This window comes from Lepidochelys kempii, chromosome 15, assembly GCF_965140265.1.
Source record: "Lepidochelys kempii isolate rLepKem1 chromosome 15, rLepKem1.hap2, whole genome shotgun sequence".
In the NCBI taxonomy this organism is placed as follows: domain Eukaryota; kingdom Metazoa; phylum Chordata; order Testudines; family Cheloniidae; genus Lepidochelys; species Lepidochelys kempii.
The window spans coordinates 425,307-496,099 of NC_133270.1; the positions used below are offsets into that span (position 1 = coordinate 425,307).

A 70,793-nucleotide genomic window follows, 5' to 3' on the forward strand; every position below is an offset into this window, starting at 1 on the left:
GGGCCACCTCGGTCCCCAGCTCCCCACCAGGAGCTGCCAGCAAAGGGCTGGTTTGTTTCCTCTGAACAAAACACTGCTTCATGCCCCAGGCCGGGCCCTACCCCTCCTCCCCACACAGGTCTGCGGGCAACACCATGGCCAGGTCTGGGCTGGATCCAGGCATGAATAGGAGCTGTGGGAATCAGAGACAGGCCTGGCAGAGGCATCTTTCAGAGCAGCAACTGGGCTTCAGCTGGGGCATCTCTAGCGGCTGGTCCAGAACCCTCCTACCCAGGCTAACAGTGCCAGTCTGTGAGTGGGTGGGTGATGGATGAAGCATCCCTCACCGTACAAAAGAGACAGGCCTTGATTGTAGTGACTAAAAGGGGATTCTGTACTGAGGCTACTAGACACAGATAGACCCTGTGGTCCTCTTTGGCTGTGTATCTGCCATCCTGAGCTGCGTAGTTTGACCGCACAGGGTCTTCCTACATCCTGGCCTGGCCGCAGTGGTCATAGAAGGGTCTGCTGATAGTGGAAATGAGGGGTAATAGGAGATGATCAGCGATGGAGGTTCAGCAGCTATATGAAGCCACCAGAGGAACTGATTAGACACTAGGGGCTGAAATGCCAGCCACACACAGGTGGCACCCAGCTCTATGTATCCGCTCTGGCAGATGTGACCAGCTCCCTCTCCCTGTTCTCCTGGTGCCTGGCTGGGACCAGCCCCTGGACAAAGAGCAGCTGGTGAACACCACACCCAGGTGAGACAGAGGCAATGCTGCTATGAAGAGGGAAGTGCCATGAAGATCTCTCCTCTTCCATAACTTCCCCCTCAATCAAGGGCACCTGCTCCTTGGGGATACTGGCTGCCCAAATAGCCCAGACAGCACAAACTGCCCTCCTCTGACTATGACTAGCCAGACAATCATGCCCTGTCCTGTCTGACACAGACCTGGCCACGGTGAGGACATTTAGGACTTCCCAGCTCCATTAGGGCGGTTCAGCTGCCACGATGGAGCTGCACACCCTGGGTATATGCCAGCTGGTGCCATGCACAGCAGCCTGTCCGCTTAGCAGCACACCTGTGCCCTGAGCACAGCACCCCAGCGCTGCACCCCATTGAACAGAGACCAGCGCAGGACCCTGCTGTCCCAGCCCTCCAAGGAACAGGCCCTGCTGCCTGAGAGACGCCTCTCCCTCCGCGAGCACAATGTCCCATGACAACTATGTGCCTCCGGGGCCCGACACTGTCTCCAATGGGGGAGGTTCGTGAGTACAGGAGTCAGAACCCTCATGGGCGAAGGGCTTAGATTGTGGAACTCCCTGCCACATGAGAGACAAGACCACGGGCCTCAGAGGGATCAGAACTCAATGCAAAACTCATCTCTTCAGCTTAGTTTCCCCTCAAGAGCTCTCCACACACAGGCTTTGTCTTCACTGCCAAATAATATGTGTTTTTACACTGAAAATGGATGCAAGAGGCTAGGCAAGGTCAACCATGGGCAGCAGAATATTGTTGACCCATGGTAGAACTCCACTAGAACTTGACAGTGGGCTGGCTAACGTGCGGTCATGACCCCCCCCCCCCGAAAAAAAATCCATCTGTGTTGCAGAGAAGACAATAGCCAGAGGCAAGATAAGCCTTGGCCAACTTCACCCACTTAAACACACCAGAAAAAATAATGCTATGGCCTGTCAGTGAAGAGAGGGCAAGAGAGTTTGTGTGATTGTAATTGGACTTTAATAACTTGGCAGGGACTCAGCTGCTCCCTGATGATGCCCATAAAGGTCTATAAATAAATAAAGAGATAAGTGGTGGGGATCAGCGATTCCGTTAGAGAAAGGCTGGCTGGGGAATCAGTGAGACCGGGACAGTGATGAGTGAGCAGGGACTGAGCAGGCCAGGCGTGGGCTGTGAGATGTCAGCTTCTGGCTTGGAATCGGGATAGGGCTGAGCAGAGACAGACTCTGCCTTGGACAGGATCTCTGAGACAAGCCTCGGCCACAGAGTTCAGATCCAGATCACAGCTCCCCCCAAGGTCAAAGCAGCAAGGTTGCCCCGCCCAACCCCCCTTTTCAAAGCCCCCTCTGGAGTGGAGCTAAGCCTCTGGGAAAAGGCTGGCCCCTCCCAGTCTGCGAAGCAGTGTGCTCGAGGAGGTGCTTGGAGCAGTGCCAGCCACCTGCGGTTTCCAGCTCGCATGCTGAGCCAGCTCCAAAGGCCACTGGAGTCTATGGAAAGATCCCCACTGATTTCAATTGGCTTCAAACCAGGCCCACTGTGAGCAACCTCCTGAGCAGTATGAAGCCATTTCCCAGCCCCAGCACATGGGAGACCATTCCTCGCCAATGAGCAGCTACAGTGGGGCTTGCTGTCTGCCTCTCCCCCAGCCCTGGTGGGTGGAACAGGCCCTGCTGTATTGAACCTCTTACTGTGTGTTTACTGAGAAATCTCAGCCAATCTTGAAACCCCATCCCTGCTAGCAGCTGCCAGGTGAGCCAGGAACCCGTCCGCCTCCCAGCCTGCCACGCCTGCCTGCTGGGTTACGGGTAGGGCCCTCTCCACTAGCCACCAATGGAAACCTGTCCTGTGGTCAAGTGCCTGCCACAAGCTCCCAGCCCTGGCTGTTTTATCTGCATGCTCTGGGCCCTGGGCTCCTGCCATGGTTGGTAAGGCTGCATTTTTCTGTGCCTAGCAGGAGAAATGGGGAAGGAGTGCATGGTCTTCAGTGACAATGTCTTTGTTGATGTCAATGCTGCAGAAGGATACAAATGGTTCTGTTGTTCTCAGCCCCGGAAGGGAGGGCTGTGAATGAGCTCTCTGTGCGGCTTGAAGTGGGAGGAGGGACAAGCCAGGGAGCCAGCTAGGGTGATGGTGAGAGTTCATTCTCGGGACAGTCTCCCTCCAGGAGATGGTGGGAGGGTCCAGCCCCAGCTCCACACCTGGGAGGAGAGTCTGAGATCCTGGAGATAGCAGGCACCATTGGAAAGAAACTGCCTGTTCCAAAGTCCCAAGCTGATGGCATGGCCCTGGCACCGTGGAGTTGGCATAGGGAAGGTGGCCACGACTTCTAGGGAGGGCTGAGCTGCCTTGTAAGAGCTGGCACTGGGATAGTTGCCCAGGAGATTCCATGTTGAAGCAGCATCCCAACGCCCTTTGCGTGCAGTCTGGTCCGACTGAGCCCTGGAAGAAAAGGGAAGTTTGCAGAGAGGAGCTTAAGCCAAGGAAAAGGTGAGGTTCACAGCGGTTTTTTTACAACATATCTACTGCAATGGGGAGTGCGTGTGTGAGAGAGAGAGAGCGTGCAGGGGACGTGTGTGTGAGAGAGCATGTGGGGGAGTGTGTGTTGGGTGTGTGTGAGAGAGAGAGACCATGCATAGGGGATTATGTGTGGTGAAAGAATGGAAAGGGGTGAGGGGGTGATAGAGTGTTTGTCTGTAATGGGGAAGGGAAAGCATATAGTTAGAGCACTGGGTGGTTGCGTGCAGTGGGGTAGTAGAGTCTGTGTGTGCCAGGACACTGTTTGTAAAGAGTCTGGCTGTCACTGAGAGTGTTTGCGGGTGCAGCAGGGAGCATGGGCTTGGGAGAGGGAGATGTATGGGGAAGAGTGAGAGCCCTCCTTTTCCTCTGGGATGCCTGCTCTGCCGGAGGAGTGCCACTGGGGACAGGCTTTCGGGGCTGGGAGGGCTGCAGGGGTGGGGGTAATTGTGGGAAACCTGCTGTCTCTGGGGGTAGCAGTGGGGGTCATGTGTGTCTACAGGAAAGTGGGGGTAGCTGTAGGGGACATGCTGTCTGGGAGGGGCAGTTGGGGCCATGTTCTCTGTATGGGCACAGCTGTGTTACTCTCGTTAGGAAGGTGGTAAGTCACCATGCCCCTGCTCCCAGTGCTAACAGGGAGCCACAAATAACAGGAGCTGCTCCTTGCCACCTGCCTGCAGGGCTGCAGCCTGCATTAATTATTAATCTACTCACCTAAGGCAAAGTCAATACTGAGGCTGGGCTATGAAAACGATCCCAGGAGTATTTATTTATAAACATCCCAGTGGAGGCCAGGCCTGGGTGGAGGAGAAAGTACTCTCTAGCATCCCTGGGAGCAGGGGGAAATGCCCCCTCCACTCTAATGACCATGGATTGGGGATTAGAGACTCTTACTGCAGAGCAGTCACCGGCTGGAGGAGGCAGTTACTTGTTTCACTGCCCGTGTCTCAGGATTTACAGAGCTGGACTCCAGCTAATAGGCTTTTGTGTGTTTCTTTTCACATTTCATTGAACCTCTATAGCTTGGGTTTAGCCAACATCCTGCAGTGTCCGCAACCCAGCCTTGGGCCAGTGCATGGGAACCAGGAAGTGAAACTGACAAGAAACAGAACCGGAAACTGACCAGCCTGTTTCACTGTTTGCTGAGTAAAAGGCAAAAAGTAAATAAACTGAATGGGCAAAGAAAAGTGAGTTAGATGCTTACAGTGAGACCCTGCTTTGAATGTGTCTGCAGCAGTGACCCTCTCCATACTCAGCAGACCTGCTAGCTGTTTGTGTCTGACTCAATTTTCCTGACCTTAGTGACCAAACAAACAAAAACCCCAATAACTTTTGACTGCTCTTAACTGCTGGAAAGTCACATAGCTCTGGGAGAGTGTGTCAGATTGTATTCTGGCTTTTGCATAATTATAATCAATAATAATAATTATGATTAATAAAATATTAATAATAAATACCTACCTCTTATGTAGCACTTTTCATCAACAGAACTATCAACTGAGTTTCAATGACAGGGCCCCAGTTATCTGATCCCAGAACACAATGGCATTACTGAAGCTGTAATGTGGTCTGCAGAATTTTAATTACCAGCGATGATGCATGGGAAGGAATGAGCCCAGTTTTGCTCTCTGATCCAAGGGCTGGCTGTCAAAAACTGAGCGCATTTGTTCTGGAGGAACAAGAAACATGAAAACCATTGTACCATTTTTATAGTCCCTCCTCAGGGAAGAGATGCTCCTTATAATTGTTTCCCGTCAATAATCACAGGTATAATTAGTGGCAGAGGGAAGGAGCTTGGCCCAGATTCTAATCATGGCAATACGTGCACATCTAGTGCTATGCTTAAAGTCATGGCTTTGCTGTACCCTTGGTAAAGAAAGTGGGAAGGAGTGAGTTTTCAATGCAGTCAGTCTTCTGATGTCACAACCCCTTTATGCTCTCATCACTCATTTGAAAGCTATCTACCAGGAGTGACATTTTGGTCTATGCCTGATCTGCACACAGACTTGTGCCAGTTTCACTATAATGTGCTGTTAAATCAGTGAAAAACCTGTGTGGATACACCTAAATTGATTTAAATGTGGCTTACAATCATTTAGTTTAATTTGGCTTCTAAGTGGTTTAAACTGAATTGAGAAAAAACACTTTTAAACCAATTCAAGAGTGCACATGCGTCTTTGCACTACACCACTAACTTAAGTTGATTTAAAAGCAATTCAGTGAAACCAGTACAACTTTGTGTGTAGACAAGGCCACAGTGAGAATGGCTTGACTGACAGGCCCTTTGCACAGCAGTTTCCCTACACATAGGTGGAGCCCCACCAAATTCACAGTCCATTTTGGTCAATTTCACGGTCGTAGATTTTTAAAAATAATACATTTTATTATTTCAGATATTTAATCTGAAATTTCACAGTATTGTAACTCGGGGTCCTGACCCAAAAGAGGGTTGTGGGAGGGGGGGGTCACAAGTTATTGTACGGGATTCGCAGTATTGCCACCCTTACTTCTGCACTGCCTTCAGAGGTAGGTGGCTGGAGAGCAGCAGCTGCTGTCCAGGCGCCCAGCTCATAAGGCAGCACTGCCACCAGCAGCTTTGCAGAAATCAGGATGGCATGGTGTGATATTGTCACCCTTCCTTCTGCGCTGCTGCCTTCAGAGCTGGGCCCTCAGTCAAGAGCTGCCGTTCTCCAGCCGCCCAGCTTTGAAGGCAGCAGGGCAGAAGGAAGGTGGCAGGGCGTTGCCACCCTTCCTTCTGCACTGCTGCTGGCAGTGGCACTGCATTCAGAGCTGGGCGCCTGGACAGCAGCTGCCGCTCTCTGAAGACAGCACAGAAGTAAGGGTGGCAATCCCACAACCCCTCCTACAATAACCTTGCGACCACTGTTCCCTCTAAGCTGTGCGCATGTACGCACGCACACAGATCCTAAACCCCCCGCACACGGCGAAACACCGTGCACACAAATATTTGCACAGAAGCACAAAAATTTGCACAGAAGAAATTTTTTGCACGCACAGCCTGTCAAAAATTAGAGGGAACTTTGCTCGTGACCCACCCCATACCTCTTTTTAGGTCAGGACCCCCAGTTTGAGAAACAGTGGTCTCTCCCATGAAATCTGTATAGTATAGGGTGAAAGTAAACAAAAAAACAGATTTCACAGCAGAGACCAGATTTCATGGTCCATGATGCATTTTTCACAGCTGTGAATTTGGTAGGACTCTACACATAGGGCAGCCTTTTACTGCTAGTGACGGTATTTTCTTTCTATTGTGTAAAAAGAGATTTATTCCTACTTCAGCAGCCAGAGAACCCTGGCTGCCTGTGTGGAGCACCTTGGCCCAGATGCTCAAAGGGATTTAGGTGCATTTCAATGGGAACTAGGGACATTGGAGAATGTGGGCCCTTCTCCCCACCTCAGCAACTTCTGCATGGCAAGGGAGACATGTTTACAAATGCTTCCACTATGCTGCTCATTTTTACACGTTGGGCACTTTGTGGGGTAGAACAGATGCTTGAGTTTGCTGGTTCTGTCAGAGAAAATCTCTCTGTTTCCAGATTAGGCTGTAATAATAATACCTTGCATTTCTATGGCATTTTCATACCAAGTGTGCTGGTGGAGGGGCTACTGTCTTTTGGATGAGCTGTAAAACCAAAGCCTTGGGTGTGAAAGATTCCAACTCACTTCTCACAAATATCAGGGTAGTAGCTCTGGTCCTGGCCCATTTCTGACTATGGTGTCATTTATAATCGCCTGTTCTTCAAATTTCCCCCTGAATTTTCAGCTGAATGCAGGACTTAATATCCTAAATTGTTGTTTAGTGTTCTAGGATTCTGTTAAAGAGCTGCCATGTTCCACCCCAGAGGTGGCTGCATGGCAGTGCTGGGTGAAGTGATTCCTTTTTTGGCCTCCTTTGGGCTAGAAGCTGCTATGAGAACATAGGCCATTATCTTACCATTACTGCCACTCTTGAGAATACTTACAAAACTGTCCCCTGAAGAGAACCTATTAAACCCCAGTCTCTTCTCTGCCAGACGTGTCTGCTGACCATTTGATAAAATCACCTTGGGGGACTATAGAGGTGGGAGTCAAGAGCCGTTAGGTGCATTTCAGTGGGGCTCAGGGGGCTGCTTGTCTAATGAGACAAACGATAGCCTGACCCTGTTGCATTTACACAGCAATGTGATGTTGCCTCTGCATGTTTCAAGGACACAGGAGGTGAGTTATGGTGCAACCGCTCCAGTAGTAGGTTTCCTATCTAGCATGAAGGTAGAATCATAGAATCTGAGGACTGGAAGGGATGTCTTCTAGTCCAGTCCCCTGCACTTAAGGCAGGACTAAGTAATTATCTAGACCAGCTTTTCTCAAACTGGGTTCTGCGGACCCTGGGGGTCCCCGAGGATACTCCAGGGGATCTGCAGGCATCGCTGATCAACTCCTCCTCCCCTCTATTTTCCGGAGACTACTGAAGCCAAACTGGGAGATTTTAGGTGCTAAAAGTCTGGCAGCACAGCAGGGCTAAGCAGGCTTCCTACTTGCCCTGGCTCCACACGGCTCCTGGAAGCAGCTGGCACGACCCTGCAGCTCCTGGGTGGAGGCCAGGGGTCTCGGTGTGCTGCCCTAGCCCGAGTGCCAATTCTGTAGCTCACATTGGCTGTGAACTGTGGCCCATAGGAGCTGTGGGGCAGTGCCTATGGGCAGGGGCAGTGCACGGAGAGCCCCTGGTCCCCCCACCTAGGAGCCACTGCCAGAGGGGTGTGCCAGTCGCTTTCGGGAGCCATGCAAAGTAAGAGCCGCCTGGCCGGAACCCACACCCTCTCCCACACCCCAACTCCCTGCCCCAGCCCAGAGTCCACACCCTGCACCCAAACTCCCTCCCAGAGCCTGCACCCTGCACCCCCCCTGCACCCCAACTCCCTGCCCCAGCCTGGTGAAAGTGATTGAGGGTGGGGGAGAACGAATGATGGAGGGAGTGGGGATGGAGTCAGCGGGGGGTGGGAAGAGGTGGGGCGGGAATGGGGCCTTGAGGGAAGGGATGGGGTGAGGGCAGGGCCTGGGGCTAAGTGGATGGGCTTGGGGGGTCCCTGAAAAATTTTAAATCAAAATGGGGGTCCTTGGGTTGCTAAAGTTTGAGAACCGCTGATCTAGACCATCCCCAGCAGATGTTTGTCTAATCTGCTCTTAAAAATCTCCAATGGTGGAGATTCTACAACCTCCCTGGGCAATTTATTCCAGTATTTAACGACCCTGATAGGATATTTTTCCTATTGTCCAACCTAAACCTCCCGGGTATTCCTGGTGCTGCCATCCCAGTGGTATCAGCCATTTCAGTCTGTGCCTACATAGATCCCCTTCTAGCCTGGAGGTGTTGGGGTTGGAAACACAGACTGGTGTTTGATGATGATGCCTCTGGTTGCTGATGGGGTGTCTTTGTCATAAGCCCAGGAGGAGACTATCTTTCCTGCGTCAAGCCTGGGGTCATGATCACTGGGCTAGAGGAAGAGAAGTTCATAGAATCATAGAATATCAGGATTGGAAGAGACCTCAGGAAGTCATCTAGTCCAACCCCCTGCTCAAAGCAGGACCAATGCCCAACTAAATCATCCCAGCCAGGGCTTTGTCAAGCCTGACCTTAAAAATATCTAAGGAAGGAGATTCCACCACCTCCCTAGGTAACGCATTCCAGTGTTTCATCACCCTCCTAGTAAAAAAGTTTTTCCTAATATCCAACCTAAATCTCCCCCACTGCAACTTGAGACCATTACTCCTTGTTCTGTCCTCTGCTACCACTGAGAACAGTCTAGATCCATCCTCTTTGGAACCCCCTTTTAGGTAGTTGAAAGCAGCTATCAAATCCCCCCTCATTCTTCTCTTCCACAGACTAAACAATCCCAGTTCCCTCAGCCTCTCCTTATAAGTCATGTGTTCCAGTCCCCTAATCATTTTTGTTGCCCTCCGCTGGACGTTTTCCAATTTTTCCACATCCTTCTTGTAGTGTGGGGCCCAAAACTGGACACAGTACTCCAGATGAGGCCTCACCAATGTTGAATAGAGGGGAACAATCACATCCCTCGATCTGCTGGCAATGCCCCTACTTATATATCCCAAAATGCCATTGGCCTTCTTGGCAACAAGGGCACACTGTTGACTCATATCCAGCTTCTCGTCCCTGTAACCTCTAGGTCCTTTTCTGCAGAACTGCTGCTGAGCCATTCGATCCCTAGTCTGTAGCTGGGAGTCTCTGCTGGGAGCTGAGGTGCCAGGTCCCTCTTGAATGACTTGGAGGAAGCGAGGCATTAGAAAGACGGTAGCTGCTGCTGCCAGGCTGGTGGGAAGAGGATCAGCTTTCCGATCCTTGTGTTCAGGTACAAAGGCTGCCAGGGATACACCAGTGAAGGGTAGAAAGGACAGCAGCAGAGAGGCAGTTTGTGAGAGCATCCCCGCCCCCTCCCCGGGAGGTCTGCCTATCACTAGACGATGACAATAGCCAAAAGGCTGGCACCCTCCTGCCCCCACCCAGCTTCAGATCTGGAACTTTTCCTGTGGACCAGTTTTAGTGGAAGGGAAGCAGCTGGTTCTGCCCGAGACACTAGGCTGCAGTGTTGGGTGTCAGGGATAAGGGAGTCCTGTTACCAGCTGCTGCCCTCAACTTCAGGATCCACTTACAATTTCCATTCATTATTCAGTGCGATGGGAATCTCAGCGGCAACCAGTCAGCACTGAGTGGCGCCCGTGAATACTGCTCCAAAACCAATTCTTCCTAATATGGTGTCTGTTATATGAGGATGTTTCCCTGTTAACAGACTGGCATTTCTTGACTTCTGCCTTTCTGCAACATTGGTTTCTGTAAAGACAGTTAAAATGATTATTAATCCTTTTCTGCCTAATGCAGTAGGTTTTTTTTGTTTGTTTGTTTGTTTGTTTAACACAATACGCAACAATGCTAGCAACAAGACAAACACAGAATCATAGAATCATAGAATATCAGGGTTGGAAGGGACCTCAGGGGGTCATCTAGTCCAACCCCCTGCTCAAAAGCAGGACCCATACCCAATTAAATCATCCCAGCCAGGGCTTTGTCAAGCCTGACCTTAAAAACTTCTAAGGAAGGAGATTCCACCACCTCCCTAGGCAACGCATTCCAGTGTTTCACCACCCTCCTAGTGAAAAAGTTTTTCCTAATATCCATCCTAAACCTCCCCTACTGCAACTTGAGACCATTACTCCTTGTCCTGTCCTCTTCCACCACTGAGAATAGTCTAGAACCATCCTCTCTGGAACTACCTCTCAGGTAGTTGAAAGCAGCTATCAAATCCCCCCTCATTCTTCTCTTCCACAGACTAAACAATCCCAGTTCCCTCAGCCTCTCCTCATAAGTCATGTGTTCCAGACCCCTAATCATTTTTGTTGCCCTTCACTGGACTCTCTCCAATTTATCCACATCCTTCTTGTAGTGTGGGGCCCAAAACTGGACACAGTACTCCAGATGAGGCCTCACCAATGTCGAATAGAGGGGGACGATCACGTCCCTCGATCTGCTCGCTATGCCCCTACTTATACAGCCCAAAATGCCATTGGCCTTCTTGGCAACAAGGGCACACTGCTGGCTCATATCCAGCTTCTCGTCCACTGTCACCCCTAGGTCCTTTTCCGCAGAACCGCTGCCTAGCCATTCGGTCCCTAGTCTGTAGCTGTGCATTGGGTTCTTCCGTCCTAAGTGCAGGACCCTGCACTTATCCTTATTGAACCTCATCAGATTTCTTTTGGCCCAATCCTCCAATTTGTCTAGGTCCCTCTGTATCCTATCCCTGCCCTCCAGCGTATCTACCACTCCTCCCAGTTTAGTATCATCCGCAATGCTGAGAGTGCAATCCACACCATCCTCCAGATCATTTATGAAGATATTGAACAAAACCGGCCCCAGGACCGACCCCTGGGGCACTCCACTTGACACCGGCTGCCAACTAGACATGGAGCCATTGATCACTACCCGTTGAGCCCGACAATCTAGCCAACTTTCTACCCACCTTATAGTGCATTCTTCCAGCCCATACTTCCTTAACTTGCTGACAAGAATACTGTGGGAGACCGTGTCAAAAGCTTTGCTTAAGTCAAGATACAATACATCCACTGCTTTCCCTTCATCCACAGAACCAGTAATCTCATCATAGAAGGCGATTAGATTAGTCAGGCATGACCTTCCCTTGGTGAATCCATGCTGACTGTTCCTGACCACTTTCCTCTCATGTAAGTGCTTCAGGATTGATTCTTTGAGGACCTGTTCCATGATTTTTCCGGGGACTGAAGTGAGGCTTACTGGCCTGTAGTTCCCAGGATCCTCCTTCTTCCCTTTTTTAAAGATTGGCACTACATTAGCCTTTTTCCAGTCATCCGGGACTTCCCCCGTTCGCCACGAGTTTTCAAAGATAATGAAATCACAAGACAAAACATAAAACACAAAACAATTTTTGTCACGACAATAGATTCATGGAAATCTGGGTTGCTCTTCAGCTGGTATCAGCTTTTCCTGATTTTTTGAAAGACAAAAAGAACATGTCTCTACCCCTTTTGGGGTGGCAGATTTTTGCTTAAAATATCCCTTTCTTTTACAAATACTCTTGCTGATTGCAGGCAAAACAGAGGAATTACCCCCATACTTTCCTGTGTTTTTGTTCTAGAGGGAGGCCAGGTTTCAATGGCTTCTACCTTTTAAGGGTTTAGGGGAAATTATCCCACTGTTTAGTCATTAAACTCATGAGGTGGTGTACCTCAGTTTCCCTTGCTATATAGGAGACCAAGTTTGTAATGTTTTTTTGCTGTGCTAAGTTTTAAGTTTATTCACAGGTAATAGCTGAGAAGCATCATTACCATATGACCTTAAAGGTTTTTTTGTTTTGTTTTTTTTCCCAAAAATCATACCCTTTACATTGTTACAGGGGTACTTATTAACATTAAATTTATCCCAAAGTTTAATATTAACAATAACATTAGCATCAAATTTATTAAAGGTATCTTGTTATATATACCATGAATTTTATCCTTGGGGTTTTGGTGAATTAAAAAGGAGAGTCATGCATTTAAGCAGACCCCTTTTGTACCTGTCTTCAGATTTCAGCACTGCATAGTGCATTTTTCTACTTCAGGTTAACCTGTTCCTCTCTTATTTTTAGGTTTGACCTCTTTTTCCACCTTCCTCTGGAGGGTCATAATTTAAGCCTTTTGGTTTCAGGTAGTTTCTTTGCTTACCAGGTATGTTCTTTATCTGCAGCTCCTTTGTGCTGCCATTTCTGTGCAGTTCTCTCCTTTCTCTATCAGTTAGCTAATTTGCATCAACACAGATGCTTTCTGGCTTGCTTTTGGATCCAAAGCCATCAGCCATCAGAGACTGTCTTAAAAGGGATACAATCAACTTTCACCAGAGTTCTGATTACTTTTAACTTTCAACTCCTGCTTCCAAAACACACAGCAATCTGAAAAAGAAAACTCAACCTATCTTGGCTCCTTTTGGAGCCCTAATAGGATTTTAATTAAGTAGCATGTTTTATTTGCATTTCTTTTACCGCTTCTACAATATACACTGCACACATCCTGGGGAAAATGCACATTTCTTCCATAGTTTAACTTCTATAACATTGTATTAGCCATATCAATTTTTACATAAGATGTAACTGTTTCTTTTGTGCTCACCGAGTTTTCATATACCCTTATCAAAGTAAAAAGAAAAGGAGGACTTGTGGCACCTAAGGGTATGTCTACACTATGAAATTAGGTTGAATTTAAAGAAGTCGGTTTTGTAGAAAGCGGTTTTATACAGTTGATTGTGTGTCCCCCCACACAAGTGCTCTAAGTGCATATAGTAGGCGGAGTGTGTCCACTGTACAGAGGCAACCGTCGACTTCCGGACCGTTGCACTGTGGGTGGCTATCCCACAGTTCCCGCAGTCTCCGCCGCCCATCTGAATTCTGGGTAGAAATCCCAGTGCCTGATGGGGCTAAAACATTGTCACGGGTGGTTCTGGGTACATATCGTCAGGCCCCCGTTCCCTCCCTTCCTCCAGGAAAGCAAGGGCAGACAATCGTTTTGCACCTTTTTTCTTGAGTTACCTGTGCAGACGCCATACCACGGCAAGCATGGAGCCCTCTCAGCTAACCATCACCATATGTCTCCTGGGTGCTGGCAGATGTGGTACTGCATTGCTACACAGCAGCATTTTATTGCCTTTTGGCAGCAGACAGTGCAGTATGACTGGTAGCCATCATCGACGTAGTCCTGGGTGCTCTTTTAGTCGGGCGCCTGGGCAAAAATGAGAGTGATTCAGCCAAGTCATTTCCCTTTTAAGTTTCGTCTCATGGCGATTCAGTCCTACCGGCAGTGCACTGTCTTTTAACCTCCAGCCAGCAGAAGATGATGGCTAGTTGTCATTCTGCACCGTCTTCTGCCGAGCACTTAGGAGATGATGACGGCTAGCGGTCATACTGCACAGTCTGCTGCCAGCAAGATGTATAAAGATAGATGAAGTGGCTCAAAACAAGAAATAGACCAGATTTATTTTGTATTCATTTTCTCCTCCCTCCCTCCTTCCCTCTGTGAAATCAACAGCCTGCCAAGCCCAGTTTTGAGTTCTATCCTTGAGGTTTTGAGTTCTGTCCTTGAGGGGGCCATTCAGTTTCTCGCAAAGCCACCCCTCTGTTGATTTTAATTCTCTGTAAGCCAATCCTATAAGCCATGTCGTCAGTCGCCCCCCTCTCCATCAGGGCAACAGCAGACAATCGTTCCGCGCCTTTTTTCTGTGCAGAGGCTATACTACAGCAAGCATGGAGCCCGCTCAGATCACTTTGGCAATTAGGAGCACATTAAACACCATGCACATTATCCAGCAGTATATGCAGCACCGGAACCTGGCAAAGCAATACCGGGCGAGTAGGCGACATCAGCGCAGTAACGTGAGTGATGAGGACATGGACACAGACTTCTCTCAAAGCAGGGGCCCTGGCAATGTGGGCATCATGGTGCTAATGGGGCAGGTTCATATGGTGGAACGCCGATTCTGGGCTCAGGAAACAAGCACAGACTGGTGGAACCGCATACTGTTGCAAGTCTGGAATAATTCCCAGTGGTTGCGAAATATTTTGCATGCGTAAGGGCACTTTCATGGAATTTTGTGACTTGCTTTCCCCTGCCCTGAGGCGCAAGAATACCAAGATGAGAGTGGCCCTCACAGTTGAGAAGTGAGTGGCAATAGCCCTGTGGAAGCTTGCAACGCCAGACAACTACCAGTCAGTTGGGAATCAATTTGGAGTGGGCAAATCTACTGTGGGGGCTGCTGTGATGCAAGTAGCCAACGCAATCAAAGATCTGCTGATATCAAGGGTAGTGACCCTGGGAAATGTGCAGGTCATAGTGGATGGCTTTGCTGCAATGGGATTCCCTAACTGTGGTGGGGCCATAGACAGAACCCATATCCCTATCTTGCCACCGGAGCACCAAGGTGGTGAGTACATAAACCGCAAGGGGTACTTTTCAATGGTGCTGCAAGAACTGGTGGATCACAAGGGACGTTTCACCAACATCAACGCGGGATGGCCGGGAAAGGTACATGACAATTGCATCTTCAGGAACTCTGGTCTGTTTCAACAGCTGCAGCAAGGGACTTACTTCCCAGACCAGAAAATAACCGTTGGGGACATTGAAATGCCTATATGTATCCTTGGGGACCCAGCCTACCCCTTAATGCCATGGCTTATGAAGCCATACACAGGCAGCCTGGACAGTAGTCAGGAGCTGTTCAACTACAGGCTGAGCAAGTGCAGAATGGTGGTAGAATGTGCATTTGGATGTTTAAAAGCACGCTGGCGCAGTTTACTGACTCGGTTAGACCTCAGCGAAACCAATATTCCCACTGTTATTACTGCTTGCTGTGCGCTCCATAATATCTGTGAGAGTAAGGGGGAGATGTTTATGGTGGGGTGGGAGGTTGAGGCAAATCGCCTGGCTTCTGGTTTCGCACAGCCAGACACCAGGGCGGTTAGAAGAGCACAGGAGGGCACGGGGTGCGCATCAGAGAAGCTTTGAAAACCAGTTTCATGACTGGACAGGCTACGGTGTGAAATTTCTGTTTGTTTCACCATGATGAAACCCACCACCCCTTGGTTCACTCTACTTCCCTGTAAGCTAACCACTCTCCCCTCCTCCCTTTGATCACCACTTGCAGAGGCAATAAAGTCATTGTTGCTTCACATTCATACCTTCTTTATTCATTCATCACACAAATAGGGGGATAACTACCAAGGTAGCCCAGGAGGGGTGGTGGAGGAGAGAAGCACCAGGAGGGGTGGTGGAGGAGGGAAGGACAAGGCCACACAGCACTTTAAAAATTTAAAACTTTAAAACTTATTGAATGCCAGCCTTCTGTTGCTTGGGCAATCCTCTGGAGTGGAGTGGCCAGGTGGCCAGAGGCCCCCCCACTGCGTTCTTGGGCGTCTGGGTGAGGAGGCTATGGAACTTGGGGAGGAGGGCGGTTGGGTACACAGGGGCTGTAGCGGCGGTCTGTATTCCTGCTGCCTTTCCTGCAGCTCAACCATACTCTGGAGTATATTGGTTTGATCCTCCAGCAGCCTCAGCATTGAATCCTACCTCCTCTCATCACGCTGCTGCCACATTTGAGCTTCAGCCCTCTCTTCAGCCCACCACTTACTCTCTTCAGCCCTCTCCTCCAAGTCATATTGTTCTTTCCTGCACTCTGACATTGTCTGCCTCCACGCAGTCGTCTGTGCTATGTCAGTGTGGGAGGACACCATGAGCTCAGAGAACATTTCATCACGAGTGCATTTTTTTTCGCCTTCTAATCTTCACTAGCCTCTGGGAAGGAGAAGATCCTGTGATCATTGAAACACATGCAGCTGGTGGAGAAAAAAAAAGAGGCAGTGGTATTTAAAAAGACACATTTTCTAGAACAATGGCTACACTCTTTCATGGTTAAAACCTTGCTGTTAACATTACATACACAGCACATGTGCTTTCGTTCCAAGGTCGCATTTTGCCTCCCCCCACCATGTGGCTAGCCCCTCACACCCCACCTGCCCCCGTCTAACAGCGGAGAACATTTCTGTTCAGCCACAGGCAAACAGCCCAGCAGGAATGGGCACCTCTGCATGTCCCCTTAGAAAAGGGGGACAAAAGGGGGAAAAGGGGGACCGTATTTCAACCAGGTGACCATGAATGATATCACTCTCCTGAGGATAACACAGAGAGATAAAGAACGGATGTTGTTTGAATGCCAGCAAACATACACTGCAATGCTTTGTTCTACAATGATTCCCGAGTACGTGCTACTGGCCTGGGGTGGTAAAGTGTCCTACCATGGTGGGTGGAATAAGGCTGCCCTCCCCAGAAACCTTTTGCAAAGGCTTTGGGAGTACATCCAGGAGAGCCACAAATGCCAAGGCAAATTAATCATTAAACATGCTTGCTTTTAAACCATGTATAGTATTTTAAAAGGTACACTCACCAGAGGTCCCTTCTCCACCTGGCGGGTCCGGGAGGCAGCCTTAGGTGGGTTCAGGGGAGACTGCCTACAGGTCCAGGGTGAGAAACAGTTCCTGTCTGTCGGGAAAACCAGTTTCTCAGCTTGCTTGCTGTGAGCTATCTACAACTTCATCATCATCATCTTCCTCGTCCCCAAAACCTGCTTCTGTGTTGCCTCCATCTCCATTGAAGGAGTCAAACAACACAGCTGGGGTAGTGGTGGCCGAACCCCCTAAAATGGCATGCAGCTCATCATAGAAGCGGCATGTTTGGGGCTCTGACCCGGAGCGGCCATTTGCCTCTCTGTTTTCTGGTAGGCTTGCCTCAGCTCCTTAAGTTTCATGCGGCATTGCTTCGGGTCCCTGTTATGGCCTCTGTCCTTCATGCCCTGGGAGATTTTGACAAATGTTTTGGCATTTCGAAAACTGGAACGGAGTTCTGATAGCACGGATTCCTCTCCCTATACAGCGGTCAGATCCCATACCTCCTGTTCGGTCCATGCTGGATCTCTTTTGCAATTCTGGGACTCCATCATGGTCACCTCTGCTGATGAGCTCTGCATGGTCACCTCTGCTGATGAGCTCTGGCCAGCGTGGCAAGCTGCAGGTGACCATGCAAACAGGAAATTGAAATTCAGAAGTTTGCGGGCCTTTTCCTGTCTACCTGACCAGTGCATCTGAGTTGAGAGTGCTGTCCAGAGCGGTCACAATAGAGCACTCTGGGATAGCTCCCGCAGGCCAATACCGTCTAATTGCGTCCACAGTACCCCAAATTTGACCTGGCAAGGCCGATTTAAGCGCTAATCCACTTGTCAGAGGTGGATTAAGGAAATCGATTTTAAGAGCCCTTTAAGTCGAAAAAAAGGGCTTTATCGTGTGAACGGGGGCAGGTTTACATCGATTTAATGCTGCTAAATTTGACCTAAACTCCTAGTGTAGACCAGGGCTAAGACACTAACAAATTTATTTGAGCATAAGCTTTCGTGAGCTACAGCTCACTTCATCGGATGTTTTTGCAAATACAGACTAACATGGCTGCTACTCTGAAACCTTATCAAAGTGACAGTTTGATTACTCAGAGCTACCTTAAGGCTCAGTGTTTCTAACATTGCTTCTTTGTGCACCTCACCACTGCTGTTGCTCCAGAAGGGCACACTGTCTTTTTTAATTTCTTATACTTTTACTACAGCTCTTATCTGCTATTTTGTTACCAAAAAACAAATCCAGAATCTTTTCCTATTTTCCTGGCTTTGACTGCCCTGCTTGCAGCCACAGCTTTGGTTTTTAAAAAGATATTGAACATTATAAAGCATTAAGGTACCTTAAGGGTTAAATGCTAAATACCAAAGCCAAACAGCACTAGTTACCTGTGTCTGGCAAACAGTGTCTGTCATTTCTGCAACTTTTAATGAAAGATTTGAATGGATTTTAGTGGTATTATTTAAAAACAGAACAAAACCAATTCATCTTAAACCTGCAGACCAGGAGTATTGATTTAGGTCCTTAAAACCTCACATATTTACACAATATATTTACACACACACATTATTTTTTCTTAACATCCCTTACACTGCTTTAATTTTTACACAGTTATACATAGATTACATGTGTATACATTTGCGGGAGGTAAAGTTTCAGTAGAAACCCCTTATGTTCTTTTAGTGAATTTAACTAAATTGTTCATAGTCAAATGATTTAAATCAGATTGTCTCTTTGCCTGGCTTATTTACAGACATTCCTTTGGAAAAGAGCCCATTTTTCCTTCAGAATGTCTGCAAAGAAACCAAGAATTCTTTTTCTATAACACTTTTCCTTTTTAACATTTTGACAATGTTCAACTGCTTAATTCCCTTCAGAATCTGCAGTTAACTTCTCACTCTCTTTCCTTAAATCACTTGCTTATCTCCCAAAATGACACCTTCATCAACTCAGATTTCACCATTCCGAGTACAGTAACTCCTCACTTAAAGTCGTCTCACTTAACGTTGTTTCGTTGCTGATCAATTAGGGAACATGCTGTTTAAAGTTGTGTAATGCTCCCTTATAATGTCATTTGGCAGCGGCCTGCTTTGTCCACTACTTGCAGGAAGCTAGTGAGGGCTTGGAACCAGGGTGGGCCGGCAGCCCCGCATCAGCTCCCTGCTCCCCTAAGTTCTCTGTGTGGCAACTGCCCAGCAGGCTATCAATTGCCGGCAGTTCAGCTGTCCCTCCCCCCACTGCCCTGTGCTGCTCCTGCCCTCTGCTTTAGAGCTGCTCCCTGAGCCTCCTGCTTGCTATGTGCAGGGGGAGGGAGAGGAGGAAGAGGGGGGCTAATGTCAGGGTGTCCCCCTCCCCCGGCTGCTGCACCCCACTTACTCCATCTTCAGTAGAGCAGGGGGGACACACGACAGGGCTCAGGACGGAGGGAGCTTCCTGGCAGCAGCTGCGGTCTCAGTTTGCTGATCTACTTAACAAGGTAGGGTATTTAAGAGTGTGGTCTGGGGTCAGCATACTTAAAGGGACAATGTGCATTTCTCTCTCTCACACACACAGTGTGTGTCTCTGTCTGCCATGCTGTCTCCCCTCCCTCCATTCGTGCTGCCTTGTAGAGTGTGAGGCTACATTAACAGCAATGAGTTAACCCTTGAGGGCTCAGCCAATTGCTAGTTCATCATTTAGCAGTAAGACACTTCCTGCTATCTATTCAGGGGACACCATTATAGGGCCTAATCACATCAATCACACTATCACACTATCGTTCACCTGCGCATCTACCAATGTGATATATGACATCATGTGTCAGCAGTGCCCCTCTGCCATGTACATTGGTCAAACTGGACAGTCTCTACATAAAAGAATCAATGGACACAGATCAGACATCAAGAATTATAACATTCAAAAACCAGTTGGAGAACACTTCAATCTCTCTGATCACTCGATTACAGACCTAAAAGTGGCAATTCTTCAACAAAAAAAACTTCAAAAACAGACTCCAACGAGAAATTGCTGAATTGGAATTAATTTGCAAACTGGATTTTCATGTTCTCTGTATATAAATCTCCCCACTGTATTTTCCACTGAATGCATCCGATGATGCTCATGAAAGCTTACGCTCAAATAAATTTGTTAGTCTCTAAGGTGCCACAAATCCTGCTTTTCTTTTTGCGAATACAGACGAACACGGCTGCTACTCTGAAACATTTCCTGAGAAGTACCCCACCCTCTGACTTCACCACCTCAGTCAAGCTTCACAATCACCATCGCTGTGTAGCAGTATTAAATTGTTTGTTTAAAACTTATACTATGTATAATATAGTCTTTTGTCTGGTGAAAAAATTTTCCCTGGTACCTAATCCCCCCATTCACATTAATTCTTATGGGGAAATTGGATTTGCTTAACATCGTTTCGCGTAAAGTCGCATATTTCAGGAACAGAACTACTATGTCAAGTGAGGAGTTACTGTATTGTCCCAGGGATCTGAAATCCCCATGCCTATCCTTTCCTTACTCCTGCCACTAGGCCCCTCAGGGCTCCCAACCTGTTTTCCAATCTCTTTATCTGTTGCCTGCCTGCTTGTCTGGATCTGATCCTGCTTTCCTCGCTGAACTATCCCTTCTTATGGGCACAGGCTTTGTCCCGCTAACCATTTAGCAAAGAGGGTGGGCTCCTCAATTAGCCCCCACACTTCCTGGTCCCTTTTGTTTAACATTTTTCTTAAAATTGTGAAATCACAACAATATCCCACACTCCAATATCCTTCAGAGTGAGGTTTTACAGAAATCTACTCCTTATTTGCCCACGCTTGTGCTGGGACTTACAAAACACAAAAAATCTATATCCATAAAGAAAAGAAGTACTTGTGGCACCTTAGAGACTAACCAATTTATTAGAGCATAAGCTTTCATGAGCTACAGCTCACTTAATCAGATGCATAAAAACTCTGTTTGACAGAGCAGGAGGGGGGAACGCTAAGCCCCCTACCTTTTGGGCTACGACCGAGGGTCTATTCACCTATGTAATTTTTCCCCAAAAGACGGGTCGCCCCGAGGACTCTAATCCTCCCCCTATTGCCTGGCACTTCTACGACCGGGGGTGTGCACATCAGAATGATCAATCACTTTATATGTATGGTATATCTTTTAGCAGTATTTAGCAGTGTTTTCAACAATCACAGTGCATGTCTTCCCCCTTTTGCAATTCTCCACCAAAAATGTTATGCTTAAAGAAGCACAGGGGATCTTTTTCAGGGGAAAAGGCAATACACCACTTTATTGAAGATACAACAATTAGCATATGCATTCAATCACACGCACACACACACTGTTCCGCCAGTCATTGTTATAGTTACCAGTCCAGAGTCCAGATCAATCTAGTGGCCAGGTAGGTTGATCACGGGTAGAGAGGAGCCGGGTTCTGTCAGTTGCGACACAATACTTCAGGGAAGTCTTGGCAGGATGAACCCAAAGTGATTTTCCTTCCTTGGGAACCAATGAGTTTTGCACCATCATGCTGTAATCAACTGTTGTTTGATGAGTGCTTGTTTTCTTACATTGTTTTTCTCATCCTTTATCTTGTTCTTTCATTAAGTCTTTCAGGGAGTTATCCCTGCTGGTTTTGATCACTGCTATCTTGTCCCCATTGATAGGTGCCTGTCTCATTTTTAGAGTCGTCAATCTACCCTCCTCTGATATTTCAATAGGGGCATGTTTCAGCCTCCTGGCACCCTTGTGTCTGTCTCTGGTTCCTCCCTAGAACATCTGGTTCAGCCATGGCCTTCACACTTATCTCTTAACACCCATTCCTCATTCACACACAAAAGAGAATTAATTTACACAGAACATTTTGAACAGGAACATCAAATTGCAATGCAGAAGAAAAACAATCATGGCATTCTTTTACTTATTTTAAAATGCTAAGCCTACAACAAAGTGGTGACCCTCAAAGGTCTGTTACTGCCTTGAAATCAGCTCAGATACAGAATTATACAAACATAAAATCCTACTACTACAACAGGCCTCTCCCCCCCCTTCCCCCGCCTGCCCTCCCCATCCTCTCCCCTCTTTGGTCTACACATGGTAATGTTTTTGGAAGTATGAAGGGGCCTCAGTTTCAGATTTTTGCCCTGAGTCGCCCAAAACCTTTGTGGGCCTTGCCTGGAGCATTGCTGCAAGCATAGAATCATAGAATATCAGGGTTGGAAGGGACCTCAGGAGCTCATCTAGTCCAACCCCCTGCTCAAAGCAGGACCAATCCCCAACTAATCATCCCAGCCAGGGCTTTGTCAAGCCTAACCTTAAAAACCTCAAAGGAAGGAGATTCCACCACCTCCCTAGGTAACCCATCCCAGTGCTTCACCACCCTCCTAGGGAAATAGTTTTTCCTAATATCCAGCCTAAACCTCCCCCACTGCAACTTGAGACCATTACTCCTTTTTCTGTCATCTGCTACCACTGAGAACAGTCTAGAGCCATCTTCTTTGAAACCCCCTTTCAGGTAGTTGAAAGCAGCTATCAAATCCCACCTCATTCGTCTCTTCTGCAGACTAAACAATCCCAGTTCTCTCAGCCTCTCCTCATAAGTCATGTGCTTCAGTCCCCTAATCATTTTTGTTGCCCTCCGCTGGACGCTTTCCAATTTTTCCATATCCTTCTTGTAGTGTGGGGCCCAAAACTGGACACAGTACTCCAGATGAGACCTCACCAATGTCGAATAGATGGGAATGATCACGTCCCTCAATCTGCTGGCAATGTCCCTACTTTTGCAGCCCAAAATGCGATTAGCCTTCTTGGCAACAAGGGCACATTATTGACTCATATCCAGCTTCTCATCCACTGTAACCCCTAGGTCCTTTTCTGCAGAACTGCTGCCTAGCCATTCGGTCCCTAGTCTGTAGCTGTGCGTGGGATTTTTCTGTTCTAAGTGCAGGACTCTGCACTTGTCCTTGTTGAACTCATCAGATTTCTTTTGGCCCAATCCTCTAATTTGTCTAGGTCCCTCTGTATCCTATCCCTACCCTCCAGCATATCTACCACTCCTCCCAGTTTCGTGTCATCTGCAAACTTGCTGAGGGTGCAATCCACACCATCCTCCAGATCATTAATGAAGATATTGAACAAAACTGGCCCCAGGACCAACCTTTTGGGCACTCCGCTTGATACCGGCTGCCAACTGGACATGGCGCCATTGATCACTACCCATTCAGCCTGAAGATCTAGCCAGGTTTCTATCTGCTGTAGTAAGAGACCCTGAAATACAAACCCTTGTATCAGAGGCCTGGTCTGAGGCCTAAAGCCTGAACCAAAGTACTTCCAGGCATTGCTAAGCAAAGCTGGGCTGTGAGCCAGAGGCAGGCCCTAATTGCAGAACTTGGCAAGAAAAGGGATCCTAGAAAGCATGTGCTAATGATATAAGTAGTAATAAGAGGAACGTGTACCAAGATGGCACCTGGACATCCCAATACGAGGACACTTCACAGAGATAACAAGGAACAGCCAGATGCACCCCAAAGACAGGGTCAAAAGGACAGCATGATGGACAGATCTGTTTGTTTGAACCAACATGATCAAAGGGGGAGACAGCACCCTAATGAGTCAAGGGGCTGTACCTCAATATGTCAGTAGGGATGAGTAATCTGTCCTGCAACTGTATAAAAATAGGTCCCGGAGTGCATATCTTTGCCCAGCCTAGGGGGCAGTGGAGTGTCCCGCCACTGACTGAGCTGTGTCCATTGCCAGGGGGCACATATTCGTAGTAAGTCCTGGAGAGTCTGTAGGAAACTATTCCTGGGCTTCGTTTGACAATAAACCGGGCCAGGTGCCTTCGTACCTTACGAGAGTCTGTGGTCTTTGGGGGTTCTCTTGGGGTCTGCTGTGTCAGCTATCTGCACAGAGCTGGGGCAGCACACAGAGGGAACACGCATGCAGCCGACTGTTATCATCATCGAACCAGAGCAGAGCACCTCACCAGTAGCTACCGACAACATCCACCTTATAGTCCATCCATCCAGCCCATACTTCTTTAACTTGCTGGCAAGAATACTGTGGGAGACAGTGTCAAAAGCTTTGCTAAAGTCAAGGAACAACACATCCACTGCTTTCCCTTCATCCATAGAGCCGGTTATCTCATCATCGAAGGCAATTAGATTAGTCAGGCATGACTTGCCCTTGGTGAATCCATGCTGACTGTTCTGATCACTTTCCTCTCCGCTAAGTGCTTCAGAATTGATTCCTTGAGGACCTGCTCCATGATTTTTCCAGGGACTGAGGCAGCTTTCCCATCCCCAAGTAGCATGTCTCCTTGTCCTAACACAGAGGACAGCATTGCTGCAATGCAGTTGCTCACACGCTACCAGGCAGCTCCAGCCTCAGTCAGTTGTCAGACCTTGGACCTGCTCATCCCCTCTGCTCCCTGGGACTTCCAGAGAACTCATCCCTTGCAGGTTGCAGCTGATGGTTTGCAGGTGCTGTACCCTTTTAACTTCCCTCTGGTCCCTGCTGGCTGGCTCAAGGCTTCCTAGACAAGCTGAGGGGGTCGGACAGGAGGGGCTGGGCTTCCCAAGAAGGGTCATGTGCACCCTGTGCATAGGGTGGGGTGGTAAGAATGAGTGGTGCAGGTGATCAGGTGCATCCCTGTGTGCCTATGAACCATGGAACTAGAGAGCAGCAGGAGGCTGTCCCTGGGGAGGCTAGGCTACAGGGCTCAAGATGGGGAGAGCCCTTTCCTTGGAGAGCAGGTGAAAAGTTCACTGCCCCATGGATATTTATAAGGCTGTCCTGGCAGGTACACGTCTGTGCACTGCTGGCCCCTGTGGGAGTGAATCAGACGTGTGTGTCCTTCTGCTACCAGGTGTGCAGACTTAGGCTACATCTATACTAGAAACTTCAAAGCACTCCCGCAGCAGCGCTTTAAAGTGTAAGTGTGGTCACGCGCTCCTGGTAATCCACCTCCATGAGAGGAGTTGCTCAGAGCCTGTCCACGCTAGCGCTGTAAAGCACTCAAACTTGCTGCACTGAGGGGGCGGGATTTTTCACACCCCTGAGCCAGCAAGTTAGAACGCTATGAAATGTAAGTGTAGCCAAGCACTTAGACCAGGTTACGTGTATTTCTGGGCACCCCTGCCCCTGCTTGGATGGTTTGGCTTTCGTGTGTGTCCCTGTGTGCGCACAGGTGGCTCGAGGCCCCTGGAAATTAGTCTGAATGATGGATGCAGGTCCCCACACACCTAAAGAAAGCCACAGTCCCTGCCCTGACAAGCTTACAGTCTAAAGAGAGAGGGAGCTGGACAGGAGGGCAAAGTCAGAAGGCCTGGGACCCGCGTGACCCAGCGACGCACATCCTGTTACACACTTGTGTGGCAATGCTGGTCCCTCTGGGCTCAGACTGGCTGCTGCTGTCGCCCATGTATACTGAGCTGATTGGCGTGAGTGTAGGGCGAGGAGGGGGCTGTTTGGAGACACAGGTCAAATGGTTACAGCTGCTTCTCTGGACTCCACGGGCACAGCATGGGCTTCTTTAGTGGAAGTGCCTGTGCTCTTGCCCAGAGTCATTGGAGCCTGTGTGCTGGGTGCAGATTACTATCCCCTTTTGCCTTTTGACTGCAAGTTGCTGCCTTTGCCCTGCCTGTTGCCCATTGGCTGATGCCCTAAGCTAAGCAGTGCTTGGGCAGGAGGCCCCGTGCAGCGTGTCCAGCGTGTGGCTGGAAGTGAAGCTGGTGACGAAGTGGAAGGAGATGATCCACCTGGAGCTCTGCTGTGCAGTGAGATGTGAAGCCAATGACCTGAGCTGCTTTCGTCCAGCCCTTGTGGGAATGTCATGAATGCTCAGCCTTTGTTTCGACCACCCACAGGGGCTGCTACTGTTGTGGTCACGAGAAACAGCCCAGCACCACCTGGTGGCGAGTCAGTTTCTGCTGCTGCTCCCAGGAGAGAGCTTGGCCCCTGTGAGTATCAGCTGCACTTGGTGGCCCTTCCAGTCCTTGGCTTCCCCAACTTGAGCTGCTCCCCCCTCCAAGGGGCAGTCCCTCTTTTCAGGCTGTGAACAGCCTTTAAACACTCTGCAGGGACTCCTAGGGATAACGAGCCATAGTGGTGAAATAACAGCTTCCACGAGAGGAAAGCAGGAGCAGAGCAGGTGACCACGTGCCCCAGAGGGAAAACTACCGGTTAATATAAAGATGACAGCTTGAGGTTCAGTACCCCAGCCGGAAGAAAATGTGGCTCCGTCTAGATCCCACCTGCTGGCCCATAGTGCTGTCCTTTGGAGCTGTTGGGCCTGCCATCTCACACAGGGGAACTGCACCTTTGCTGGTTTCAGAGTAACAGCCATGTTAGTCTGTATTCGCAAAAAGAAAAGGAGGACTTGTGGCACCTTAGAGACTAACCAATTTATTTGAGCATAAGCTTTCGTGAGCTACAGCTCACTTCATCGGATGCATCGAAAGCTTATGCTCAAATAAATTGGTTAGTCTCTAAGGTGCCACAAGTACTCCTTTTCTTTTTGCACCTTTGCTGTGGCTGAGGGAGCAATGCAGGTCTTAATTACTGTCTACTTTCTGCCTATAGTCTAAATCAGCCGCGAGGTCTAACAAACACAGCCACCTTTCACCTGGAATCCATAGTCAACCAAACACTCAGCTGGGCCCTCTCTCACTATCACTATCTGAAGATCTGTTCAACACCCAGTGGGTAAATTGAGACAAAAGGGGTCTGGATCCAGTCCAGCCAACTGCCCCCCTCACAAAAAACTAGTGCTCTTGGCTCTCCAGCCTCCCTGCCAGGCTACCTCCTACTTCTGACTCACTAGGGCATTCCCAGAACTCTCTGGCCATTGGCCCTTTTCCCACAGAGCCTGGAAGCCAGACTTTGTGGATCCCTGAGCTTTCCTCCCACCCAAGGACTGGATCCCTAGATCATGCCCTAATCCACCCCCTGGTAACCCCTGTTGTGAATTTGTTCCTGGCAGAACACCATGGTTAATGTACAGAAGGCCGTGTTCTGACAGACAGCTGGGCTGGCAGCTGCTCACTCAATCATCTTTCTCCAGCTATTTCATTAGAGCTCAATCTGCTTCGCTTAACAGAGAGAGAAGCTTCAGCGATGACTTGATCACAGCCTATAAATAGCTACATGGGGAATAAATATTTAACAATGGGATCTTCAGTCTAGCACACAAAGGTCTAACATGATCCAATGGCTGGAAGTTGAAGCTAGACAAATTCCGACTGAAAATAAGGTAACTGAAAATTATGTAGCCGGTTGTAAAAATTTAACAATGAGCATAATTAACCATGGGAACAATTTACCCAGGGGTCTGGTGATTCTCCATCCCTGGCAATTTTTAAATCAGGATTGGATGTTTTTCTAACAGCTCTGCCCTAGGAGCTTTTATGGGGTAGGTTTCTGGCCTGTGTGAAACAGGAGGTCAGATGATCACGGTGGGCCCTTCTGACCTTGGAATCTAGGACTCTCCCACCATTTCTGTAGCTCAAGCAGCTGGACATGGCACAAACAGGCTTGTTTTTACCATCCCAGCACTGTGTGCCTGAGCTGCTTTTAATAGCTACCCTGGTCTTCTGGGGTTGAGGTTGCTGGTATTTCTTACCCTTAACGTGCCTGTGTTTTGTCTGGAAGTTTCTTTAGGTTTTTTTTTTAAATGATTTAGAATTTATCAGTGAGAACAGTCAGTGCGGGGGTCTTTAACCCGTCATGGTCTAAGCGGGGCTCTCTAACTCTACCAGGTTCCCAGGGAACACTGAGTAGGGAGCCTGGGGACAGACGGCCTGAGGCCTCACTTCTGAGGAGGCCTCTTAGAGGTTAGAGGGTTGCTGAAGCAGAGTCAAGCCATGTGGGAGTCCAGGGGAGCCTGAGGAAGAGCAGAGAGGAACGGGATCCACTGCAGGAGCGCGGCCAAACCCCATCGCCCCTAGCGGCTGAGAAGTGCACTTATGAAGCATGCAGCTGCTGTTTCTGACACCTTGCCAGTTGTTTTGTTGTTGTCTGTTTGCAGCTGGTTGGAAAGGATGTCACCATCCAAGCAGCCAGGAGAAAGCAGGACCTGGTGAGAGAGGTGACATGGGTGAGATTAATTAGCCGTGTGTCCTTCTCAGTAGAGGATGTTTTGGCAACAGGCCAAAGATGAGAGGCTTCCCACAGGAAAGACTTTAAATGTGTGCTTGAAAAACTGCTTGCTCCTTCATCCCATTCTTGAATTTTTCAGGGGACTCCTTTGGGTCCAGAATGCTAGGAGGTGGTTGAGGGAACTGCTGTAAGCCATTAGGTAGGGTCCGTGGTAAACTGACAATGTTAAAGCATGTGTGATTTGGAGCAGTGGTTCTCAACTTTTCCAGACTACTGTCCCCCTTTCAGGGGTCTGATTTGTCTTGCATACCCCCAAGTTTCACCTCACTTACAAACTACTTGCTTACAAAATCAGACATAAAAATACAAAAGTGTCACAGCCACACTATTACTGAAAAATTGCTTGCTTTCTTATTTTGTCTGTATGCTAGTGCTTTTTATGTAGCCTGTTGTAAAATTAGGCAAACATTTAGATGAGTTAAGGTACCCCCTTGGAATCTATGAATTTATTAATTTTGTTAGAAAAATAATTTAAAAACGGAGGTGGTCGAGAATTTTGGGGTCAACCATTTTTCATAAGAAAATGCTGATTCATCAAACCTGAAAACCTTTGTGGGAAAAGGTCAGTTCTGACAAATGTCTTGTTTTGAACATTTTTTGGAAAAAATGCTTTTGAAATTGTCGGAATGAAAAATTCAACTTTTTTGGTTTGGAACGATGTTCTGTTTCTAAATGTCAACTAAGCAGAGTAAAAATGATAAAAATTAAAAAGGTCAAAATTGAAATGAAACACTGAAATTATTGAAACAAAACAGTGGGATTGACGCAGATTATTGGTTTGGCAAAAAATTTCGAGATTGTAACTTTTCATTCTGATTTGGGAGAGGACATTTTTTTGAAATCTCAGCATTTTTCCCAGGACAGGAAACCGCTTTCCCTCCCAGCTCTATTTAAAAATGACAATGGCCATCCTCAATTTGGCAGCTTGGTTGGAATGTTCTTTATCCCCGTTCGATGTTCTTCCCCTGTCCCTGAGGGCTTGTCTATACTACCTCTTAAGTCGAAGTAACTTATGTTAGTGACCATAATATAATAACATTTAACATTCTTGTGGCGGGAAGAACACCTCAGCAGCCCAACACTGTGGCATTTAATTTCAGAAAGGGAAACTATGCAAAAATGAGGAGGTTAGTTAAACAGAAATTAAAAGAACAGGAGTACTTGTGGCACCTTAGAGACTAACAAATTTATTAGAGCATAAGCTTTCGTGGGCTACAGCCCACTTCATCGTATGCCTAGAATGGAACATATAGTAAGATATATACAGATAAGTTGGAAATTATCATACAAACTGTGAGATGCTAATTAGTTAAGATGAGCTATTATCAGCAGGAGAAAAAAACTTTTGTAGTGATAATCAAGATGGCCCATTTAGACAGTTGTGACATCTTCATCATCTGGACCCATGGAAAAGAAGCCCTTGAGGAATTCCACCATGATTTCGACAATTTCCATCCCACCATCAACCTCAGCCTAGACCAATCCACACAAGTGGTCCATTTTCTGGACACTACTGTGCTAATAAGCAATGGTCACATGAACACCACCCTATACCGGAAACCTACTGACCGTTGTACTTAACTACATGCCTCCAGCTTCCATCCAGGACACACCACACGATCCATTGTCTACAGCCAAGCTGTAAGATACAACCGCATTTGCTCCAATCCCTCAGACAGAGACAAACACCTACAAGATCTCTATCAAGTGTTCTTAAGACTGCAATACCCACCTGCTGAAGTGAAGAAACAGATTGACAGAGCCAAAAGAATACCCAGAAGTCACCTACTACAGGACAGGCCCAACAAAGAAAATAACAGAACGCTGCTAGCTGCCACCTTCAGCCCCCAGCTAAAACCTCTCCAGCTCATCATCACAGATTTACAACCTATCCTGAAAAATGATCCCTCACTCTCACAGATCTTGGGAGACAGACCAGTCCTCGCTTACAGACAGCCCCCCAACCTGAAGCAAATACTCACCAGCAACCACACAACAAAAACACTAACCCAGGAACAAAAAGAAAAGGAGTACTTATGGCACCTTAGAGACTAACCAATTTATTTGAGCATGAGCTTTCGTGAGCTACAGCTCACTTCATCGGATGCATTCCATGGAAACTGCAGTAGACATTATATACACACAGAGACCATGAAACAATACCCCCTCCCACCCCACTGTCCTGCTGGTAATAGCTTATCTAAAGTGATCATCAAGTTGGGCCATTTCCAGCACAAATCCAGGTTTTCTCACCCTCCCCCCCCGCACACACACACACAAACTCACTCTCCTGCTGGTAATAGCCCATCCAAAGTGACCACTCTCTTCACAATGTGTATGATAATCAAGGTGGGCCATTTCCTGCACAAATCCAGGTTCTCTCACCCCCTCACCCCCCTCCAAAAACCACACACACAAACTCACTCTCCTGCTGGTAATAGCTCATCCAAAGTGACCACTCTCCCTACAATGTGCATGGTAATCAAGGTGGGTCATTTCCAGCACAGATCTAGGCTTTCTCACCCCCGCCCGCCCCGGGGAACACACACACACACACATAAACTCACTCTTCTGCTGGCAATAGCTCATCCAAACTGACCACTCTCCAAGTTTAAATCCAAGTTTAACCAGAACGTCTGGGGGGGGGGGGTAGGAAAAAGCAAGGGGAAATAGGCTACCTTGCATAATGACTTAGCCACTCCCAGTCTCTATTTAAGCCTAAATTAATAGTATCTAATTTGCAAATGAATTCCAATTCAGCAGTTTCTCGCTGGAGTCTGGATTTGAAGTTTTTTTGTTGTAAGATAGTGACCTTCATGTCGGTGATTGCGTGACCAGAGAGATTGAAGTGTTCTCCGACTGGTTTATGAATGTTATCATTCTTGACATCTGATTTGTGTCCATTTATTCTTTTACGTAGAGACTGTCCAGTTTGACCAATGTAAATGGCAGAGGGGCATTGCTGGCACATGATGGCATATATCACATTGGTGGATGTGCAGGTGAACGAGCCTCTGATAGTGTGGCTGATGTTATTAGGCCCTGTGATGGTGTCCCCTGAATAGATATGTGGGCACAGTTGGCAATGGGCTTTGTTGCAAGGATAGGTTCCTGGGCTAGTGGTTCTGTTGTGTGGTATGTGGTTGTTGGTGAGTATTTGCTTCAGGTTGCGGGGCTGTCTGTCGGCAAGGACTGGCCTGTCTCCCAAGATTTGTGAGAGTGTTGTGTCATCCTTCAGGATAGGTTGTAGATCCTTAATAATGCGTTGGAGGGGTTTTAGTTGGGGGCTGAAGTTGACGGCTAGTGGCGTTCTGTTATTTTCTTTGTTAGGCCTATCCTGTAGTAGGTGACTTCTGGGAACTCTTCTGGCTCTATCAATCTGTTTCTTCACTTCCACAGGTGGGTATTGTAGTTGTAAGAAAGCTTGATAGAGATCTTGTAGGTGTTCGTCTCTGTCTGAGGGGTTGGAGCAAATGTGGTTGTATCGCAGAGCTAGGCTGTAGACGATGGATCGTGGGGTGTGGTCAGGGTGAAAGCTGGAGGCATGTAGGTAGGAATAGCGGTCAGTAGGTTTCCAGTATAGGGTGGTGTTTATGTGACCATTGTTTATGAGCACTGTAGTGTCCAGGAAGTGGATCTCTTGTGCGGACTGGACCAGGCTGAGGTTGATGGTGGGATGGAAATTGTTGAAATCATGGTGGAATTCCTCAAGGGCTATTACCAGCAGGAGAGTGAGTTTGTGTGTGTATGGGGGTGGGGGGGTGAGAAAACCTGGATTTATGCTGGAAATGGCCCACCTTGATTATCATGCACATTGTAGGGAGAGTGGTCACTTTGGATAAGCTATTACCAGCAGGAGAGTGAGTTTGTGTGTGTGGTTTTTGGAGGGGGGTGAGGGGGTGAGAGAACCTGGATTTGTACAGGAAATGGCCCACCTTGATTATCATACACATTGTGAAGAGAGTTGTCACTTTGGATGGGCTATTACCAGCAGGAGAGTGAGTTTGGGGGCGGGGGTGGAGGGTGAGAAAACCTGGATTTGTGCTGGAAATGGCCCAACTTGATGATCACTTTAGATAAGCTATTACCAGCAGGACAGTGGGGTGGGAGGGGGTATTGTTTCATGGTCTCTGTGTGTATATAATGTCTGCTGCAGTTTCCACGGAATGCATCCGATGAAGTGAGCTATAGCTCACGAAAGCTCATGCTCAAATAAATTGGTTAGTCTCTAAGGTGCCACAAGTACTCCTTTTCTTTTTGCAAAGACAGACTAACACGGCTGTTACTCTGTAACCCAGGAACCTATCCTTGCAACAAAGCCCGATGCCAACTCTGTCCACATATTTATTCAAGTGACACCATTATAGGACCTAATCACATTAGCCATGCCATCAGGGGCTCGTCCACCTGCACATCTAACAATGTGATAAATGCCCCTCTGCCGTGTACATTGGCCAAACCGGACAGTCTCTATGCAAAAGAATAAATGGACACAAATCTGACATCAGGAATCATAACATTCAAAAGCAATAGGAGAACACTTCAACCTCTCTGGCAACTCAGTAAAAGACTTAAGGGTGGCAATTTTGCAACAGAAAAGCTTCAAAAACAGACTCCAAGGACAAACTGCTGAGCTTGAATTAATATGCAAACTAGATACCATTAACTCAGGTTTGAATAGAGACTGGGAGTGCCTGGGTCATTACACATATTGAATCTATTTCCCTAAGTTAAGTATCCTCACACCTTCTTGTCAACTGTCTAAATGGGCCATCTTGATTATCACTACAAAAGTTTTTTTCTCCTGCTGATAATAGCTCATCTTACTTAATTAGCCTCTTACAGTTTGTATGGCAACTTCCACCTTCTCTGTATGTGTATATATATATCTTCTTACTATATGTTCCATTCTAGGCATACGATGAAGTGGGCTGAAGCCCATGAAAGCTTATGCTCTAATAAATTTGTTAGTCTCTAAGGTGTCACAAGTACTTCTGTTCTATTTGCAGATACAGACTAACACGGCTGCTACTCTGAAACCAGAAATTAAAAGGTACAGTGACTACAGTGAAATCCCTGCAAGCTGCATGGACACTTTTCAAAGACATCATAATAAAGGCCCAACTTAAATGTATACCCCAAATTAAAAAACACAGTAAAAGAACTAAAAAAGAGCCACTATGGCTTAACAACCATGTTAAAGAAGCAGTGAGAGATAAAAAGGCATCTTTTAAAAAGTGGAAGTCAAATCCTAGTGAGGTAAATAGAAAGCAGCATAAACACTGCCAAATTAAGTGTAAACATGTAATAAGAAAAGCCAAAAAGGAGTTTGAAGAACAGCTAGCCCAAAATTCAAAAGGTAATAACAAAATGTTTTTTAAGTACATCAGAAGCAGGAAGCCTGCTAAACAACCAGTGCGGCCCTTAGACAATTGAGCTACAAAAGGAGCACTTAAAGACGACAAAGTCATTGTGGAGAAACTAAATGAATTCTTTGCTTCAGTCTTCACGGCTGAGGATGTTAGGGAGATTCCCAAACCTGAGCTGTCCTTTGTAGGTGACAAATCTGAGGAATTGTCACATACTGAAGTGTCGTTAGAGGAGGTTTTGGAATTAATTGGTAAACTTAACAGTAACAAGTCACTAGGACCAGATGGCATTCACCTAAGAGTTCTGAAAGAACTTAAATGTGAAATTGTGGAACTATTAACTATGATTTGTAACCTGTCCTTTAAATCAGCTTCTGTACCCAATGACTGGAAGACAGCTAATGTAACGCCAATATTTAAAAAGGGCTCTAGAGATAATCCTGGCAATTACAGACTAGTAAGTCTAACGTCTGTACTGGGCAAATTAGTTGAAACAATAGTAAAGAATAAAATTGTCAGACACATAGAAGAACATAAATTGTTGGGAAAAAGTCAACATGGTTTCTGTAAAGGGAGATCATGTCTTACTGATCTATTAGAGTTCTTTGAAGGGGACAACAAACATGTGGACAAGGAGGATCCAGTGGACATAGTATACTTAGATTTCCAGAAAGCCTTTCACAAGGTCCCTCACCAAAGGCTCTTACGTAATTTAAGTTGTCATGGTTTAAGAGGGAAGATCCTTTCATGGATTGAGAACTGATTAAAAGACAGGGAACAAAGGGTAGTAATAAATGGTAAATTTTCAGAATGGAGAGAGGTAACTAGTGGTGTTCCCCAACGGTCAGTCCTAGGACCAGTCCTATTCAACTTATTCATAAATGATCTGGAGAAAGGGGTAAACAGTGAGGTGGCAAAGTTTGCAGACAATACTAGACTGCTCAAGATAGTTAAGACCAGCAGACTGTGAAGAATTTCAAAAAGATCTCACAAAACTAAGTGATTGGGCAACAAAATGGCAAATGAAATTTAATGTGGATAAATGTAAAGTAATGCACATTGAAAAAAATAACCCCAACTATACATTCAATATGATGGGGGCTAATTTAGCTAAAACTAATGAGGAAAGAGATCTTGGAGTCATCGTGGATAGTTCTCTGAAGATGTCCACGCAGTGTGCAGCGGCAGTCAAAAAAGCGAATGGGATGTTAGGAATCATTAAAAAAGGGATAGAGAATAAAACTGGGAATAAAACTTATTGCCCTTATATAAATCCATGGTACGCCCACATTTTGAATACTGCGTACAGATGTGGTCCCCTCATCTCAAAAAAGATATACTGGCATTAGAAAAGGTTCAGAGAAGGGCAACGAAAATGATTAGGGGTTTGGAACAGGTCCCATATGAGGAGAAATTAAAGAGACTAGGACTTTTCAGCTTGGAAAAGAGGAGACTAAGGGGGAATATGATAGAGGTATATAAAATCATGAGTGGTGTGGAGAAAGTGAATAAGGAAAAGTTCTTTACTTGTTCCCATAATATAAGAACTAGGGGGCACCAAATGAAATTAATGGGTAGCAGGTTTAAAACAAATAAAAGGAAGTTCTTCACTCAGCCCACAGTCAACCTGTGGAACTCCTTGCCTGAGGAGATTGTGAAGGCTAGGACTATAACCGGGTTTAAAAGAGAACTAGATAAATTCATGGAGGTTAAGCCCATTAATGGCTATTAGCCAGGTAAGGAATGGTGTCCCTAGCCTCTGTTTGTCAGAGGGTGGAGATGGATGGCAGGAGAGAGATCACTAGATCATTACCTGTTAGGTTCACTCCCTCTAGGGCAGCTGGCATTGGCCACTGTTGGCAGACAGGATACTGGGATGGATGGACCTTTGGTCTGACCCAGTATGGCCATTCTTATGTTCTTATGTAGTTCAGGGGTGTGAAAAAATCACACACACACCCCGAATGATGCAAGTCCATACCAGTGCTAAGTTGGCGGGAGACTTTCTCCCACCGACACAGCTTCCACCTCTCATTGAGGTGGAGTAATTATGCTGACAGGAGAGCATTCTCCATATGCGCTACATCAGTGCAATTGTAGTGTAGACTAGCCCAGTGGCTCTCAACCCTTCCAGACTACTGTACCCCTTTCAGGAGTCTGATTTGTCTTGCCTATCACCACGTTTCACCTCACTTAAAAACTACTTGCTTACAAAATCGGACATAAAAATACAAAAGTGTTACAGCCACTATTACTGAAAAATTGCATGCTTTCTTAATTTTAACCATATAATTATAAAATAAATCAATGGGAATATAAATATTGTACTTACATTTCAGTGTGTAGTACATAGAGCAGTATAAACAAGTCACTGTCTGTATGAAATTTGTTTGTACTGACTTCACTAGAGCTTTTTAAGTAGCCTGTTGTAAAACTAGGATAATATATCTAGATGAGTTGATGTACCCCCTGGAAGACCTCTGTGTACTCTTAGGGGTACATCTAACCTTGTCTGAGAACCACTGCACGCTAACTCTCAGACATCACTGATTTGTATACATGGAGCAGAGTCTGGTAGCACAGAATTATAGAATCATAGATTAGGGTTGGAAGAGACCTCAGGAGGCCATCTAGTCCAACCCCCTGCTCAAAGCAGGACCAACACCCACCAAATCATCCCAGCCAGGGCTTTGTCAAGCCTGGCCTTAAAACCTCTAAGGATGGAGAGTCCATCACCTCCCTTCAGAAGAGCTCAGTCTAGCAATAAGGGGCAGTGAGGGTAATTAACCATTGGCTCAGTTCACCAAGGGGCAGTGAGGGTAATTAACCATTGGCTCAGTTCACCAAGGGTTATGGTGGATTCTCCATCGCATGCAATTTTTAAAGCATGATTGGCTGTTTTAGTAGAAGCTCTGCTCTAGTTCAGGTGGGATGGATTCAGGGAAGTTCTCAGTTACGCAGGAGCTCAGACACAGGTCACAGTTGCCCCTGATGGGGTAATAATCTAGGAATCAAAACTCTTTTCTTCCCAGGGGTGTTCGTGTTCTCCGCATCTCCTCTCCCTTTCCCATCCCTTCTCCCTGGGCCATCCTCTCACTCTCTGTCTGTCTCTAGGGAATTACTGAAGACTCCTCTCTGGTTGCCTGCCTCCCTAACTGCTCTTCTCTCTGGGATTTGCAGGTGGCCGCAATGCTGCAGAAGAAGAAGCACTGGAGGTCCATGTGCAAGGGGCTTGTTCTGGGAACTGTCCTGACCAGCTTCATGCTGCTGCTGTACTCCTACATCATTCCCCCTCTGCAAGTCAGCATGATGGAGTGAGTGAGTCCCGCCTTGGCAGAGGGTCTGCACTTTCTCTAGAACAGCTCCTTTCCAGCCGCTCAGAAATGCTGGCTCCAGGGGTGGGGAAGGGCTGGCTCAGGGGATTGGCAGGTGGGGTACGGAGCCACACTGGGTCAGCTCCAGCCCAGGTGGATTCAATCCAGGAGTGCAATGGTACAGCTACACTGCAAAGAAAACCCCCAGCAGTGAGTCTCAGAGCCCACGTCCACTGACTCAGGCTCACGTTACAGGGCTAAAAATAGCAGTGCAGGTGTTCTCGCTGGGGCTGGAGCCCCGGCTCTGAAACACAAACCCCTGGCCGGGTTTCAGAGCCTGGGCTCCAGTCCGAGCCCTGGCACCTACACAGCTATTGTTAGCCTTGTCTCACAAGCCCAAGCCGGCTGCCCTGGGCTCTGAGACTCACTGCCACGGTGCGGTTTTGTAGTGGTGTTATCCTGAAAGTTGTCGTCTGTGTGAAGTCAACTGGGGGGCTCAGTCCAGTTCTAATGGACAAGGATAAATGTCCTAAAACAACACCCCAGTTCTCAGAAGAGAGCCGATTGCTGGAAGAGCTCCCATGCCCCTAGTTGTGGATCCTGCAGGGCAAAGTTGAGCCCCCTTGGCCAGAGAGGCTTGCTCAGCTGCCTTTACCTGTGATGGGCTATTCTGATCTGTGAAACATTACCCGCCTGTGTGCTTTCTCACTTGCACGCCTTTGAGATCTACAGATGCAAGGTGCTGCATTAGAGCTTTGTATTGATGTATAATTATTATCTAGCCGTGGTGGAGAGCGGTAGATGGACAGTCCTGCCCTGGCCGGATCCCTTCTAAAGGAGAGTTCAATCTCCCGTCTCACGAAATTATCCTGAGGCTGCTGACAAGAGGCCAGTGGGTGCCAGTCATGATGGAGGTGTTTGTGATGGGGACGCGTGTGTTAGAACTGGGCTGAGACACACCAGTCTCATTGCACATGGGAACAGCCACCCAATTGTACACAGCCCAGTGTAACGATAGCCCCGTCCACTGCAGCCTTCGGTCCCAATGTCCTCCCCAGTCCCTGGGCTTCTCACACTGAGCCTGAGCTATCGCCAACCTAGAAGCCGTTCCTCAGGCAGCTCTCTGCACTCTGGCCAAATGCTCTGTGTCTCTAATGAGAAGGGAAAGGACAATTGGCAGTGCAGAAATGGCAGAGCAGTGAAACCTCCAGGCTCCTGCCGATTCACAGGGACAAACTCCTCCTTTTCCTTGGGGTAAAGGGAGGGGACTGCACAGAGGTGGGACAATAAGGGCTGCACTATTGCAGCATTAGAGCCAATATGGGGCCGTGTTGAAGACTAAGGAACATGCCCTCTCCAATGAGAGACAGCCTGGCTCCCACCTCTTAATCGATGCAGGGGGAGGGCGAGGTTTAGGCTGACCCTGTGTACCCCCGCCACCCCTCCTGGCAGCAGGGATCAGTGGGGCTTTCCCCACTTTAAAAAACGACTTCTCCAAGGAGTGGTTTCAGAGACGCTAATAAGTCCACCAGGGACTTTGCTATTGCTAGTGATTTTATGTGGAAGGTGTTCAGATACTACAGTGATGGGCAGCAGAATAAAACTCTTTACATAGATCAATAGATAGATTCAGAATAGGGAAGATCAGACTTGATGAGCGGGTGTTTGCTGCCACATACAGATTTAATCTGGTGAAGGGGAGAGGAGACAAAATCCAACAGCTTCAGTTATTGCAAGTGCCAAAGGTCCCGCAATCCAGCCAGAAAAGCACCTCAGCAACAGAGTGAAGGGAAGGGGCTGGATTCCAGTCTGTGTCACCCTGGTGTAAATCCATAGTAACTCTAGTGAAATCCTCACTGACTTTGCAGTTTACCCCACTGTTCCTGACAAGTGCTGGCCTCAGGCTGCCATGATTCTCTGAAAGGACGAACTTGCTTTCAAACCTTGGGGCCAAATTGTGACTTCAGATCAGTGGCAATTGATGGCAGAGTTTGGTTCACTGCATTCGTACCAAAGGATGCTGGCTCCTGGGGATTGGTTGGCTCAGGGGTTGGGAATGGAGCGTGGAGCCTTTCATAGAATCATAGAATCATAGAATATCAGGGTTGGAAGGGACCCCAGAAGGTCATCTAGTCCAACCCCCTGCTCAAAGCAGGACCAATTCCCAGTTAAATCCCAGTTTCACCCCAGCCATTGTTTCTAGTCGAGCCCAGGACAGCGGGGTGGATTGGAAGTTAGGAGCCTAACTCCTTTTGCGCATCCCCCCCGCCCCCATAGTGACTAAAGCAGCTCCCAGCTGATGGCTGTGCAGAGGCCAAGGTTACTTACAGTGATGTCAGGGTAGTTCCTGCTGGGAAGGTGTGCACATCACCCCTGCACTCATTGGCACTCTTGCTGGCAATGATAGCAGAGAGGCTGAGCACTGAATGGGCCATGGACCTAGCCCAGGTACTGACGGAAAAGGCTCTGTCAAAATAGCTAGACAGAGTCTGGTCTCCTCTCCACCCCACAGCTGGTCCTTGGGGAACCTGCCATGTGGCTGTCTGTGCTGTACCCATTCAGGGGATCAAGAGAGGGCTCCAGTGCCCAGAGCCCTTGAGCCAGCATCTTTCCCCAGAACCAGACTCCCTTGGAAAGGAATGGCTCTTTTCTGCAGGGTCCTCGTGGCTAGTCACTGGGGATCCTGGTGGATGAGCAAGGCCAGCGCAGAGATCCAGCCCTCACCGATGTGCCTGTTCTTTCCTTTCCTCCAGCATTCCTATCCCTTACTCCTGCTCCTCCTATCCTGCCCAGGCCAGGGTGCCAGGTGTGGTGAACAGCACCCACAGTCCCCTGGGGCAAGGGTGTCTGCCCAAGCTGGACATCATGTTCATGAAGACACACAAGACAGCCAGCAGCACCATCCTAAACATACTCTTCCGCTTCGGTGAGAAGCACCGCCTCAAGTTCGCCTTCCCCAATGGCCGCAATGACTTCTACTACCCCTCCTACTTCGAACGCAGCCAGGTCCAGGACTACCAGCCCGGCATGTGCTTCAACATCATCTGCAACCACATGCGCTTCCAGTACCAGGAGGTGCGCAAGCTACTGCCGGCTGACACCATCTTTCTGACAGTGCTGCGTGACCCTGCCTACCTCTTCGAGTCCTCCTTCCACTACTTTGGGCGCATCATCCCCCTCACCTGGAAGCTGCAAGGCGAGGACAAGCTGGCAGAATTCCTCCGTGACCCATGGCACTACTATGACCCTAACGGGTTCAACGCTCACTACCTCCAGAACCTGCTCTTCTTTGACCTGGGCTATGACAACAACATGAATGCCAACAGCCCCTTGGTGGACCAGTACATCCAGGAGATCAACCAACATTTCCATCTGGTCATGCTGTTGGAGTACTTTGATGAGTCCCTAGTGCTCCTGAAGGACCTGCTGTGCTGGGAGCTGGAGGACGTCCTCTACTTCAAGCTCAATGCCCGCAAGGACTCCACTGTCTCCAAGCTGACAGGTGAGCTCTATGAGAAGGCCACCTATTGGAACCTCATTGACACCAAGCTCTACCGCTACTTCAATGCCACCTTCTGGCGCAAGGTGGAGGCCTATGGGTGGGAGCGAATGGCCAGGGATGTGGCCGAGCTGCACCGGGAGAATGAGAAGATGAAGAGCATCTGCATCGATGGAGGGCGCCCTGTGGATGCCAACGCCATCCAGGAGTCCTCCATGCAGCCATGGCAGCCGTTGGGCCAGAAGTCCATCCTGGGTTACAATTTGAAGAAGAAGATCAACAAGAAGCACCGGAAGCTGTGCCGCAAGATGCTGACGCCTGAGATCCAGTACCTGACTGACCTGGGAGTCAACCTCTGGATCACCAAGCTCTGGAGCCACGTGCGGGAGTTCTTAAAGTGGTAACATGTGAACTGCAGCTGTTCCCAACTCCCTCCCCTCCGCTGCCCTCATCCTCACCCAAGAGGAGAACCAAGTGCTTTCATTTTCGTTTCTTCCTTATGTCTGTTGGCTGGATGCAGGACATGACACGCAGAACTGACTTGAGGCTCCAACAGGGAATATTGCTTTTCACAATGTGTTTTCTTCTTGCTTCTTTTTGAAAGTAATGGGGGCACCGTCTGTGGCAGTGGGATCCCAGCCTGGGTACCTCACTCATGTTAATAGCAGTATACCTGTCACAGCGTAAACAGGAGACAAGATATGGAGTTGCAAGTGTGTGTGTTTGTTTGTACTGATGACTGGTTTTGTGTGCTGCACACTGATGGGTGTATGCTTTAATGTGTGTGCTTTACTCCAGCTGCAAGAATGTGTGTGCAATGCATTGCAATGTGCGAAGGAATCTCGGGGTTGGGAGGTATGTCAGATATGTTATACTGTATATTCTGGGTGTGAGTGCGCTTGTGAACCACACATTACTCTGTGTGTGTGTAAATAGTACATGACAGTGAACACTGGTATTAATGGGGGTGTGGTCAGTATATTTGCTGGTGGTTGCGGGGGGAGCCTTAGCCTGTTACATTACAGGATTCTCTCTGTGTGTGAGAGATTGATCTGTTCACACAACAAATACACAGTGTAACAGTACTCTGCAACAAACATTGGTCTCTCTAGGTGTGTCACTATGTCACTGTGTGTATTTCAGTGTGTGCAGGGTGTACATACAGGAATCTGTGCATGGTTGACATGTGGTGGCTGTGTACAATACCGTACAGTGAATATCCAGATCTTGTGTAGGGGATGTAAGAGATGGATGTATTACTGTGTGTGTGTGTGTGTGAGAGAGAGAGAGAGAGAGAGAGAGAGACCAACCTGTTATCGGGTGTATGGGGATCTGCGTGCATATTTCACTCAGTATGTGTGAATCTGACCAGCCTGTTTGCCTGCATATCTGTTTAGAGCTGCACAAGTCACACTATGGCTGATATACCAGACAATACTCAGTACTCTCTGTCCATTCTAGAGACAGCCATTTGCACTGATTCACACTGGCCTAGAGACTGTCAGTTCCATGTAGACCACATACAGTCTGTGTGTGAAAGTCAATATGTGTCTACATGCTGGTTTTTATCTGCATCAGAGGGCTTAGTTGGCCACAACAGTCTTCAGCCTGCACTGACTCAGACCAGTCCATATATGGGAAATAACAACCAAGGCAGCGGTCCTTAAATACATTAAGACGGCCAATGTGTCACATTTAATCAAACTAGTTCTCCCATAGCACTGATTTTGAACAGGCTATGCATGATTCATACTACTCCAAGTGGTAGATATTACCAGCTCAAGCTGCACCTAACTCAACCTCCATGTACGTGTTTTTATGGTGTTCAATGAGCTCAGACAGTCTGTAGTTGACCATGGGTCCTTATAACACATTATTGACTAGCAGCCAGAAAAATGACTATATTGTTTGAAGCAGCATCAACACTTGAGTTTCAGGCATGTATAAAAACCCCACTACACAAGCCTTCTGTGGGTTTGTTTGTGGTCCTTGAATTTCTAACCAGCCTGGCAGGTTCAAAGGAAAACAAAAGAGTCTTTTCAGGGTGTCTGCCAACCAAATCCCAGCCTCCAGCAGCTGTTGCCTGTGGAGGTTTCACTGCATGAACCTGGCCACTGTCAGATCCTTTGCTGCAGGGTCTCATGCCTACGGCTGGATACTGGATGGTAGGTTTCCACTGTAACCCATAGCTCCAGTCGCCATGTGTTTATCATTCCCTGAGCCACCATGGGCTCAGTGCTCCAAGCTTCCTGTTGGACCATGGCTGGTTGGCTCCCAGCAGAGCAGAGTGTGTTCTCTTCCTGCCCCCACACCACCAGTTCGAGGGTCCCATGGTGCCCCTCCCTAGAGGGGAGGCTGGGTGTGAGCCACGAGACCTGGTGAGAACTGGTGGGGGTACAGGAGGGCTTGGGAGAGAGGCTGAGGGGGCAGGACAGCATGTTCCCTGCTTTCTCTTCTTGCTTTGAGGCTTGGCTGGGGTGGGGAGTCCAGAGGGGAAGAGGGAACAGGAGACAAGCTCCCAACAGCTGCCATGCTTGTGACCCCTCACAATGAGCCCCCCGCTAGCCCTGCAGCCACTGCACCTCTCTTCAGGAGAATGGGACAAAGCCGAAGGGCAAGGGGACCCAACCAGGGTGTTTAGTATGAGGGCGATCAGCCTGGGAGGCACTGGGCTGAGCAGCAGCCATCATGGATGTGTTAGGAGGGAGCCAGCGAGCAGGGAGGGGCCCCAGGGCTGTGCAGCTAGGAGGCACAGTTCATCGGGCTACACAGGGAGTAACCAAAGCACCAGGCCTGGAAAGGGATGGAAGCAACCCAGCTGCACAGAGGCAAGGAGGGAGGGTGGCGAGAGCAGACTGAGGGCAGACCTTTCAGGGAGCACTGTTTGAAGAGGGGAAGGGTTGGGGGAGTCCCCGCTTGGCACTGAATCCCCCAGCTTTATGGCCCACCTGCCACCATGAGCTTGGACTCTGGGAATGCAGCAGCCGGAGACTCCCTGGCAGTAGGGGAGGGGGACAAGATTCCAGCCGCCCCCCAGCAACACCAGGAATTTCCAGCAGGGGAGAACTTGCCTGTCCTGCATTTGCAGCCCAGGGCCCTCCGCCCCCATCCCATGGACTCAGCCTCCCATGGCCTTGGGGGAGCTGGGGTGGCCATATGCCACTCGGTTCACACCCAGGGGCAGCAGTTCGTGGAGTGACAGGAGGCCCAGTGAGAGCAGGGAAAGCGCTAAAGGCTTCTCCCCCCGCAGCCCATATGCGGCTGCTGGCAAAGGGGTCCTCTGCTGAATCTGCAGCCCAGGGTGCTCCAGAGGGGGCACGGTGGGGATTGGGGTGCGGTGGCGTGTGGCATCAGCAGAGGAGCTGGTTGCAGGTGGCTGGAAGATGAGAGCCGGGGTGATGCCCCCACCCCCAAAGACACCTGCTTGGAGCATAGGCCCCAGGTTCACAGGGCTGCACAAGAGAGAGACTTGCCTCACAGACAGGGCTTGGGGGATATGTTAGAGTGAGAACAGGCAGCTTGTGGGAAGGCTGGTCCCTGTCTCTCCCCTGTGAGTGGACTCCAGGAGGCAGCAGCTGGTCATGTGCCCCGTCAGCCCTGCCCCAGTCCTTAGTTCTCAGCACCGTCTCCAGGGCTGCGGCGGGAGCCTAAGGGCAACCCCTAACTGGCATATAGTGGAGCAGAGTACGATGCCGCATCCTCGGGGTGGCCTATGGGATGGCAGTGCCAGCACGCCCTGCTCTGTCTTTGAAGATGCTCAGATGCAGAAGGAGCCGCGCAGGCGGGGATCTGTGGTCCTTGTGCACCGCCCGCATGTTTTAAAGCGGAAGGTAACCCCAGACCTTGCTGTCAAACGGCCTCCTTCCTCTCCCGGCTGTAGCCGTTGGGTGCCATCGATACTCCTTGGTGGGAGGGTGTCTAACGTCCTGCTCTGCTTGGAAAGACAGGGAATAAAATGATCATTTTGTATGACAATTATACTGTATATTTGACAGTTTTTAATATATGAACTGTTCAGCTGTTCTTGTTGTGGTCTCTTTCTTCTCCCCCGGGAGCTGGCAGGGGGGTCTTGGCCCCATTAGCAATGGATATGGAGACTCCTGGGGCAGCAGCCTCAGGAGATAGGGGGACCTGGCCCAAGGGACAAGTCTGCCTCCATTGATTGCAGAGGGCAGATTGATTTCATTTCCCCCCTTCTGACCTCCTCTGCTCAGGCCTGACCTCTTGAGAGGAAATCCCAGGAGGGCAGATGGAGAGCAGGTGGGCACAGCCTTATTCCTGGATCCTGAGCAGCTGTCGCTGGCTACTCCTGCTGGAAAGGGCTTTCCCAGATGAGTTTCCCCCTCCCTGACTCTTCCTGCCATTGCCGCCCCACTGCAGTCCCCCAGCAATTCCCCCTGCTGATGCCAGATTCCTGGATCCATTCTCAGGCAGCCTTTCTGACTCACTGCTGGGGGTCCCCAGCGCTTGCCTATGCGGGAGAACCTACCCAACTCCCCTTCTGGCAATCTTCTTCAGCATGCTTCACTGGCAGGGCCTGCTGGGATTCTCCAGCAACTGCCACTGCTCAGTGAGTGGTGTCCTAATCTGGCCTTGCCTGCATGGGAACACGGCACTCGTACTAAATCAGGTTAGAAATTGATGCAGGTAAATCAATGCAACGCGCTGGTGCAGACAGTTTTGTTTCTGGTTAAGAGAGCTCTACAGTGCCCTAGGTTAACTCAGTAAGAAATCAGTGAGTCAGGCGCTCTGAAACAGAAGTGAGTGTCTACACACGGGTTGCACTGAGTTAACCCAGTCATTGCACAGACGCTCAGAGTGCGGAGAAAGAATCACATTCATGCTTGTGCATTTTCCACCCATGAACATTACAGTGTGGGGGAGGGATAGCTCAGTGGTTTGAGCATTGCTCTGCTAAACCCAGGGTGGTGAGTTCAATTCTTGAGGGGGCCGTTTAGGGATCCGGGGCAAAAATTGGGGATTGGTCCTGCTTCAAGCAGGGGGTTGGACTAGGTGACCTCCTGAGGTCCCTTCCAACCCTGATATTCTATGATGCTATTCTATGATAGGGCAGGTCAGTATTGTCATCCACATGCTACAGATGGGGAAACTGAGGCATAGGGTAAGACTATAACTTGCCAAGTTCACCCAGCAAGCCAGCGGCAGAGCCAGGAATAGACCCATATTCAGAATGGAGCCCGGGCCACTGAAGCAGTACAGATGCCAACGCCTTAATCCTACAAACGTCCACACACTTACCTTTAACCATGTGTGCAAGTGCAGGACCATCTAAAAGTGCCCCTTGCAGCAAATAAAACACCAAGATCCTGCAATGAACCCAGGTTTCCTTGCAGCTGCATTGCCTTTGCACAGCACTCGAGGATGCTGGCAGAAGTAGGGGACCTGCAGGTAGCAGGATTTATATAAGTGAAGCAGCTGCTGGCACAGCCACCACAAAGGTCCCATCCCTCAGCAGCCGGTGATAACTGACACTTCTAGGCCGCTTTGCAGCCCAACACCCTCTGGAGACGCTGCAGGATTCATCTGACCCAGGACTGAACCGTGGCAGCTGTTTAATAGCTCACAGCAGGGTCATTTTAGGACAGGGAATGAGAGTGTCCTCTCCAGGGGACACTGCAGGGATGACTTCAGGGAAGCAGAATACAGGTACCTGGGTGGATACATGGCTAGACCCCACCTTCCTTTTGCAGAAAGTGCCCTGGGATTTTAATTACTCCAACCAGTTAGGACATCAGCTTTATGGGTCACCCAAAAGACAGTGCCTCCTCATGTGGCAGCTCTGTGCTAACTCACTGGAGAGGAGAGAAAACAGCTCACTTCTTAGCGCACCTCTTCTTTTCCTATGAAAGTCTTCCATCTACACTGCTGCCCTTATTATAAATTAGCAGTAGCACGCAGAGGCCCTCATCCGAATCAGGCCCTGTTGTGCTGGGTGCTATACAAACACTTCTGAAGGTGCAGTCCTTGGTGCAAAGAACTTACAGCACACAGCCCCAGTCCTGCAGCCTGCTCCTTGATACCTGCCCAACTTACCACTGACTTGGATGAGGCATAGCAAAAGCATAGGACAGCAGCCAAGAGCCCTGCCCACATCTGTAGGTGACACTTCTGCCTGCTCTCTGGGCCTAGGACTAGCTGAGCAGCCCTTTTGCCTGGAGACAGTTGGGTTTGTCTGTGGGGGTCTGAAAGCTGGCTCTCCTGATGGGGAGGAAGATGAAGAATGCCCAGCACCTGAGTTGAATGCTGTATTCTGCGGCTCCTGGCTGGGGCTGCTTGTGGAGGTTAAGGAGGTGGCTCTGATCACAGCAGTAGCCTATCACTAGATGGGTATATATAGCTTCTGCCCAGGAGCTAGAGGTATGTTGCCTTCCTGCTAACCTGAGTGTGGGTTACTAGCATCATGGGGCTGTGGAAAGCATTTCTGGGGGTGCTTATCTGGAGCTCAGCTCTTGCTGCTCAGAGAGGTAAGTGTGTGGTGATAAGTCTGTCTGTCTGTCTGTCCGTCCCCGTCCCCCCCCCCCCATGGGGGTTCTGAGCTAAGGTCCAGTACTCAGTGATACCAACTTCAGTGTTCAAAAATCAAGGGTATTTTGTTTTTAAACACACTTGTTATCTGCCCTCTAGCTTTTGAACCTTCTGTTTCAAAGCTTGTCTCAGCAACCAAATCACTTCGCTCTCCAGTGAAGTTGAGTCTCAGGCAATAACTTGACTCCAGGGGCTGGCTCTGTAAGAAACCTCCCATGTCCTAACTCTAGTTCTAAGCTCACTAGAGCTGCCAACGCTGACTGCTCTCTAAAGGGGGACCTTTGCTTTGACCCTGCTCCTTTGACCTTTGCAATTAAGGTTGTAAATGCAGTAACCCAACCTGAAAGCTGCCTGCAGGCTATTTCTGAGACTCGGCTTGCCAGCTCCTTTTTGCAGAGTGAGCTCCTGCTTGTGCTGGGAGTGACATCTAACACTAGCTCTTCACCACCAGCTGTAGCCAATTCTGGTAGCTACAGCAGTGCCACTTTGAAGGCTAATGAGAACTTGGTGCTGTCTCATGCTTGGCTACAGAAGCATCTTGAACAGCTGTAACCCTTTACCCCACAGGTGCTGACTTTCTTCTTTCTGGGTGGGGGCCCCAGGGCCCCCTCTTCTGCCCCTCCCCTGGACTCTGAGCACACCCCACCCTTGCTCTGCCTCCTTCTGCCCTGTTCCTCTCCCTCCCACCCACTGGTTGGTGCTAGCTGCTGAGCACCCATGATTTTGCCCAAGGGCTCTCCAGCTGCAGAGCACCAAGGAAGGGTTTCCTTTCCTTAAAGGAGCCTGACCAGCAGGGACAGGCTCTAAGACTTCCCTGGAAGTCCCCAGGTGATGGGTAGGGTGGGGGTAAAAGACTTCTTTTTAATAAAGTAACAAGCACAATGGCATTTGTGACCACGGGATGGTGACACACCCCTATCCTCAAGGGGAGTGAGGCCAACAGTGAACCAACAGCATGAAATTCATCTGTTATTTACAGATAATGGCACTGAAGCCAGATCCTCTAGCTAGAGGGTCAAAGAGCCTGGGCAGTCAAACCTCCAGGTGCTGGCTCCTTTCTAGTAACAGCAAAGGTTCTGAAGGGCTGGCTATCTGATCATTTTGCTAGCTAAGCCAATGGCTCCTCCCAAGGAGGACTCCTCTGACATTCTTGTCCAGAGAGCCTGCCACCTGGTGGGATTACAGGAGGTCTGGGGGAAAGATTGTCTCTGGGTGCCTCCCCAGAGGGTTATGTCAAGTCGGCTCACTCTCCTCTAGCACCCATTAACTCTGTGCTCTACGAGTGCAATAAAACCAGCATCCACCTGGCTGTAAAGATAGACCCCTTGGGAAATGGACTCCTGCTGGATCCACAACTTGTGCACCTGGGCAGCTGCCTCTACTCCATCAACGACCTACAGGGCTTTCTGCACTTCCAGTACCGCCTGAAGGACTGTGACTTCTCTCGGCTGGTGAGTGAGAGAACCTTAGCTGGGGCGCAGCCTTGTGTTCTGTGCAGTAAGGTGCTGTCTGCTGCTTGGATGCCTGCAAGCTGGCTCATTTCGTGTACTCTGGCTGTGTGGGTGAAAACAAACTGCCTTCCTGCTGGGTGAGGGATCTGAGTGTCCCCCCTCATGTGCTGAACTGGGAAGGGATGGCTGTGTGAATGGATATCCCAAGGGCCTATTACTTTGGATTTGGATCCTGATTCTCTGTTCTGGGGGGAGGCTGGGTCCTGGCCCACTACCTGAACAGCATGTTGGCCCCCCTGGCAGAGGGGAGAAATGCTAAATGGCAAAGGCCCCTCCCAAGTGGCTCTTACCTAGCTGGGCTTCTGTCCATATTCCCAGTTTAATACTCCCAGTAACAGACTGGTGCCCTGCCAGGGAATGCTGGGGGGGAGGCAGTGTGGAGCAACATCTCTCCCTTGCTTGTCTCAAGGAACAGAAATACTGTTTCACTTCCTTAGCAATGAACCAACCCTCCCACTTTGCTAGGCCAAGAGCTACAGGAGGAAGCTGTAACTGATGCTAGTGCTGACTGCCACCCTCTCTGATTTCTTCCCTCCCCACATGCACACATCTCCAGACATCTGGGAACATGATTGAATACTTCACAGACCTGGTCTACAGGCCTTCCCCTGGCACAGGCAGACGCTATACCACCTCCTTCACTGAGAGGATCAACTGCACTGACTATGAGTAAGCTGCCAGCACTTGGCTTATGCTAGCACCCTAAGGGACTGATGCTAAAATTTCCCAGACTCTCATGGGCTTCACTGAGGGGCAATAGGACCCCATAAAAAGCAGCAGGGCTGCAAGACAGGGCTCTACCCAGCTGATGGGGGGGGGGGGGTGATGTGCACCCCTAACTGTCAAAGGGATGTTGATCACAGGGTTGGAGCAAAGCAAGCTCATGTGGGATGAGTTGTCCTGGCTATTGCCATCTAGTAAACCTGGCTCATATCCCTAGTAACATAGAACCTAAAATACCCCCAGGAGCCAGGCAGCTTGGCATGAGGTGGGAAGGGTAGCAGGCAGCCCTGAGTACTGCTGACAAAGGGACACTAGTGCTAGTAACAGGTTTCAGCAAAAAGAAAAGGAGTACTTGTGACACCTTAGACTAACAAACTAGTAAAGCATTCGTCTTGGGTGCAAGATAGGAGTGTTTAGGAGCCTCTATGAACTGTGAATGGACTGGAGGGTCTTATGCTGCCCCTCCTGTCAGGATGCATTCCAATGATATTTTGGGGGCAGGGGGTTAAAACTCAAGACCTCAGCCCAGGGAGTTGAGGACCTCTCATGCTAGAGCCAATACAATGGGGGTCTAGAGCCCAGGAATCCAAATGAGACTCCACCTGGAAGATGGCGCTAATGAAGGTGGATGAGAAATGACTCAGTGGGAGGGGACAGCCTGGGGGCGTCAGTGGGAGTCAAACTATATTAGTGATGCTTGTGGGACTGGCTGTGCCACGTCTTCACAGCAGCACATGTTGGGGTCACCAGCATGAGCTGACCCTGCAAAAAACTGTCTGCAAGTGAGCCTGGGATATGCAAGCCCCCTGTGGACATGAGGGGTGGCCCAGGGTCAGCTTCACTCCAGCTCTAGAGCAGCCTCTGTTAAGTAAGCTATGGAGCTGGGGTGACTTCAGCTTTCCAGTCCAGCTGAGATGGCCTCTGGCCTAGCACTCCCTGATACAAGCAGGGAGAACTCCCTCTTCCTAGGGAGGGAATGAGAATCTGATCCCTGTAGAGTAACCCTTTTCTGCCTCTCCTAGGGCAGGGCACTTGACTCCTATGTACATCTCTTCAGAGACTGGCCACCTGTCTGCCTCTGGAGTGCTAATGTTCATGGTGACCCTAATGAATGGTAAGACACCTGGGGAAGGGGTGGGCAGTGCCAGCTGATCTCCCACACAGCCCATCCTGACTGCATCTCCTGCAGCTTCAGGCAACATCCAACCCAGTTCCCTCCACCTCAATACTCACTTTGCCTCTCTAAGATGGCGTCTTAGGCTCTTGGCACCATTGCCATCTCAGCTTCTAGGAAACTACAAAATCATGAGGCACAAGTCTTTGCTTCAGTAATGTGTTCACAAGAATACCCATTGGAACACACCCCTCCCCATTTCCTCCCCAAAACCTGCAGGCATGTGCAGAAGGCTCTGTGCTTGGAGTCTCCTTCTGAGACCAGCATTCTGTACCATGCACTTTGACTAACTCTTGTTTTCTTGCAGTGGACTTCAGTGCCCCATCAGACTCCAAGATCTTCTTCCTAGGCTCTCAGATCCATATAGAGTTTTCTGTAAAGAGTTCTTTCCACCAGCCTCTGCAGATCTTTGTAGATGAGTGCACTGCCACCCCAACCCCAGAACTTAGCAAGTCTCCGAGGAACTATAGCATCATTGCAAACCATGGGTAACTATCTCCAGGAGACAATAGCTCTGGGGTGCTTGAATGTCTGAAGTGGAGTAAGGTGTGAAACATGCTCCTGGGACTGCCCCAACTCCATTGTAATGGAACATGCTGGGTTCTTAAGGCTCCTACATAAATCCTAGATTTGGGGGAGAAAGGCTGGTCTCTGACTCCAGCTGATCCGACTAAGCCACAGACTACCAAGAGACAATAGTAAATGAAGATGTCTGGCTTGGCCTCTGGTAACCACATGGCCCCTTAAAGAATTGGACACACTGGCACTAGTGTTAGTTGATATATCCAAAGCCTTTGCTGTTGCTAGGGCAACTTCATGTTCATATTGCTCTGTAACACTTGGTGTAGGTCTTTGAAGCTCTTAAACTACTGACTGCAAGTGGAGAGAGAATAATGCAGTAGGCCTCTCCTAGGGTTAAACAGTTCTTCTATCTCTAACAGTCCCTGGACCAGTGAGTTTAACTGTCTTCCTGTTCCAGGTGCCTTGTGGATGGTAAGGTGGCAAACTCCCAGTTCCTGCCCAGACAGACCCCTGAAGCTATCCAGCTCTCCCTGCAGGCCTTTGAATTTGTAGGTGTGGACTCTGATGTAAGTAACTAAGAATCTGAATTAGATGTACAGCTTCCTTCAAGGGCTGGAATGTCCAATGCCTGCATACTCTGAATGCAACTTGCAGATGGCTCAAGCTAGAACTCATTTTTCACTGATGGGTTGGTGAAGGGCTCCACACCATTAACACTTCATGGCTTTAGTTTCAGCTAGACTCTAGCTTGTGGAAACTGGCACACAACTGCATTAAGAACTGCAGTTATCTCAACTTATCATCCAACAACCTAGCAAACAGTACCTGAGGAGACTCCACCTCTCATGTACTTCTGTGAAGCCTAGAAATTTAACTCCCCTACCAGCATGCTTCCCTTAGGTTGAGAACCACTGGCTTATTTACCATTATGGGCTGCACATGCAGCTCTGTTATGTGGGCTGCAGCCACACAACATATGTATGGCCCTGAGGATGTCACATGGGCTGCAGCTGTGTGCTGACTGGGCCACCAGCAGGCCATGAGTTGAGAACCACTGCCTTAAGCACTGAAAGGCACCTTCAGACAGCATCTAGCCTCTGACATGCCCTGCCTCCAAACTAGGGCATCAGCTATGCTCCTAGCAAACAGGCCTTCACAAAAGAAATTCCATGCAACCAGCTGCTTTGTTACTCTCACTAACATTGAAGTGGCCTAGTTAGTCCAGAGCTGGATGTTCTGGCCACCCAAGGCTAGTATCGCAAAGCTTCATCATGGTGATGCTGAGCATTGCTGCTCCTAGAAAGTCACTGGAATTAACAAAGCTTGATTGGCCCCCAGGCTCTCTACAAGGATGGTTTGTGGGAGGGGAGACCTCAGAATAGCATTCACAAAAACCAGCACCCTAGGCAGCTCCTGGCTGAAATTAGCCACTGGGAGGGGGTTGCTAAAAACCTATCCCTCTCTTGGAGACAGGCACCTAAATCCCATCTGCAGGGAAGTACCTAGCTGGGCTTGGGATTCTCAGACAAGCCTGGTGGTCCCTGTTCAAATCCCCTCTACCCTCAGGGGTGTGGGGGGGGAGGGGAGAGGAGGAGTGGTCCTCCTAATCCCAAGTGCTGGGCTAAAAATGGAGGGAAGCTCCTCCTTCCCCAGATGTCTCACGCAGGATGCCTCTAGGGGCCCAATAAGTAGGTAGGGGCTAAGCAAGCTTACCAGACTAGGCCCTACAAGCAGGTCTGTGTCCTCCACCTCATCCCCAGGTCATTGTTCTAGGGCTGGATGCCCAGCATTGGGCTGCAGTGTGCATGCCCAGAGATGGAAACCTAAGGAACTTAGGCCAGAAATCTAGGTCCTGAGCAAGGTTAGGCCCCTATAGGTTGGACAGCCCAGTGGGGCTTCTGTGAAGCCTAGTAAAGCCTGCTTCTGAGATTTAAGCACTTAACTGCTACTTTAGATGCCTAATTCCTCTATGAATGCAGCATTTTAGGGGCTACAAATAGGCAACTGCCTGGAAGCCCCATCTAACTTCTTCATAGCAAGCATGGGGTCATGACAGACCCATCCACAAACCAGAGCATCTCTGAAAGGCAGCATGTGGGGGACTTGTAATGGGACTCCTGGTATCTGGACTGCACTTGAGCAGAGCAGCTATACTGAGTAGGGCTCTTTCTCCTCTCCTGAACACCACCCCCCACAGCTTCCCCCACCACCAGTGAAGGATGTTTCTTCCTGATAGGCAGTGGGGATAATCTCAATCTGCTTTCTTCTCTTCTCTCCCCTCCCACCCCCCAAGATCTATCTCCACTGCCAGGTACTGGTCTGGGATCCCAGCGTGCTCATGGATCCCACAAGGAAGGCCTGTTCATTTCACAGGGACACCAACAGGTAAGGACCCTTGGGGGAGAAGGAGGAATTGCAATTCTCTAAAACTAAACCAGCTAGAACAGAATCTGGTTGTTCTACATGGGTATGTCCCAGTGACGTGCCATACAGGAGGGAACAACCTGCAGAGATGCTTGCAAACAGTCCTCTGGAGACTCTCTTGTGGACAACAAACTTGGCTCTAGTGTCCAAAGCAACTTCAGCTCATACCACTTGCTTCTTCATTACCCTTATTTCTCCTACCTCACTGGTGGAGAGACTATAATGGCAAAGCCAACAAACTGGGAGGGACTAGCTGGACAACACTAAAAGCCTTCAGGTGAACTCCATTAGATTGGGAATGGTGGCAAAGGCTGGTTTCCCTTGCAAACCTACCAAGGGAAACTACCTAGCTTCAAGTGCTGTGCCAAAGTGACTTGGTTCAAAGCAGGACAGAAAGGTCCTGCCATAGTGTTCCCCCCCCCCCCCCACAACCCTTTCATGAGGGTGGGAACATGGCCCCTAGAAACATGGCGTACAGGCTGCTCTTGCAGTAGTGAGATTTGTTCTAACAAAGAACAGGCCAAGCACTAAGTGTAGAGGGGAAATCCAGGCCTGCCTTGAGAAAGGCACCAGGCAATTCACATGATCTCTACCTGCTTCCCTCTGTGATGGGTAGTGAGCTTTACCAGGGTTTCTAGCATGCTCAGGACTAATAGCCCCCATGGGATGCAGTGCTGGACTTCTTTCCTTGGCAGACCAATGACCAGTCCGTATGCTGCAGAGTCCATGAACTTTGTCTGAACACTCAAGGTTGGCTGAAGTTCAGGTGCAAACCAGCAGCTGGCCAAGCAAACCTGGGTCTCTAGAGCTACAGCCACATCACGAGCTCTCGTGGGGGCTGAGTCCCAGGCCAGCCAGACACAATGGCACTAGTGCTGGCATAGCAAAGCTGTAACACGGGCATACCCGTGGAGTCAGGTGGGGTTTGTCCTCTGGATAGTAGCGCTGTTCATACACATGCTGCTGCTTATCGAGTTAGTGGGCATACGTACATAGCTGGATTCTCACCCTGATCAGTGTAGATGTAGCCTAAAACACCATGCTTGTATCTTACAACCACTCCCAACTTCTCCTTGCTGCAAGGGACAATGCTCCCAGGCAGCTCTACCATCCATTCCTGCTCTGCGCCTCTCACTTAGGACAGAACTGCTGATCTTCACACCAGTCCTGTTGCAAGCAGATGCTCAACCTTGCCCTAGCTCTCCTGAAAGCCTCAGTGCCCAGATGAGTTAGAAGCTGCCTGGGGACTGAGCCTAGGGACCTCACAATCCCATGTAATTCCTCAACTTTTGAGATGTTGATCAGCAGGGGTGAGTCACCTTTGTACTACTCTCCTCCAACAGGTGGGAACTCCTGGACAGTCCCTCTCTGAGCTCTGGCTGTAGCTGCTGCGACTCCCTATGCCAAGCCACAACCTCTCGCCACAAGAGAGACCTGGAAGGTACTACTTCTGTTGAGAAGGAAAGTGTGTGGGGATGGGGCAGGATGTTCTGTGTGGTCATTGTTACTGATAGTGGAGACTTGGCCAAGTCTGGCAGGCTTGGTTTGGGGTGCCCCTTCTCCTGTGGTGCAAAGGTGGCTTTCATTGTCACATGGCATCAGTATTCCAGCATCTCCGCTCTAGTGAAGTAGAGACCTGGTAATGGGGCTCTCCCCCAAGCAAAGGGAAGAGGTAGGAGATGCTGAGCTCTTCAGAGCCAGCTTTGTAAACAAGCTCCTGGCCAAGCAAGAGATAAATTGTTCAGTATTTTTTTGGGAGGGGCAGCAGATTTGTAATATTTTGGGGTCCAAGTCCCTCCCACCCCCACACATGGCTTGTAAGCCTATATATGTACTAGAAACAGTAAGTGTCTAACAGTTTCCTTATATTGCACTGGGGAGGAGAGCTCTGGGGTGCAGGCAGGCTGCCCTGGGGCTGGGGCCACAGGACTCTCAGGTTTAGGAAGCCCCCTTGCCTCCCTTTGTGGTGGGGAGGGGGGAAGCAGCCATCACATGTGTGCCTCTTCCCTCTGCTGCTGGTGTTGCTTCTTCTGTAGCTGGTGGCAGCTGGTGAAGGGGCACAGAGCAGCAGGGGATGCTCTGGGGGTGGCAGGTGGGGCTGGGGGAGGCTCATGGCAGGGTGATGGCAGGTGGGGCCAGGCCCATATAACTTGCTGCCCCAGGGGTCTGAAGCTTCCCATCTCCATTTGCCCCAGGCTCTGCAAGGGAAGGTGGACTTGTCCATGCTGTTGTTGTTGGCCCCTTGAAGGTGCAGAAACTAGCTGCAAAGACTGGAAGCTATGACTGGGACTCAAATGGCTTTCCTGCAATCCAGAGTCACACAGGTAACTACCCTCGTGGGTTGAAGCTGTGTTCCATAGCAACCAGACAAGCTACAGTGGGGAGTCCTGACAGGCAGGGAATGGAGTTGGTACAACAGCCCCAGAAAGCTCAGTTGCCCAGTGGGAGGGGAGTAGAGTTTGAACTGTCTGGTGCCTTGCTCAAGAGAACTGAAGTGTCTACTCAGTGGGTAGGTGTGGGCAGTTACAGCCATACCCCCTCCAGATTTCCCACCCACTACTGGCCTTGCCTTAACCAAGGGAGCCATTGGGTGAAGACAGCTCCTCTCCATGAGGAGTTGGACACCCACAAGCTCCTCAATCCAACTTCTAAATCCTAGTACACTCTGGAATCTTTCTCCTCTCTAAAGAGCAAAGAACCCCAAGGAAGTCAGAGCAGGTGCTTGCTAGTCTAAAGCCCAGCTGAGCCACCCCTGAGAATTCTATGAGGCAGAGGTGCCAAAAATGGGAGGAGAAATAACTAGCTTGATGCCTTCCCTGAGCACAGTGAGGGGCAGTTAGTCCTTTCCACCCCAATTATGATGGGCTTGTCAACATAACTAAACTCCCACAAACATCACACCTGTACCCCATCCTGACCCAAGGGTTTCCCAAAAGATACATGGCCCATTGTTGCAGGGATGGATGGCTTTGGGAAATAAGCTGTCAATGTCCAGCTGCATCTTGACACTTTCCTCTTGCAGGAGGGAAACCAAGTGTGATGCCACCTCCTGTTGGTGCCCTGCTGCTGGAAGTTGCTCTAATTGCTGTAGTGTCCCTGGGTTTCTGCCTGTACAATAGCCATCACAAGAAGCTCTGTTTCAGAACCAGGGGGGCTGCAGACTCCTGCACAGAGGGGCTGGTTACTGCAGAACAGGAGTGTGCAAGCATTAATGCAGATGTGGAATGAATCCAAGTAAAACCTTAACAAATCCAGCTGGTGTGTGCATGTCACTTATGGCTGGGCTGGGAGCTTCTGGGGTGGAAGGGGACCAGCAAGTTGAAAGCTGCATTTGAATATCTCATGCTGCTTTCTAGCTAAACTTCATCTTTCTCTACCAATATTCCCTCACTAGCCTGAGCCAGGGCAAGTCTCCAAATACTCCTTGTGGAAGAGCTTCTCTCAGGCTTGATCCTAGACCCTATTAGTACTGGAACCAAGACACTACCAACCTCTGGGAATGTCCCCTTCCTGGGGAGGCCATGCTCTGGACACTCCATATGCTGGATGTCAAGCAAGAAAACCTTCTGGTGTCCCAGTAACTGCTCAAAATGCTCTAGCTCACTGACTTGCTCTGACCTGCTTAAAATGTGATCTAACTGCTGAGCTGGCTTGCTCCTTCAGCTATAGATCCAGTAACTCAAGTCCTTGTTAGGACCCATAGGAGGAGGTCAGGGACTTAGACTAGTCAGACTGAGCCAACCTTTAACAAAAAAAAAAAATAACAAGCCAGTTTAGCACTGGTAATGTCCAAGTGCAGGTGTAGTCCTGCTAAACCCTCTTTGCTATTCTGGAAAGCACAAGTGAGATTAGAATATTCTAGCTCCTGAATAGACTTAATATGGGGCAAGCCAACATGAGTTTAAAAGACTCAAGGACAATCTTTTAACATGGGGTTGGTTTTTGTGTGTTTTTTTTTTTTTTTCTTAAAGGCATTGGTGGGGCCCCTTGCTGATCTAGGGAAAGTAGCTCTGACAGAGGCTTTCTAAGGGTAGAGTTGGACTGGATTTGACAGTGTTGGAGGGGACTACTAGTTAAACCTTTTTTAATTTAAACCCCGCTCAGTGAGCTTACATGCCAGTAACTGGCCTGCAGCAGGACTCACTGCTCCAACCACAGGAGCTGAACTGCTGTTGAGAATACAGTAGAACCTCCATTACGAACACCTCGGGAATGGAGGTTGTTTGTAACCCTGAACAAAACATTATGGTTCTTTCAAAAGTTTACAACTGAACATTGACTTTATAATACAGCTTTGGAACTTTATGGTGCAGAAGAAAACTACTGCTTTTAAGTATCTTAATTTAAATGAAACCAGCACAGACAGGTTCCATAGCTTGTCAATTTTTTTCAGAACTTTCCCTTTTATTTTTACTCTTTTTTTTTTTCCTCTGCTGCTTGCATAATTCCAAATGAGGTGTGCAGTTGACTGGTCAGTTTGTAGCTCTGGTCCTCATAACTCTGAGGTTCTACTGTAGCTGGGGAAACAACTGAAAAATGCCTTCAGGACCTTCCTCAAAAGGAGATGGTGCCAGACAACTTCTGCACTTAACCTCTTCTACCCTAGTCTTGTAAAGTTAGGGCAAGGCTGCCCTGCTCAACCCTCAGCTGGCTTACAATCATAGGGGGGAAACCCTCTCTTCAAAGGCATTTCCAGGGTGTTTATCAAAATACCATCAGAGCATCTGAGAGCACTAGATCTCAAACACTATTAAGTGGATGCACAGAGGGGAAATGACTTGGCTCAGGTCATCCAGGGGCCAAGCTGGGCTTAAACCTAGACAGTCTGAGGCTCCAGGCCTGGTCTGTAACCACTAGGCCACATTACCTCCCAGTGCTAGGGCACAACTAGCCGTGTTTAGGAAATGTAGCTAATGAGGTCCATAAACTGAGTTGCTCAAGTTCCTCCATGGAAGGCTTATGTCAGAGCCAAGCCTCTGCTTTTGCCATATAACTATCCTCTCTGCTGTGAACCCTGCAGGGTGGTACCTAACCCATCCTTGCAGGGGAGAAACTGAGGATCCTTGAGTTCAAGGAGAAGCAAAGCAGCAGACTTGCCATGAGGCACCTTCATTGACTCAGGGCAGTAGCTGGGAGCTGAAGCCCCCATGCCGTTGTAGAGCAAGGGTATTGAGTGCTAAAACCAGTCTGCAATTTAAGAGAAGGGGGAAGGCGAAGCAGCCTCTGCATGAACTGATTATTCAGAGATGGGGTATCTAATCAGTAGTGACATGCCTGGGATTTTATTCTGTAATCTAGCCGGTCTGAATCCGTGTGATACTAAGCACCCCTATGGAGCTTTTTGTTCAGACTATCACCAGGTTCAATCACTGGGATTCATGGGCTGTTACCATTCAGTTTAAGTACTCAGCCCTTTTTGGCTGTTTGTACACATGTGACTTTACAAATGACACTTGTGCACCACCAAGACTTTTTGTTTCCATACCAGTACCACCTTGGAGTCCTGATCTCAGCTGTGGTCCCTTCATGCTGGGGACTGGGCAAACATTCAGCCAGCCTTGCCCCTCAAGAGTTTACAGTCTAAGCTGATCAGGGACAGTATAAGAAGTGACTTGCATGATGTTACAGGGCAAGTCAGTTGCTGAGGTGGGAGTAGACCTCTGTCCTGTGCACTGGACCATACTCCCTTTCATCATTTTTACATGTGCACACACTGCTTACTAGATGTTCATGATGTCAAACTTCTCAGCAGTTTCACCAAATTTAAAGTGGTGCTAATTTAAACTGGACTCCGGTGTGGAAATGGCTAGTGGTGGTGGTCCAAGTCGCAGGTAAGGTGCTGCTATTAGGAGGAGGTTAGCCTTTGTTTACTTAGTACAAATATGTGCTCTCTCTAGGGCATGCATGTAAACACCCTTTTGCCCGTCAGTTTCATTGCTGGCCACGGTAATTTCCCCTCGTTTGCTGCTGCTGCTTCACCGTGACACAGGAGATCGATGCTTCTGTCGGGTAAGAAAAGGGGCTTGTACGCACACCAACAACAGCAGACGCAGCACCTGAATCTCTGCCTCCTTCCTCAGAAATGCCTAGATTTGACTCCCACTTTAATGGTATTGTCTGCCCATGTGTAAGCGGGGGAATGGCCCTGCTCTTGTGGAGAGCTTTCCTGGCTTCTGCATTACCCTGGTGCAATGGGCTAGTGGAAGGATCTGAGTCCTCGCTCCCACTTCCCTTACCCGGAGGCCTTCCTCCCTACTCTCCTGTCTGGCAGAGGCCTCGTAACCCCAACGAGGCTGGGCCCAGGATTCCTGGGGGGCTCAACCCCCTAACCCGACTGTGGTCACCTACGACAGGGGCTAGGGTGTCCCCACTGCGGGGTACTCTCTCTGCACTGGACACTTCCCTGACCCACTGATCATTACATACAATTTAAAGCAAATACAATTTATTTAATCAACAATTAGTTTAAAAAGGAATAAGGAAAAATGGGAAAGGTTAAAGGAAACACATCACCCCGCTCTGTGGCAGGGAACATCACAAACGGTGTCTCTGGATTGTCCAGGCAGTTCACAGTCTGCTCCTTTTAAGTCCCAGGCCCCCTGCTCCGGCCCTGGCTGTGCTGCAGGGATGCTGTGGGTTGGACACTTGCTCTGGTGGTGGCCACATGCTCTCAGGCTCGAAGTGGCAGGACCCTTCTGCCCAGTGTCACGCCCCCCCCCCCCCCCCGTCGGGGTTACGATCTAAGCCTGGCCTGCAGAGCCTCTTGGCTGAGGCGTCTCCCTGTGCAGGGCCCGCTGCCCAGGGTCCCCCTCGCTCTCCCCAGCTGCTCACCGCACCCAGCTCCGGACTGCTCCAGCCCCACCACTCGGTCTCTGTGCTGCTGCTCTGCCTCCAGCTCCCTGGGCTGCTTCTCTGGCCCCTCTGGCTCTGGTTGCTGCAGCTCTGCTCCCAGGGCAAGTCTGCTCTCTCTGGGCTGCGCCTCTGGCTTTGGGGCTGCAGCTCTGCTCCCAGGACAGGGTCTGCTCTCTCTGGGCTGCTTTTCTGGTCCCTCTGGATCTGGCCCAGCTCTGCTCCCCAGCGCAACTTGGGCCCCTGCTTTCTGCTTAGCTTGGCCCCACTCTGTCTGACCCAGGCAAATCCAGCTGACACGGAGGACGGGACCTCCCTGGCCTCTTGACTCCCTGATTAGCCTGCCCACCCTGTCATTCAGGCTGACCTGCAGCATTGGCCTCTCCCCATTGTTCCTGGGGGCTGTCCATCTCAGGGTCCTGATTTCCCATCTACCCTTCCCCTTTTAGTACTGGGAGCTAGCCAAACAAAACACCCCCACTGAATGTTAGTAAGGGGGCAACAGTCCCCGTACATTCCCCCTTGCTAGAATTCTGCCACAGCCACAATATTCACACCAGTACATCCGGGCCCCATATTAACACCATATATCCACATCATGTTATATTAAAAACCCATTAGCAAAAGAACATTTAACATATTTAACATTTCACATCTACTTCTTCATACTATACATAACAATATTCATTAAAACACTACATAGAACCAATAACATCATTATCTCTAAGTCTAACAGGAAGTACACCCTTATTAGACCTCTGGGACCTTCTTAAGACTGGTGGTTCGTTACCCATATTTTCTGTTTTCCTGTCCTCGGATAATACTGGGTCAGTTTGAGGGATCTGGCCATTTTCGTTAGGGTTTGGGTTTGCCCCATTGGTTTCAGTCTCCTCAGGAAATAGCTATTAAGGCTTTGAGGCAGCGTGCCTCAGTTTCCCCCCTCACCCAGCAAACCAGGTTTGTTATGGTTTCTCTGTTGTGGTATGCTTTAAGTCTGTTTACAGTTATTAATTATAAAGTAGCATTATCATAAGGTTTAACATCTGTGTCAAAATTCTTATCCCCAAAACTTAACATTAATACCAAAATTTGTATCACAGATGTGCGTTTACAAGTATCTTTATGATACCATGCCATCTGTTCAGTTTGAGGTTAGTTTGTTCATTACACATGATGTCCTTCGACTTTCTTCCATGTAATCAATCACTGGCTTTTCTTTCCCTCCAGTGTTCCCCTCTGTGCGGGCTCTTAATTTAATCATGTTTCTGGAATTTTAATGCCTCAGGGTCTGGCAAGATAGGTGTTCAGGGGGATCCTGCCCATTGGCTGGCCCTTTGGGGAGTGGTCTCTCAACCCCAGGACTGTACATATACAGAAAATCCAGCTCCCTTTTTGGGGTTACCTGATACTTCCCTCTCCTAGCACTGAGTGCTTCCTTGCCCCCTTTTCCTAGAGGGCTGTGATCTGTGCTGTCTGGGCTAGGTATGTTTACCTTTGATCAGATGCACCTTTTCCTAGCAGCTTTTCCATAAGTGGCTTGACTAATTCTGGAGGAAATTTCCTTATTGAGGGTACCGTTACTCAAGATGGTACTGCCCAAATACTTGAACTGCTCCACATTTTTCAACTGTGTGCCTTGGATGAAGATGGCTGGCACTGGGGCATTGGAATGAGGTGCTGGTTGGAACAAGACCTTGGTCTTCCTGAGACTGATGATGAGACCAAAGAGCTGAGATGCTTCAGAAAATCTATCAATGATGATCTGAAGGTCATCATGTCTATGGGCCATCAAGGCACAGTCATCTGCAAAAAGGGCCTCAGTGAAAAGCCTCTCCAGTGTCTTGGTCTTAGCACTGAGTCTTTCAAAGAGGGAGCCATCGAGTAGGTAGCAGATGTATATCACCTGATCCAAGTCATCTTGTTGCATGACTGAGGAGACCCGCAAAAAACAAGTATGCAACCTTGCTTCACTCCATTTGAGATTTCAGACGCATCGGAAAAGTCACCACTGGCGAGTACTTGCAATGGCATGTGGTCATGGAACAGATAGTTGATTTGTATCAACCTTTTTTGGGCAGCCAGTTTATGCAGAATAGCCCATAGATCCCCCTCTGTTGACCACATCGAAAGCTTTGGTCAAATCAATGAAAACTGCATACAAGTACATGTTCTGCTCTGAACATTTTTGCTGAACCTGCCTTATGACAAAGATCATGTCCATATGTAACCCACACACCTCCTGGGTGTGGTGTTCTGACCCATCTAGTGGCACCGAGACCACTTAGAGAGAAAGTTAAACGAGTCTTCTCTACAGCCTTAGGTAACAGGCAGTTGGCTTTTAGCTCATGCGGTAGAGGCTCATGCACTAAGCTCCAGAGGTTCAATCCCTCCTGCTGACGACCGGGGTCTGTCGGCATTACACATAGTACTACAACCTGGTCTGAAACCACACTGTGCTTCTGGAAGATTCTCCTCAGTGATGTTTGCAATGAGTCTGTTCGGTAGAATGCAAGCTAGTATTTTCCCTGCTGTACAGAGGAGAGCAATGTTTCTGCAGTTTCCACAATCAGCTTTGCTGCCTTTATATTTGAACAGTGATACAATAATAGCATCTTTGAAGCCTTGTGGCATTTCTTCTTCCTCCCAAATGCTACTCAAGTTGTCATGAAACACCTTGATGGCCTTGGGGTGGCTACTTTATACAATTCTGCTGGGATGCCATCCTTTCCGGAGGCTTTGCCAGAGTTCAGTTGTTTGATGGTGTCAAGGTTCTTTCCCCACTCTGAACTCTAGGGTACAGATGTGGGGACCTGCACGAAAATCTCCTAAGCTTACTTTTACCAGCTTAGGTTAAAACTTCCCCAAGGTACAAACTATTTTACCTTTTGCCCTTGGACTTTCGGTGCCACCACCAAACATCTAACACCTGTTACTGGGAACGAGTCCGTCTGGAAACGTCTTTCCCCCCCAAAATCTTCCCAAATCTTACACCCCCTTTCCTGGGGAAGGTTTGATAAAAATCCTCACCAATTTGCATAGGTGACCACAGACCCAAACCCTTGGATCTTAAGAACAATGAAAGAGCGTTCAGTTTCTTAAAAGAAGAATTTTAATAGAAGAAAAAGTAAAAAGAATCACGTCTGTAAAATCAGGATGGTAAATAGATTCAAAACATAGAGAATCCCTCTAGGCAAAACCTTAAGTTACAAAAAGACACAAAAACAGGAATATCCATTCCATTCAGCACAGTTTATTTTCTCAGCCATTTAAAGAAATCAGAATCTAACGCATATCTAGCTGGATTACTTACTAAGTTCTAAGACTCCATTCCTTTCTGTTCCCAGCAAATGCATCACACAGACAGAGAGAGCCTTTGATTCTCCCCACCTCCAGCTTTGAAAGTATCTTGTCTCCTCATTGGTCATTTTGGTCAGATGCCAGCAAGGTTATCCTAGCTTCTTAACCCTTTACAGGTGAAAGGGTTTTTCCTCTAGCCAGGAGGGATTTTAAAGGTGTTTTACCCTTCCCTTTATATTTATGACACACACCCCAAATCACAGATAGGGTAAAACGCTGGCTGGGATTTCTTCCTGGAGCTCTAGGAGAAAACAGAGTTAATAAAACACATGCACCTCTAAATATACTACTAACTGTATAAAGACTAACAATATTTTCCACATCTCAAGGACGATTTGAACCAGTTGATTCTGGGAAACTTTCAAGGGAGAGTGCATCAGCCACTTTGTTAGAAGCTCCTGAGATGTGTTGGATGTTGAAATCAAAATCTTGGAGAGCTAAACTCCACCAAATAAGATTTTTGTTATTTCCCGTGGCAGTATGAAGCCACCGTAGCGCAGCATGGTCGGTTTGCAGGTGGAAATGCCGTCCCCAAACACATGGGCATAGCTTTTCCAGAGCGTAGATAATGACGTAACATTCTTTTTCACTGACTGACCAGTTGCTTTCCCTCTCAGACAGCTTCTTGCTGAGAAACACTAAAGGGTAGAATTCTTGATCCAATCCTTCCTGCATTAAAACTGCTCCCACACCATGCTCGGACGCATCTGCGGTTACTAGGAACGGTTTGTAAAAGTCTGGGGCCCTTAGTACAGGGTCAGACATGAGTGTCGCTTTAAGCTCGTTAAAGGCCTTCTGGCACTTTTTGATCCACTGAACAGCATTTGGCTGTTTCTTTTTGGTTAGGTCTGTCAGTGTGGCAGCGATTTGGCTGTATTGCGGTACAAATCGTCTGTAATAACCGGCCAAGCCTAAGAAGGACTGAACCTGTTTCTTTGACTTTGGGACAGGCCACTTTTGGATAGCATCCACTTTGGCCTGTAGGGGGTTGCGCTCGAAGACTTTTTGTAGATGTTCCAGGTGTTCTGCCCAGGAATAGCATCCACTTTGGCCTGTAGGGGGTTGATAGTTCCTTGGCCCATCTGGTGTCCAAGGTAAGTCACTCTGTTTAGGCCTATTTGACACTTCTTAGCCTTAACAGTTAGTCCTGCCTCCCTTATGCGCTCGAAGACTTTTTGTAGATGTTCCAGGTGTTCTGCCCAGGAATCCGAAAATATGGCCACATCGTCAAGGTAGGCAACTGCATATTCTCCCAATCCCGCTAGGAGACCATCTACAAGTCTTTGGAAGGTGGCGTGTGCATTCCGCAGCCCAAAAGGGAGTACATTAAATTCATACAGCCTGACATGTGTCGTGAAGGCTGACCGTTCCTTGGTGGATTCATCTAGCGGTACCTTCCAGTACCCCTTGGTTAAGTCCAAGGTAGAGATGAACTGGGCCCATCCCAGTTTCTCTAATAGTTCATCTGTGCATGGCACTGGATAGCTGTCGGGACGAGTTACATTTTTGCGTGGACTACCGTAAGCTAAATGCTGTATCTCCCCATCTGGTTTGGGAACTAGAACCACTGGAGATGCCCATGCACTGCCACAGGGGCGGATTACACCCATCTGTAACATATTCTGGATCTCCCATTCTATAGCAGTTTTAGCTTGAGGAGACACCCGGTAAGGTTGGACCCTAATTGGGTGAGCATTACCTGTGTCAATGGAGTGGAATGCCTGTTCAGTCAGTCCTGGGGTGGCTGAGAACATCGGCGTGTAGCTAGTGCACAGCTCCTTGATCTGCTGTCGCTGCATACGCCCAAGGGTCATGGAGAGGTTCATCTCTTCCACACCACCAGCACTTTTCCCTTCGTAGTAGACACCTTCGGGCCACTCAGTGTCATCTCCTCCCTGGGCTGTAAACTGACAAACCTTTAATTCTCTGGAATAAAAGGGCTTTAGAGCATTAATATGGTACACCTTAGGCTTTCGGTTGGAGGTGGGGAATGCTATGAAATAATTAACAGCTACCAGGTGCTCCTGGACTGTGAATGGCCCTTCCCATGACACTTCCACTTTGTGGGCCTGGAGCACCTTTAACACCATGACTGGTCCCCTACTTTGAAGGAATGCTCTCTGGCATGTTTATCATACCAGGCTTTTTGCTCTTTTTGAGCATCCTGGAGGTTTTCTTTAGCAAGGGCTAGAGAGGTTCGGAGGGTGTTTTGTAGGTTGGTTACAAAATCCAGAATGTTAGTTTCTGGAGAAGGTGTAAATCCCTCCCATTGCTGCTTCACCAACTGTAATGGCCCCTTAACCTTGTGCCATATACAAGTTCAAATGGTGAAAACCCTAAACTGGGATGTGGTACAGCTCTGTAGGCAAAGAGCAACTGCTGCAACACTAGGTCCCAATCATTGGAGTGCTCATTTATGAATTTACATATCATGGCCCCCAAAGTCCCATTACACTTCTCCACAATGCCATTTGTTTGGTAAGGAGTGGCAACCAAGTGATTTACCCCATGAGCTTCCCAAAGGCTTTCCATAGTTCCTGCCAGGAAATTAGTTCCTGCATCTGTGAGGATGTCGGAGGGCCAACCTACCCTGGCAAAAATGTCTGCTAGTGCCTGGCACACACTTTTAGCCCTGGTGTTGCTTAGAGCTACTGCTTCCGGCCGTCGGGTGGCAAAATCCATGAAAGTCAGTTTGTACTGCTTTCCTCTGGGTGTCTTTTTCAAAAAAGGACCTAGAATATCCACAGCTACTCGCTGAAATGGAACCTCAATGATGGGGAGTGGCTGGAGAGGGGCTTTGACCTGGTCTTGGGGTTTTCCCACTCTTTGGCACACCTCAGAAGACTGGACATAGGTAGAAACATCCTTGCCCATTCCCTCCCAGTGGAATGACCTCCCCAAACAGTCTTTGGTCCTGTTCACCCCAGCATGGCCACTAGGATGATCGTGGGCTAAGCTCAAGAGCTTGACCTGGTACTTAGTTGGAACTACCAACTGTCTCTGAGGATGCCAGTCTTCCTCCTGTCCACCAGAAAGAGTTTCCTTGTATAAAAGTCCTCTTTCTGCAACAAACCTGGATCGATTAGAAGAGCTGAGAGGCTCCGTGCCACCATCCAAGCTCTCTGGAGGCTTTCATCTGCTTCCTGTTCGGTCTGGAACTGTTCCCTTGATGCTGGAGACATCAGTTCCTCACTGGATTGTGGACCTAGGCTTGGTCCCTCTGGAAGCGATGTAGGGTTGGGGCTGTTTCCGTTGACTGTGAACCGCTCTCCACTGGTGCACTATGTTGGGATTCAGGCTCCGGCTGAGCCTCTTGTGTAGGGTTATCGGCTGCTGCCGGTTCAGGTTCAGTGAGGCCCTCTGGTGTTCGGGTTGCAAGTACTGGGTTCAGTGCTGGCAGTGGGTCTGGTGCTGGTTGTTCCACCGGTTCCGGTTCTGGGGCTGGTTCCGTCTGGGTCTCTGGGATTGGGTCCACTACTGCTGTTGCAGACATTGGCCTAGGGTCCGGTTCCATCACCTCTGACCAGGTCCTGGTCGAAGTTTCCAGAACAGAGCTAGGCGGGACAGCTGGTTTAGCCTGGCTGCGAGTGACCATTCCCACCCGCTTGGCTTGCTTCACATGATTGGCCAAGTCTTCCCACAACAGCATGGAGATGGGATAATTATCATAGACTTCAAAAGTCCACGTTCCTGACCAGCCCTGGTACTGGACAGGCAACTTGGCTGTAGGCAAATTGAAAGAGTTGGACTTGAAGGGTTGAATCGTCACTTGGATCTCTGGGTTGATTAAATTGGGGTCCACTAAGGAAGCATGGATAGCTGACACTTGTGCTCTGGTGTCCCTCCACGCGGTGACCTTCTTCCCATCCACACTCACAGTTTCCCTCTGCTCCAAGGGTATCTGGGAGGTATCTGGGCCTGAGGACCTCTGGTGTGATTCCAGTGCAATGAACTGTAATCTGTTGGGTTTCTTGGGGCAGTTGGCCTTTACATGCCCCAGCTCGTTACATTTAAAACATCGTCCAGCTGACGGGTCACTGGGGCGAGGGGGGTTGCTGGAGAACGGTGTGGCGGGACAATAAGGTGGCTGGAGGGTTCCTTGGGGGGTAGGTGGGGCCTTGGGCTGCCCCTGGTAGTAGGGTGTGGTCTGAGGTTGTCCCTTCTGGTATCCACACCAACTGCGACCAGTTTTTTTTCTTTTCTGCCACCTCCACCCATTTGGCTCCAATCTCCCTCGCCTTGATTACAGTTTTGGGTTTCGCATCTAGGATGTAGCTTTCTATTTCCTCAGGAACACCCTCTAAGAACTGCTCCATTTGCATTAGGAAGGGCAAATCTTCTGGAGATTTAACACTTGCTCCCGATATCCAGGCATCCCAATGTTTCACAATGTGGTAGACATGTCGGGTAAATGACACGTCTGGTTTCCACCTTAGGGCTCTGAACCGCTGATGGGAATGCTCGGGTGTTAGCCCCATTCGGACTCTCACCTTGGTTTTAAACAGTTCATACTTGTGCATGTGTTCCTTAGGCATTTCAGCCACCACCTCAGCTAAGGGTCCACTGAGCTGCAGCCTCAGCTCTACCATGTATTGGTCTGTAGAGATGCTGTACCCAAGGCAGGCCCTTTCAAAGTTTTCTAAGAAGGCCCCGGTATCATCGCCTGCCTTGTAGGTGGGGAACTTTCTGGGATGGGAAGTGGTACCTGGAGAAGGATTGTTAGGGTTTGTTGGTATATTCTGCTGAGCCTTTGCCTTCTCCATCTCCAGTGCATGTTTCCTCTCTTTTTTTCCTTCTCCTCCATCTCCATCCGTCTGAGTTCTACCTGTCTTTCATGTTCCTTTTGTTTTTCCTCAGCCTCAAATCTGGCTAATTCCAGCTTTTGTTGAACCGTGGAGTCTGTCATCCTAATCTCTCTGGTTTTTAACTAACTTTACTCCCAAGAGTTAGAAAGAAAACAAAAAAAAAAAAGTAAAAAGAATCACCTCTGTAAAATCAGGATGGTAAATACATTACAGGGTAATTAGATTCAAAACAGAGAGAATCCCTCTAGGCAAAACCTTAAGTTACAAAAAGACACAAAAACAGGAATATCCATTCCATTCAGTACAGCTTATTTTCTCAGCCATTTAAAGAAATCAGAATCTAACGCATATCTAGCTAGATTACTTACTAAGTTCTAAGACTCCATTCCTGTTCTGTCCCCAGCAAAAGCATCACACAGAGAGAGGCTTTGTTTCTCCCTCCCCCCAGCTTTTGAAAGTATCTTGTCTTCTCATTGGTCATTTTGGTCAGATGCCAGCGAGGTTATCCTAGCTTCTTAACCCTTTACAGGTGAAAGGGTTTTTCCTCTGGCCAGGAGGGATTTTAAAGGTGTTTACTCTTCCCTTTATATTTATGACAGATGGCTTTATAACTTCCTCAACTGGAAGGGAGGGAGATCGAGATCCTCTTTGATAGGTTTCTCAGATAAATGATCAAGGACACGCCAAATGACTGTGGATGGTCTATTGAGTAGACTATTGAAGTGTTCAGTCCATCTCTGTACGATTCCCTCCTTGTCTTTGATGAGAATTGTGCTCTCTGCCGAGTTCAAGGGGGCTTTGCCAGATTTAGATAGTCTGTAGACTGCTTTGAGAGAGTCAAAGAACATCTTTGCGTTGTTTGTATCTGCGTAATGCTGGACTTCTGCAGCTTTCCTCTCCCACCACTCATCCTGCATTCTCCTCAGTTCAGACTGGGCCTTGCTCAGTAGGTACTTAATCTCACTTCCATCTCAAAGAAAGATAGGTTTATCACATCATTCAACAAATGCTTTCTCCTTGTCACTTAGGAGTTTGGAGATATCCTCGCTGTTCTCATCGAACCAATCCTGGAGCACCATTTTCTTTGGCCCCAGCACTGATTTAGCTGTGTCAATAATCACATGTTTGAACTGGTTCAATTTTTCTGTTGGGTTGCCAGGAATTGGCAGGCATGAAAAAAGCTTGTCATCAAGTGACTTCTGAAACTGCACCTGATAGTTAGTGTGCTTGAGCTTTGCTCTGTTGAAGGCTGTTCTATTAAGTTTGGGACACCTATGCTGTCAAGGGACTATATGCAGGTTGAGCACTGCTCTTACCAATATGTGGTCTGCCCAGCATTCTGCACTACGCATGGCTCTGGTAATTCTGACATCACAGACATCTCATTGGTAGGTGATAACATAGTGGATCAGGTGCCACTGTTTGGACTATGGGTGCATCCATGTCATTTTATATTTATCATTTTGCCTAAAGATGGTGTTAGTGATGAGCAGACTGTGTTCTGCACATTTACCCAAGAGGAGTCCATTGCTGTTCATCTTTCTAGTCCATGTCATCCTATCACACCTCTCCAGCCACTGCTGTCTCTACCAACTCTAGCATTAAAGCCTCCCAGGAGGCTGAGCTTGTCATTTGCAGGGTTGATCCAGTGATGAAGTTCAGGTCAGAGTAGAACTGCTCATTGCTTTCCTATGTGTTGGGCAGTGTAGGTGCACAGGCACTGATAATAGTGACATGCCATAAAGGATTCAGGGGAACTGAAGTTCCATGAACTCTTGATTCAGGCCAACAAGGAGGTCAGGGAGTTGTTTCAGGAGAGACGTTCTTATTGCAAATCTGACGCCATGGATCCTGTCTTCATTCTCTGCTTTTCCTTTCCAAAAGGAAGTGTAATCACCTCCTAGCTCACTGATGGAACCTCCTCCGTCCAGTCTCATCTCATTGAGTGCTGCAATATCAATGTTGTAGCAGGCAAGTTCTCTGGAGACAAGAGCTGTTCTTCTCTCAGGCCTTTGTGCATCCCCTCCATCCATAAGGGTGTAGACATTCCATGCTCCTAGAGTGAGTCTTTTCTTCTTTATTGTTTTTCAACCACTGAAGGATGATCTGCCAGCCATGGTAGTCTGGCCAGATGTTATGGGGCAGGTGTTATGTCTAAAGCACCTTTTCTAGCCCCTCCCTTATCTAGGGTGAGCAGTGCTTTCCTAATAAGGACTGCTCCATCACCTAGGGTGCTGCCGAATTTCTCCACTGCCCTGGGATGGAGCTGAACGGCCACTAGCCCCAAGGCCGCCTACGTGCAGGATTGTGGCTACGACCGCCAGTGGGCATCTCTACAGTCGCTTCGCCATGCCCCCATCACCACAGGACTTGAATTAGTGATATGACGTTAATGAGATTTGATAAGATGTTAATGGGATGAGAGTTGCGATAAATTTCTGAGTGAGAAAGGCGCTGCACAGGAACCGTCCCACACTCTCAGCCACGGAAAAAAGATTCCAGCAGCATGAAGAATCGTTATGGCTGGGGACTTCCTTAGCTGCAGTGGGTGGCCAGGACAGCTTCAGAGTCTTGTCATGCTCTCCGTGCCCCACAGCACATTGCTGAACTGCCTTCATGGCCATTGAATCAGAAATTGATTTCCTCTACCCAGTCCACCAGAACAGTCTTCACATGCTGGAGAAAGGCAGTGTCCCTGTGTCACCGAGGAAAAAAGACCCATCAGCTACTGCCGATGATAGCCGATGTTTTAACAGTAGGAACAAAGCGTTTAGAGGATAGCCTTCACACATGGCTGTCTCACCTGAAGTCCTGGCCCCCTTGA

General features: G+C 48.7%; 2 protein-coding genes across 4 annotated transcripts; both read left to right on the top strand.

Annotated features, from left to right (window-relative positions):
- The first annotated feature begins 2,842 nt into the window (after positions 1–2,842).
- On the top strand, positions 2,843–44,081 carry GAL3ST1 (galactose-3-O-sulfotransferase 1). 3 transcript variants are annotated; one of them, XM_073312934.1, is made up of 4 exons: positions 2,843–3,211; positions 32,886–32,929; positions 36,426–36,559; positions 39,313–44,081. In XM_073312934.1, exons 3-4 carry the CDS (start codon positions 36,435–36,437, stop codon positions 40,460–40,462), a joined length of 1,275 nt encoding a protein of 424 aa, XP_073169035.1. In that variant the 5' UTR covers positions 2,843–3,211; positions 32,886–32,929; positions 36,426–36,434; the 3' UTR covers positions 40,463–44,081. The 3 variants fall into 3 exon arrangements, with proteins under 3 accessions (XP_073169035.1, XP_073169036.1, XP_073169037.1); XM_073312935.1 differs by lacking the exon at positions 32,886–32,929; XM_073312936.1 differs by lacking the exons at positions 2,843–3,211; positions 32,886–32,929 and adding an exon at positions 25,670–25,679.
- Positions 44,082–46,479: 2,398 nt separating this feature from the next.
- Positions 46,480–56,186, top strand: LOC140898855 (zona pellucida sperm-binding protein 3-like). Its single transcript, XM_073313378.1, has 10 exons — positions 46,480–46,543; positions 47,862–48,055; positions 48,672–48,784; positions 49,861–49,952; positions 50,320–50,500; positions 50,992–51,100; positions 52,828–52,919; positions 54,302–54,399; positions 55,154–55,282; positions 55,981–56,186. Exons 1-10 carry the CDS (start codon positions 46,480–46,482, stop codon positions 56,184–56,186), a joined length of 1,278 nt encoding a protein of 425 aa, XP_073169479.1.
- The last annotated feature ends 14,607 nt before the right edge of the window (positions 56,187–70,793 follow it).

Excerpts from the sequence above, each read along its gene's own strand:
- GAL3ST1 (XM_073312934.1), top strand. The coding sequence starts at position 36,435 with ATGCTGCAGAAGAAGAAGCACTGGAGGTCCATGTGCAAGGGGCTTGTT. Across the intron at positions 36,560-39,312 it reads CTGCAAGTCAGCATGATGGA|CATTCCTATCCCTTACTCCT; the intron begins GTGAGTGAGTCC and ends CCTTTCCTCCAG.
- LOC140898855 (XM_073313378.1), top strand. The coding sequence starts at position 46,480 with ATGGGGCTGTGGAAAGCATTTCTGGGGGTGCTTATCTGGAGCTCAGCT. Across the intron at positions 48,056-48,671 it reads ACTGTGACTTCTCTCGGCTG|ACATCTGGGAACATGATTGA; the intron begins GTGAGTGAGAGA and ends ACACATCTCCAG. Across the intron at positions 48,785-49,860 it reads ATCAACTGCACTGACTATGA|GGCAGGGCACTTGACTCCTA; the intron begins GTAAGCTGCCAG and ends TGCCTCTCCTAG.